General features: G+C 31.8%; 2 protein-coding genes across 2 annotated transcripts in view; both read left to right on the forward strand.

Moving 5' to 3' along the window:
- The first annotated feature begins 10,746 nt into the window (after nt 1-10,746).
- Nucleotides 10,747-49,258, forward strand: LOC134687844 (coadhesin-like). The gene is made up of 11 exons (XM_063548303.1): nt 10,747-10,810; nt 11,389-11,559; nt 13,351-13,521; nt 15,698-15,868; nt 17,845-18,015; nt 31,097-31,267; nt 33,784-33,951; nt 44,661-44,831; nt 46,251-46,421; nt 48,559-48,699; nt 49,239-49,258. Exons 1-11 carry the CDS (start codon nt 10,747-10,749, stop codon nt 49,256-49,258), a joined length of 1,590 nt encoding a protein of 529 aa, XP_063404373.1.
- Nucleotides 49,259-62,250: 12,992 nt separating this feature from the next.
- LOC134687845 (coadhesin-like) overlaps nt 62,251-72,089 on the forward strand; it is a 13,189-nt gene continuing 3,350 nt past the window's right edge. Inside the window, exons 1-4 of the mRNA XM_063548304.1 lie at nt 62,251-62,266; nt 68,231-68,407; nt 69,284-69,454; nt 70,902-71,072. Of these exons, the coding sequence (XP_063404374.1) occupies nt 62,251-62,266; nt 68,231-68,407; nt 69,284-69,454; nt 70,902-71,072 (535 nt within the window). The remainder of the gene's footprint in view (nt 62,267-68,230; nt 68,408-69,283; nt 69,455-70,901; nt 71,073-72,089) is intronic.

Raw genomic sequence — 72,089 nt, forward strand, 5'->3', positions numbered from 1 at the left:
TCTTTTTTGTTTTATTTACATTTAGACTATATAATTTTGCATACATAGTACTAAATAGCTTCCCGCTCTTTGGATTCAGCATCGGCGTTGTCGTGCGACTATCCACTTTACAAAGTCTTTTGTATTTATCATAGCCTTTTATGTCGTTTATATTCAGAGTGTGTACATATATATACTTGGATATTTGGTACAAGTATTGGTTATACTTGGATATTTGGTACAAGTATTGGTTAAACTTGGATATTTGGTAGAAGTATTGGTTATACTTGGATATTTGGTACAAGTATTGATTATACTTGTTTATTTGGTGCAAGTATTGGTTTTATGTCTACATTGATGGGTGGTTTATACCAGGAGAATAAACGTTTATTCATTCACATCATGCACAATGTTTTGTTTAATTCATTGTAATCAGATGTAATCATGATTACTTTGCAAAGGTAATCATTAATTTATCAGACACTTTCAGAAATTGTGTAATCATTAATTTAATTTAATCAGCGTACAAATGACAAAGTAATTGTAATTTAATCAATTACATTGAAAGTAATCGGACCAATCTCTTGCGGGATGTATTAATATCGAGCCATTCCTAAAAAAATAACTTTACAGTGATAGGTTATAATTCAAAAGACAAATAAAAGACTCTATAACACCCAATTAAGGCAAGACCAGCACTTAGAATTTATACTCCCATTTATAGATTATTTATGATTTTTTTATTTCCTATGGTAAATTATTCATTTTAAGATGATGACGTTACCTTGTCATCATCTTATTGTGTTTATAGATCTCAACATGTTCGATTCACTCGTGTATGTAACAAAGTACTTGATTTAAACGAAAGCAATCTATGTATTACTGAAAAAAATTATTACACCAGGGTTTTCGATATCACAAACAAATAAAGATATTTACTAAATGTTATCATTGGTACAAGGACATCATTCGTAAATGTTAAGAAACATTCTGACATCCTATAGGAACAGGGTTTTCGCATCCAATATTTTATGGAAGTACTCCGTAAATGTGTCTATCTGTACATCTTATGGACACCATCACGAATTCGTTGGTCCATACGATGTGTCTGTGTCTAAACTAACAAAAGACATTTTTATCACGTATTAGATTGTGGTTTACTATTTTCGTCGTCTGGTCTTGAAGGTTTTAAGTACAACACATGACCTATTTCCCGAATATGACGAATTGTGAATACGCATTGCTACAATGTCACGGTATTTGTTTATCCAATATTCATGTATTTATCTATGATGTTGTATTTGTAATTCTGATCGGATATGGTTAAATGTTTTATAGCTTGTAGTTGTAATTCTATTTTTTTTCATTTTCTATTCGTCTATATCAGTAACAACAATTAATCACCCAGTCATTTATATGATTTAAGTTTAAAGCAATTATATGTTTACGATTTTTGTTTGCATTTTATTTAGAAGAAGTACCGACATAGCTAAAAATAAATACAATTATTTATCTAATTATCAACACAATTTTATATCAATATTCTTGAAATTGTTATATTATACATCAAATGACATAATGCTCCATAATTACATTCCGAATTTTGATTTATATCCTTTTTTTAGAAATTTACCTGAGACGTCACTTTTGTGGCGTTGATAGATTCGTGTGATAGACAGTTTCTCGGCTGTGTTGTGCTGTCTTTGTGTGATGTCCTATGGTGATTACACGTGTTTGTCGTTAATCTACGATTAACATGTCTTAATGAACGATTGTATTGTTTATCTGTGTTTTTGTCTGTCCTGAATGTGCTTGCATGTATTTGTACTGTACTCCTGTCATGTAATGGTGTCATTTTAGTGGTATATTTAACATTGCCATACAATTGCGAGGTTTGGACAGCCACAAAAATAGGTTCAACCAATTACTTTGTTCTTAAACTGTCTTGTACATGTACTAAGTCAGGAAAATGACACCTGTTATCTTATACTTTGTTTGGTTTTTTGCTGCACTTCAGTGTTTTTGTTGTTTCGGTGTTATACTCTTATAGTTGATGTGTTTATCTCAATTTTAGTTTGTAATCCGATTTTCTCAATCGATTTATTACTTTTGAACAGCAGTATAATACTATTATATAGGGTCTTTGCATCGAAAATCAAAACTAATTTTGACATCATCTCGTCTTTCATGAACTCTTTATCAAAGTCGTCTATATTACTGTCAATATCGAGTTTTCAGCAATGCCATTACAGTAATAATTTTTTTCACATATATGTAGTAACACAACGCTTTGAATACTGATTCCCAAACTTATTAGCTATACTCATCTTTCACGAACATCAAAATGATATCCTCAATTTTTCTTTTTATAAGATATTAAATCACTTGTCATCAAATTCATTTTTGTAATTGCAAATATATATGTAGCAATACACGAATCTTTGTCGTACAGATTTTGCGGTGTGGTTTGCAATTTATTCTAATTGTTGAAATTAAATAACGAGAGTTGAAATCTAAAGATGTTTTGTCAGAGTTGTTTAACCAGTACTCTTTGTATGGTCTGCTTTGTTTTGATATACAAGATACTTTAAGGAAGTCATTGGTGTTTAATAAGAACTAGTGTTTAATATACCCTTGATTAGTTTGGTGATATATTGTGTCACGTGATATAATATTGAAACAACACACACCGCAATTAATTTTTAATTTTCAATTTGGTTTTATTTCAGAACACACCATCAAAAACAAAATTCAAATAGATGAATAAAGTTTACGCTTACCTTTCGAAAAGTGAGGTTGAAAAAGGTGGTTTAATATTTTTAATCCGGACATCATGAAAAATAAAATGTTACCGTAGACTACTTCTATTTAAAAAATAGAAGGTGGGATATAATCATGCTTTATGAGTTACATTCTCGTTTTAAAATGAGTGGAGACACATCATAGGTTAACTATGTTTTTTTCCCTACAACATTTTTTCTCTCCCCAATTTGTGTTTTTAAGGAAACGTTATTTGATATGGCAATTAAAAAAAAAGGCATTTATGATGAAGGCATTTTTTTCAAAACATAAATGTATGTTAGTTCAAAAAGTACTTCATCGTATAAAAGGTCGTGAGAACTATTTATGGCTCTTTTTTTAAATGACAAACAACAGCTGAAAGAACTAATCCTTTAGTGTTTTACGCTTGATTTTACAAAAACGTGTGAAATGATCCCAAATTATATATTATTGATATAGTATATGAATGAAAAAAAGTAGTATCATGTACAAAACAGGTATTTATGAAATAACAGGTTTATATAATCTATATCAGCATAAATTTTTGTCTATGGAAAACTACATTCCGAACAACAAGAGTAAAAACCCTAAGAAATAAAATTAATTATATACCTTGTATATCCTTGGTTTTCAAATATTCGGCTTTCAGTATTCCCATTGAGGGTAAATCAATGAAATCGATTCGAACGCATGCAATTTATGATGTGAAGTTTTTTATTATCATGTTTATGAAATATCTATAATTTTGCATTGCACGCACTCTCGAGCATATAATTGTCGTTGACATGTAATGAAATTTATATCAAGTGTCAACAGGAGCAAATGCTTTCGGCGAGTTGTTTTAATTTTAGAAAAACATCAGGTGACAAAAAAGTCACGTTACTACATGAAGCGATTGGACAAACGACGATTGGTTGTTACTTAGTTTAATTTTATTGTTAAGGTCTTTGATAAAGTGTCTTTTTTCGAGCTTTCGACTTTAGTCGAAAAAGCGAGACATAGCAATACTGCATTCGGCGTCCACAAATATTCACTCCGTGGTAAAGGTTTTCCAATTTTGATATCGTTCTTAAACTATCTTGGATTTTCCCAAATTGGATAGAAGCTAGTTTATGATCATAAGATAGAATCCAAAAATAAATTTCGTAAAAATAAAATCCAATCTTTTCCGCATTTTATTTATAAATGGACTTTGATTTTCTACCAGGACACAATACTTTCACTCTGTGGTTAAAGGTTTTAAAATCAATAACCTTCATAAACTATCTTGGATTTGTACAAACCTTGGACAGAAGCTTGTTTATGATCAAAAGGTCGTATCTAGAATGAAATTTAATAACCTTTTGTATTTATTTCTCCGTATTTTACTAATGAATGGAATTTTCTTCCAGTTAACATTACAAACTGTCTGCAGTTAAAGTTTTTAAAACATTTATTAGATTCATAAACTATCCCAGATTTTTACCAAACTTGGACAGAAACTTCTTACAATCAAAAGATAGTATCAAGAGAAATATTTGTTATCATATGTGTTAAGCCTGCGATCAGCAGAAAAGTAGGCGAGGCAATGGGTTCTGCTGAACTCTTATTATTGTTTTGTGAATTCATATATTTTCTGTTTGATCTTGTTTTGTTTTTTGTGGAGGGGAGAGTTATATTGAAACATTAAGAAACCTAAGATATTTTAAATGAATATGAACTTTTATAACGAACCAATTGTAGTCCACAATAGGATAATTTTCGTACACTTTATGCAATATGCAACCTAGGCGAGAGTCAGTCCATATTCTGAATGGTTATAGGTAACTGTCAAGTAGCCTATAGCCCATGATGAAAATACGTTTACATTTTCAAAGACAAATAGTATTTTCCTCAGTCCATAAAGCGAACACATATCTTCAAAATAATAATTAGCACTTGATAACCTAGATTGTCCGATTTCCGTTCTGATCAGCCTTATGCTATAAGTCAACATCTAGCTTTTAACTTATTATAACAGTGTGAACTCTTTTTTTTTAATATGCTCCAAATACCAATTCTACATTAAAAATGTTTAAACTTGGCGCATGTATGAAGTTCAACTTTAAATTGACGAGGTATGTACGAGAATTCATTTTCTTTTAAGGGTCATACACTGTCCCACGTTAGATGTTCGACAAACTCTCCATCTAACATGGTGTAGCATAGTATCACACTGTAAAAATCATTTGAAAAAAGTTTAACTAATCAAATTAGTAAACATCAGAATAATGATAAACAAAAGCACGGACCTGTTATTATAAAGTATTATCTAACCGCACTACAACACACATATTTAACCCTGCCACATTCAGTACATGTCTGTTACTCAGTAGTTTTATTGTGTATGCTGTATATCTGTGTTTCGTTAATTTTTTTGTTCATTATCTACCATGTATGTCGATTGTTTTCTCATTTCAATTGTTTTACATTTTTTATTTCTTGGCCTGGTATAACTAGCTATAAAGTTTAATAAATAAATGTGTTCATGGAAATGCTACTTTGATAATCTTTTAAAAGGTCAATGATATGCATAACTGATTTTATCGTTTAAAACGTTTTTTTATCTGACGGAATAGAACAAGAAATGATTGAAATTACCTAGCGACAAAAATTACCAGACATGAGATTTGTGCATCTAAATCCAGTCTCATCATGATACTCATGTTTTTGTCAGTATTGTATTGATGATTGGTCCAGGCTTGTTTTTTTGCACATGAACAAATAAGACATTAACTTGATATTTCAAGTTTTGGTTTGGTTATAAATACATGGAATTAAAAATATGCGATGTTTTCCCACGTAAAGATGCGAAAGAGAAAAAAAAAACCACTGTTGACCGAAAATCTTTATTCCACTTTAAATGACCGAAAATCTGTAGCCTACTTTAAATGACCGAAAATCTGTATCCCACTTTAAACCAGTTTAATATATCGAATATAATTGAATTTTATGCCTCAAACAAATCATAAGGTCATTACTTAATGTAGTCGCAGCTGGTAAAAAATACTGTATTTATAGACAAGTTTGGCAACGTTAAAAATCACAATCTTCCATTTTTCATGAAAATTTTGAGCAGACACGTGGCATAAAACGGATATCATGGAAAAGCTATTTCTGATTCATTTGATGTTCTTAATCTTTCAAACAGGTAAGGAATAATTTACATGAGAAAGTATATTAATTTTTAAATATCTTTGCATCATTCAGAATGGTTTTCTTTTTTTTTATAAAAGCACGTTCAAAAGACACTAATTTTCATATGATGAAAGTAACATTTTCTTTGATTTTCTATTGTTAATGATTTAAAAGTGTCTTTTATTTTGTAAATTCTGTTATCACTGGTTATAAATAATGTGGCAGAATATATAAAACATGTCATGTAAAGTCATAAACTTTTCCTTTATTTCAACAGATTTTGTTTTTGTAAAATACAATTTACACTTTTTTCGTAACTTATTATTTCTCTGTATGATATTCCCAATACGTTAAAGAACCTGAAATTGTGCTTAAAGATAGTTATTATTTTAAAATTAATGTGAAACTACATTTCAATATTATTATAGAATGCAAAATTGTTCAACATACGATTGTTACGTGAATGTATTTGATTTATGTTTTATTCAGGTTGTACATAACACTACAGGGAGATAATTAACTGTTCAAAAAATCAGCTGATCGTTCTAATCAAGTTCTATTGTTAAGGTATTAAACCACTAACTCATAGCCTCATTGCTGTCTACGTTAAATTCTGCAATTTCAAGCATTTATGGCTACTTTGTCTTAAGTTCAAATAAGGTTGCAGTTATTTCATGTCAAAACTACTGTACCTTATCCTGACTTGTGCTGAAAGATACAACATACCTTTAATTGCATATAAGAGCGTACTGGTTCCCGGAAGTTTGATAGTACAAACACAGGAACTTCTAATCTGAACAACAGGCCAAATGTGCCCTCCTATTAAAATTTCCTATACTTCTTTTTTATTCAAGTAAAACTTTCAACAAGGGCTCTACAGTGATCCCACTATTGACAAAGATACAGCTATGCGTAGGAACTATTTTGTTTAAAATATGTACTACTTTCTTGTATGTTCTTTCCGATCGGGCCTGAATTAGTGGTTCTATACCTGTAACAGCACCAAACTTTTTATATTGACTTCTGCTTGACTAGATTTCCTTCTATGATCTATTTCTAGCATAGTAAAACATATAAAGCTTTTGTCAAAACACTATATCACTGAATTCAAGCTCAAATTGGACTGGTAGTAATATATGCGTTAAACTAAAAAAAACTACATATGGATACTAATAGTGACAGATATGACACTTTTTCAGTTTTTTTGCAGTTCTGATTTGTTGATATCTACTCAAATTACAGTGTTCTTACCTATATGTCTTACTTTTATCAGAGAATCTTCCTTAAAAATAAATACAGTGTTCAAAACATAACATATAATTGATAATGTTGTCCCCCTTTTTTTCTCCATGATGAAAAAGGAGAGTGATTTGGTAAAAACCATACTTTTCTGAATAAACATGGATCAACAAGAGCAACTTATGTACCTCCAAGCTAGACAACTTGCTAAAATGGTTATAAAATGCATTTCAAGTGAGATTTTTAGAACTCCTATATAGTACACACCAATTTTTCTTGAAATAAATAATTTACTAAGAAACACAATAAAACATGAAGACTCACTAGATAATTTGACCCAAAACAATGTTTATAGTATAACTGTGTCAAAATATACAAGTTTCATTGGTTTCAGTGTTAGATAATGCAAAAAATAAAGTTTCAGGTAGAATCTTAACTGTGTGCATGCTAAATGACCAAAAAAGACTAACATAACTTATATTTGCAATTTGAGGGCTGTAATTTGACACGAACATAGTTGTTACATAAACCAAATAATGTAACATGATTTCTGACAACATATGTGACCAATTTTCACTGTAAAGGGTTTGATTTCTAAATATAGAATTTTACATGCCTGTCAGTAATAGGTATAAAACCACTAATTCATAGCCCCATTGCTTTCTATGTTAATTTTTGCAATTTCAAGCATTTATGGCTACTTTGTCTTAAGTTCAAATAAGGTGGCAGTTATTTCATGTCAAAACTACTGTACCTTATCGTGACTTGTGCTGAAAGATTCAACATACCTTTAATTGCATATTAGAGCGTACTGGTTCCCGGAAGTTTGATAGTACAAAAACAGGAATTTCCAATCTTAACAACAGGCCAAATGTGCCCTCCTATTAAAATGTCCTATACTTCTTTATTATTCAAGTAAAAATTCCAACAAGGGTTCTACAGTGGTTCCAATGCAAGTCCCCAAGCTTTCATATGATACAAAAACTACACCAATATTCCCACTATTGACAAAGATACAGCTATTTGGTTAAAATATTTACTACTTTCTTGTCTGTTCTTTCCAACTGGGCCTGAATTAGTCATGTTAGTTGTTTTATACATTAAGGAAATATTAAGATTATCTTAGATAAAAATTAGAGTTTGTCGAACTGCTTTATATCCGATGAAATTTTCCCTATAAAGTGTGTGGTTCAAATTTTTCGAAAAGTTTTGTTAAAATGTAGGTCAAACTTGAGAAATCAGAAATACACTATAATGGTTAAAAACAACAATAACACCCTATGTTTTTATAAACTGCGATTAACAGTTGTGAAACCAGGATAGTAGTTCCATTTTTTTTTTATTGATCCCCGATTTGTGTAAATACTTATCGCGGCAGAGTTTATGAACATTTTGATTTTGAAAATTCATCTTACAAGTACGAACCACAATTACTCTTTAAAATCGATTAATTAATGTTCAATGAATATATATGCCGATTAATACGAGATAAACCATCTTCTGGAAGCAGCAATCATTGTTTATATGAATGATAAATGCATAATTATATACTGTTCGAACATTAGCTTGTGAAGTCAATAATTCAATATTGCTACATTTATGAAAATTTTGATATTTTGTAAAACATTTTTTATTTTGAAAAACAGTCACGTCTTTGAGCTTGAAACTAAGCCATTCTAGTATATAAAACATATACGAATATTTTCAGATATTACCACATATAGTATTCATCCTGTTTACTTGGTATTTTCGTAAGATCTGTGTTTGGTCTGTTTATGGAGACTGTTAAGTAACTTTTATGAATGCATTTTGTAACTTTTACGGTCACTGTAGTTCGTTTTCAAAAGGAATTCTAAGTTGAAATGTCAACAGGCAGTATTCAAATATTTTGATTGCACCACAGGGCAATGTATGTTCTTTGATTATCACGCAACTATAGCCCAGTAGTTAACTATTCTGTGTTGACTTAAGTTATCATTGATATGTTCATAATTATAAATTAACTGTTAACAAAACTTAGAATTTTTGAAATACTAAGGCTTTTCTACCTCTGGTATAGATTACCTTAGCTGTATTTGGCAAAACATTTATGAATTTTTTCGTACAATATTGGCTTTTTTTTTTACATTTTTTGATACGAGCGTCACTGATGAGTCTTTTGTAGACGAAACGCACGTCTGGCGTTAATATAAAATTTCAATCCTGGTATCTATGATGAGTTTATTTCTTACCACATAACAGTAAATGGGAGTTGCTCAAAATGGACGTGTTGGACACATTGCTCTGTAACATGTGATAGTGGTAGCCAGGAAAGGCGTCGAACATGTCAAAACCCACCATCAGCTAAAATCGGACCAGATTGCAGTAAATCTACATCACAAAGCAAGACATGTACACTTACTGCATGTCCAAGTAAGTTTCTAAATGTATATCAAATGTTTGCAACCTTGTAATAAGACAAAATGCAATTCGGGTATAAGTAATTTGTAACTGACTCTTATGTTCATTTTTTGTTTCGAAGAACAGCTGTCCTAGGTTGGGTGACATAGATATGGGTGCCTATATCCGTGTAATTTGAACTTTGGTTGATACTTTTCTCATTTTCAATCGAACCACAATTTTTTATATACACTCCTAAACTAAGTTGAAAGTCACATTATTTTATAATCCAGTTTACAATGATTTGCAATTATCATTACCTCAATGACATACCGTTGAATGTATGCATATGATTTAATAGGAATCCATTGACGGGATTCGAGTTCGACTTAGAACAACCATATGAAAATGTTATATACTTATCAGTCAACTGGTGTTTTAAGGTTGTATGGGTGTCTTTCGCCATCTTTGATTGTTAAAAAACAGAGAACCTTAGGTCCGCATTTTCAATCAAGTAAGCAAAATTTGATGCAGAAATGCAGATATTTAATGTGAATGTTCATTTAAAAGAACCAATGTATAAGAATTTAACCTATAAATATTAATATTTTTACAATTAAAGATTATTTTTGGTTGTTTTTAAATATTTTTGAATTTGCATTTTAAGGGGAGGTAACTCCAAAAGAGTGCATTTTCTGAAGGAAACTACATGAAATTTTCCTATTTTGTATTTTAGTCCATAAAACGTACGGTGACACTATCCTTTCTTTTGATATTCTCAAAGCATTGTCTGAAAGCTATTTTGTTTAATTTCTAATCCCATAATGTTGTTTTTCCTGTATAATCCATACAATATGTGTCATTTTGTCACAACCTGTAGCTTGAGAAAATGCACGGTGACCTATCATTTTTATTATATTTTTGATCATATATCAATATATACTACATTATGACAAAGTATGAACAAATTCTATCATTTTTATTTTAGACTCCCATACCACCTTAAGATATCAAATAAACTTTGTTTTATGAACAACAAATACAGAAAAAATCATTCCAGAGCTGTTGCATCCAAAATACTGATAAATGTAAAACAATGAGATACCAAACTCGAAGGAAAATTCAATTCGAAGAGCCCCTTATCTATTTGAATAATCAAAAACTTAGACACGTCAAGCGAATGAGAAGAAAAAAAACTGTCATATATCTGACATGGTACAGGCAATTCCTTATCTTATTATTTATGATGGTGGTCGACAGAAAAAGAAAGTTATAAGTATTATGAGAAGCTTGATACCCCTAAATTGATATGCATATATTGTCTAGAATGCTGTTATAATTCAGTTAACAATAGTATGGACAGTTATATTATAATTTTATTGAAACTATTCAATAAATTAAAATAAAAAGAGATTATGAAAAATCAATTTGTAACGGAGCAATATGACAAAAGTTCTCTTTAACCATGTTAAGAGACGAGTAGGAAATCTCGTTTTTGTCAAATAACAGTATGTACCAATATCGCCTTTAAAGTTGTTACACGATTATGACTGCTGTACCCATATTTTGACTATTTTATAGTCTGTTAAGTTCGCGCATCATTGTAAATATTACGGAATTTGATGAGACTGTCAACGAAGTGAGAGTAAAAGCGCTATAAAACCAGGTTTAATCCACCATTTTCTTCATTTGAAAATGCCTGTACCAAGTAAGGACTATGACAGTTCTTGTCCATTCGTTATTTTAGGTGTTTTGTCATTTGATTTTGCCATGTGATTATGGACTTTCCGATTAGATTTTCCTCTGATTTCGGTATTTTTGTGATTTTTCCTTTTTCTTGTCATGTTTTTTAAGTCAATGGTAACTATGGAGAATGGATGGCATGGTCTTCTTGCTTAGGAAGCTGTAAAGGTGGCGTCCAAGTCAGACGAAGACCATGTGATAGCCCAGCACCAGCTAACAACGGTCTAGATTGCAGTGGCAAGAGTTTAGAACGAAGACGATGTAAACGTCTTGGTTGTCCAAGTAAGCATCTAAATTAAGATCACAAAGTTTCAGACTTGTCAAGTAGGTAGTTGTTTTATAATAGAAACAAAAATTCCACATACTCATCTTAGGAGCACCTGCGAAAAACCCCAGTTTTGGTGGGGTCGTGTTGGTCATTCTTTAGTTTTCTATGTTGTGTTTTGTGTACTGATGTTTGTCTTTAAGACGAATATTTGAAATCTAAGGATGTATTAGAACCGAAACAAACGAAGAGCTTTATGATCATAAAGGGCCTAAAATAATAGCAAAGTCCATTTTAAAGTCAACTTTGCCGGAGGAAGTCAAAATCGTAGTTTCTCTATAATTTATGAATTTACAAACGGCAAAGTTAGGTTTGTTATAAATCGTGTCAGTACCAAGATACTACTAAGCTTATAATGTCCTCGGGGCTGATAGTCCACCAGCAGTGTAATTGACCCAGTGCTGTTAAAAAATGAAAACAACATTTAAAAATTTCAAACGTTCGATGTGCTTTTCTAGATTTACCTTGTCAGGGAACGCACAAAACCGAATATTTGAAAGACTAGCTATTTGACTGAAAAGGACCTGAAATGATAGCCAATTCCATTTCATTTGCAATCATACCAAATCCACTTACTTTCATGTGATGCCCCGTAAAGCCTTATCGAAAGCTACATGTGATATAAGACGATATATAATTGTATGCACTATTCTTTACTTCAATCACTTATCGGTTAAGGTATGCATTTGATTGAATAGGGTAACCATCAACGGGGTTTCTTATCTGTGACAGTCACATGAATATTTGGCATATTTATTAGTCAACTATTATTTTGTAAATATCAATCCGAACCTAAGTTAACTCTGTTGGGTGACCTATAACTAAGGTACACAAAATATCATTCGTCCAGAAAACCACTTGCTTCGTAAATAAAGAATTTATGTTATATAGGTCTTCAGTGCTACTCAGCTTCGATCTCTATCTAACCTTTTTTTTACTTTTTTTATTCAAGCGTCACTGATGAGTCTTTTGTAGACGATTCGCGCGTCTGTCGTACACAATTAAAATCCTTGTATATATGATGTGTTTATTTAGTACAAACAAAACAATATATTTAGTATTAAATAATGCTAGTAGTTCGACAACCATGATCAAAGTACTAATTCATATCTGAAATCATGCCTTCCTTCGATTTCACTCTGATATTTGTGACTCAACTTCGTAGTTAATCAATAGGACGAAATGTGTATACATTTGTTTGTCTGTTTGTCGGTTTTCATTTTTTACCTTGACATTGTCAGTTCGTTCTGAATTCTGGGTTTGAATATCCCTTTGGTATATTTGACCCCCTTATCGAAACACCTTCGACTGAATGGTATCTGACAAACAAAATAAAAAGTAAAGTTAAAAAAGGCAGACAAGACACCGATATGTCATGTTTATCTAGGCTCCGTATTGAAGGCCGTACTTTAACCTATAATGGTTTAATTTTTAAATTGTTATTTGGATGGGGAGTTGTCTCATTGGCACTCACACCACATCTTCCTATATCTACATATGCATATTTTCTAAGCATTTGTTATTTATCCGTATAAATAGGTACGGAAAGTGAATTATTAAATCATTGTAAATCATTTTATTTTTATTCAAACTTTTAAAAAAAAATGAAATATAAGTAGGTTATAAAAAAGAAATTTTTCATTGAATAATAGAAAGACAGCTGTCTTTACATGTAATAGAATAGTTGGCAACTTTGATATTTAGCAATAAGAGTAAACGACTTTATCTTCTTACCATGTCTAAAATAGTAAGAGGCAAATGGGGAAGTTGGACGGACTGGACAATGTGCTCTGCAAGCTGTGATGGTGGTAGCCAGGAGAGAAAAAGATCATGTGATAACCCAGCACCAGCTAACAACGGACCGAATTGTAGTGGCTCTGGCACAGAAAGTAGACAATGTGCACCGAATCCTTGTCCAAGTAAGTGTTCAATTTACATGAAATATTGCCAGTCTTATTCATGTAGGTACTCATTATATAAATTTGTAAAACTTGTACATAATATTGAGCACTCTTAAAATTCCTTCTGCTTTTAACACTGTAACAATTTTTTCCTGTTATATTGTTGGCAATATTTTATAATACATGTGTTTAACATTTAAACATAACTAAACGTATAGTGCTATATATGTACAGTTATCAACATTCGTCATCCGACATCAAATCGCTACCATTACATATATTTAAGCATTGCACAATGCGTTCCTCAAACTGTTTTCGACAATGTATGACATCGTTAAACGCAATCCGTGGCATGTGTACTGATTCATTCTTCAGTCTCGGAGAACGTGATTTATCTATTAGTTGAAATTGTCTCTGAACTTTCTTTCTGTATCTGCGAATACTCCTATAAGGGTGCGTGTAATATGTTGCTTTTTTCAATTGTTTATGAAGTGTTTTATTCCGATCTAATGTGTCAATACATTGTTAACTGAATTATATGATTTTTTTTTGTGCTGTTATGCATGCGTTCATTTGGTTGGTTAAGTCTTACATTTCAATTACTTCATGTGCCTATCCCAAGTCAGGGACGTGTAATTTAGTGGTTGCCGTTAATCCTTATCTGTAATATTTGATTTTCGTATCTACCATTGTTATTGTTAGAAACAATTCAGTCAATATTAAAAAAAGAAGAGATATGGTATGATTACCAATGAAACAACTATCCACCAAAGTTCAAATAATGTTGATGTAAACATTTATATGGCTTTCAACAATGAGAAAAAAACATACCGTATAGTTGGATAAAATGACCTAACATGAAAAATTTGAAACAATTTCAACTTATAATTTATAACAAAACAATTTACGAAAAACAAATATGGCATACATGTTCAAACATCAGATTAGTTCTCTCGTTTGAATTATTTTACATGTTCATATCGGAGCATTTTATAGCAAACTACAAAAAAAATGTATACGGAATGGGGCTTTCTATTTATATTAATTGCATAGATCCACTTCATCTGAACTCTCTGGTGGACATTTGTCTGATTGACAATCAACCATATTTTTTTTATATTGACCCTTTATATGAACCGGTTTACAACGGTTATCATTTATCAAAACCTCAATGGAATATCGTTAAAAGTATGCATATGTTTCAAAGGACAACCATCGAAGTGGTTCCTGGCCGAACTAGGACAACTATTGGACTATTTGTTAGGCTTATTAGTAAATCAGTATTTTGATATCTCAACTCGAACCCAATTTGATTTATCTCTGTATTATGAACTAAAAGGTTCACAAAAATCATCCAATACAAATCATCACAGAAAAGCACTTGCTTTCAAAATAACGAATCTAGAACGAACAAAGCAAAAATAACAATATTAGATAGAATCAAAGAATGCTCGTAGAAACTATCTTTTTTTACACTCCTGTATGTGTGGCTGAGCTTCATATTATATTTCTTACACTTCATCATGAAAATGTGAAAATACAGAATTCCTTGAAAAATAATTTAAATCTTGCTTCACACTTAGTATTCAAATTGATGTTCATCGCAAGGAAGATAAAAAAAAATTCAGAAATACCTGACGCCTTTTTCATACTCTTGAAATAATTTTTAAATGAAAAGTTACATATTTACCAGTTTACCATACAGAACGGTTTAAGATTAAAACAATTATTACATGATATTGGTAAGTCCGTAAAAGAAAACGGAAAATATTCGAGGTTATGAATTGATAAACTGAGTAGTAATCATGGAAATGAACGACACTCACATACGCTGTATGGTTACAAAGACGACTGCATAATGTAAATGGTACCAAACAAAAACAAAAACAAATTAAGGTGAAGTTATTAAATTAGGTAAAGCAAGTTACAAATGTGACAGATTAACTGGTGAACCGCTCAATTGTATATATTTTCTTACCATCTTTATTTTTTCAGAATGTAATAGTATCGAAAACTTAGAATCTGGTTATTTTTATTAAAACTATAACAAATTGAAGTAAAAAAAGGTTATGAAATATGATTTTTTAAAGGAAAAATATGACGAGAATTGTTTTCACCACGAAGAGTAGAAAACATCTTTTTGTGACAATGATGGTATGCAACAGTTACTATATTGTATTGTCCCTTTTTGCAGTAAATGGTGATTGGGGCGAATGGAAGGAATGGTCTTCTTGCTTTGGAGGATGCAAGAATGGTCGCCAACGTAGGAGAAGAACATGTGATAGCCCAGCACCAGCTAACAACGGTCGAGACTGCAGTGGAACTGGGTCACAAAGTAGACAGTGTAAACCGCTTAGGTGTCCAAGTAAGTACCAAAAAAATTATATCGATTATGGTCAGTCGTGTTCAAGAAGGTAGTCATTTTATATAGAAAATAATGTAAGGAACATTCAAAACGAAAAGTCTTTTATCAAATGGCAAAATCAAAAGCTCAAACACATCAAAAGAAAGGAAAAAAAACTGTTATTTTCCTGACTTGGTACAGGCATTTATATGTCCTTATATAGAAAATGTTCGATTACACCTGCACATTCTAAACTTAAGAGAACCTGAAATTACCCACTATTGGGTTGGGGTTCGTGTTGCTTAGTCTGTCGTGTTTTCTTTGATGTGTTTTGTGTACTGTTTGTCTTTCGTCGTTTTTCGTTTTTTTTTGCTATCTCGTTGTCAGTTTGTTCTCAACTGATTAGTTTAAATAGCCCATTGTGATCTTTCCCCTTTAGTTTACGAACTGTTCAGACCAAACATGAAAGCAACAAGGTTTCAATGACGTGCTTCTGAAGGGATTTTTTAAATTAAACTTCAACAAAAACGCGTAAAGCCGAATATTTGAAAGCCATGGATGTATAAGAACCGAAACAGTTGAAGCTGTATGTGTTTGTCCCAAGTGAGGAACCTGTATATACGTGCTTGTTGTTTGTTCCTGTAAATCATATTTCTTTTTCGTGTTTTGTTTTGTATATACATCAGACTGTTAATTTTCTCATTTGTATTGGTTTACATTTGTCATTTCGAGGCCTTGTATAGCTTGCTATGCACTATAAGTTTTACTCATTGTCTAAGTCCGTATGGTTATTACATCAATGTCATGAGGTCGCTTGTAGAGAGTTGATTAATTGGCAATCATAAATCATCATTTTATTTTCATATAAAAAGGAATTTTAATCGAAAATAGGAAGAAAGCTATCTTTAATAGTAGTTAACCTCAAATTTGAGCAATAAGAGTCGGCAGGTGTGTCTTTTTGTCGAGCCTTCAACTTTAGTCGAAAAAGCGAGACTAAGCGATCCTACATTCCGTCGTCGTCGGCGTCGTCGGCGGCGTCAACAAATATACACTCTGTGGTTAAAGTTTTTGAAATTTTGATTACTTTCTTAAACTTTACTGGATTTCTACCAAACTTGGACAGAAGCTTGTTTATGATCATAAGATAGTATCCAGATGTAAATTTTGTAAAAATAAAAGTCCATTTTTTTCGTATTTTACTCATAAATGGACTTAGTTTTTTTCTGCAGGGAAACATTACATTCACTCTGTGGTTAAAGTTTTTAGAATTTTAATAACTTTCTTAAACTATCCTCGGTTTGTACTAAACTTGGACAGAAGCTTGTTTATGATCATAAGATAGTATCCAGAAGTAAATTTTATAAACAAAAATTTCATTTTTTTATTTTACTTATAAATGGACTTAGTTTTTTCTGCGTGGGCAATTACATTCACTCTGTGGTTAAAGTTTTTAGAATTTTAATAACTTTCTTAAACTATCCTTGGTTTGTACCAAACTTGGACAGAAGCTTGTTTATGATCATAAGATAGTATCCAGAAGTAAATTTTGTAAAAAAATAAGTCCATTTTTTCGGTATTTTACTTTTAAATGGACTTAATTTTTCTGCAGGGAAACATTACATTCACTCTGTGGTTAAAGTTTGAAAGATTTTAATAACGTTCTTAAACTATCCTTGGTTTGTACCAAAATTGGACAGAAGCTTATTTATGATCATAAGATAGTATCCAGAAGTAAATTTTGTAAAAAGATTTTTTCTGTATTTTACGTTTAAATCATTATGTACAGTCTGCAGTTAAAGTTTTCAAAACATTTATCAGATTCATTAAATATCCTAGATTTTTACCAAACTTGGACAGAAGCGTCTTACAATCATAAGATAGTATCAATATTTTCATTGATTTTTTGCCTCATTTTTTTTAGCCTGCGATCAACAGTAAAAATTGGCGAGACACTGGGTTCCGCGGAACCCTTACAATTTTTAAAATATATATTGTAGTATCTGGTAACTGGGGAAGTTGGAAGGACTGGACAATGTGCTCTAAGACCTGTGGTGGTGGTATCCAAGAGAGAAGCAGATCATGTGATAACCCAGCAGCAGCTAACAACGGACCGGGTTGTAGTGGCTCTGGCACAGAAAGTACACAATGCGCATCAAATCCTTGTCCAAGTAAGTATACAATTTACATGAATTGTCTTCAATCTTGTTCAAGAAGGTAGTTATTATGTGAAATATGCAACTCTTGTACCTTTTTTTTTCTTTTTTTGCAATACAAACAAAAACCAATTTTGGTTATAGCAAATATAGAGACAAAACAAACATAAGAAAAACTCAACCATTATAATATACATGTTAAAACAATTAATATTGGTCTCCTTTCCGCAGTTCTACTGTTTTTTTTATATCATTTGGTGTTGATGGATTTAGTAAAATCATGAGTTTATCAGTTAATTTAAGTGTATTAAAATTGCCATTTTTATACGCCCGTCAAAATTTTGACGGGACGTATTATGGTATACCAATGTCATGTGTCCGTCCGTCCGTCCGTCTGTCTGTCTGTCTGTCTGTCCGTCTGTCCGGCGTAAACATGTCGCACCGTAACTTGAGAACGACTTTTCCAAATATTATGAAACTTAAAATAGTTGTTTCTTATGATGGTCAAATGATCTGTATACTTTTTGGTGAAAATAAGATTAAAACTTTTTTAGTTACGGCACTTTGTAACTAAAACAGGGGTGTGTTTTTTTCACATGTCGCACTGTATCTCAAAAACAATTCTTCATTATGGCTTAAAACTTTAAACACTTCTTAGTTATATTAATCTTAATATCTGTATACTTTTTGGTGATGATTCAAAATTTCATTTTAGAGTTATTGAGTATTTTGTAAAAAAGGGGGAGGTTTTTTTTACATGTTGTGCCATATCTCAAATACAATTTATGATTATTGCTTAAAACTTTACAAACTTCTTTGTTATATTTATCTAAAGATCTGTTCACTTTTTGGTGATGATTTAAAACTTTACACACTTCTTTGTTATATTTATCTAAAAATCTGTTCACTTTTTGGTGATGATTTAAAACTTTACACACTTCTTTGTTATATTTATCTAAAGATCTGTTCACTTTTTGGTGATGATTTAAAACTTTATTTTGGAGTTTTTGAGTATTTTGTTAAACAGGGGAGGTTTTTTTTACATGTCGCGCCGTATCTCAAAAATAATTTATGATTATTGCTAAAAACTCTGCACACTTCCTTGTTATATTAATCTAAAGATCTGTATACTTTTTGGTTTTGATTCAAAATTTTATTTTAGTGATATTTAGTTTTTTGTAAAAAAAAAAAACGCAGGGTTGGGGGTTTGTTAAAAAAAAAAAACAGGGTTGGGGGTTTCACATGTCCCGCCGTGTCTCAAAAACAATATATGGTTATTGCTTAAAACTTTCTCAGACACTATTTATGATTATTGCATAAAACTTCCACACAAGACGTCGTGTGTATCATGCGCTCATGGCGCAGCTGCTTATTTCCGATATAATATTTTAAAAGATTTCTCTTTTATTTTCATTAATTTTACAGCTTAAAGAAAAAATGGAATTCATCATCTAAGATTTTCATATTTCACATTTCTTTCATTTCTTGGTATTTTTGTATATCGTCCAGTTTCTATTAAAAGACAATAATCGCTTATTCTAAATTTGGTTAAGAATTTTCTTGTTTCTTTGTTTGGGTGAGATAGGTAGTATTCCATTTGGTCATTTATATTAGATTGAAGAAATTTATACATATATATTTTATATAGACATATGCCCTTAAAATAGACTGTAGGCTATGGTTATATAAAAAGAATAAATCTAACTGAATATATATGGCAATGTACGTAAAGCTTTGGGTACTCGTGGTCCTACATTATACATAAAGTCTAGTATCGCACAATGTCATGAGTTTTTCAGATTGTTTAAGACGTTTATACTCTAAATTCGTTGAGTGTGTACTGTATATTAATTAAGTATGGGAGTACATGATTTATTTATTAGTAGTAGTTTGCTTTGAACTAGCTTTTAGTAGCTTTTAATAATACAGTGTTATTATAAAGACATTGAGATACGTAATACAATATCATTTATGTAGTATCAAGGAATGCTCGCAGTTTTTTCAGCCAAGGCCAAAGAAGCTTTCAGATTTGAAATCATGTCTCCCTACACTCTTATACTAATGGCTTAACTTTATAGTAAATTTCCTTCACTGCGTCATAAAAATGCGAAAATAAACAATCTTTGGAAATTCCTCGAACTAATTGAACAGCATTTCAATACAGAAAATCAACCATATATAGATATAGGAAGATGTGGTATGAATGCCAATGAGACAACTCTCCATCCAAGTCACAATTTATAAAAGTAAACCATTATAGATCAAGGTACGGTCTTCAACACGGAGCCTTGGCTCACACCGAACGGCAAGCTGTAAAGGGCCCCCAAAAAAAATTACTGGTGTCAAACCATTCAAACATACATTTTAATCTTGCTTTACAAACCTGCTCGTGCATTTTTCATTGTTATTCAACGCAAAATAATTATTTAAGAAACCTGGGACGATCTCATTTCACAAAGGATTTCTATTGTCTACTTATTGTACCTCGAACTTATTTACCCGGTGTAGGTCTTTAAGTTGAGGTTCAATTTACTTAAAGTTAATCGGGCATGACTAATTAGATACGCCCTCTTAAAATCAGGGGGTCCGAAATAGGATCGGGAAAAAAACACCCAGCAAAATACCTTAATTTACAATTAAAGAATTTAAATATGGTGAACCAACACCTGAGGTAGTAATTCTGCGGTAGGGTAATAGAGGGTGGATACGAACACGGTATTTGTTTGATTCAAAGTGCTTTTGGTCAATAATCAGGCGGTATTTGTGGAAATAATAAGCTGTCCCGAACCGGGAGATGTTGGCTGCAATAGGAATCTATTTATAAAAAAAGTCCATATCTCATTTACTTATAGTGGCCCTTATTGATTGTAAATTCATGACGTTTTGTTTATGACATTCGACTATCGTGGAGAAAAAAGAGGGAAGGAGGGCTAATAGCTTAACTTACGAGTTCGATCTTTATGGTTTAAATCTATTCTATTACGGCATACGTTTTACCTCTAGCGAACGCTCTGCCTTATAGTAAAAAGTACCACTCTAAATTTGTAAGCATTTCCTTCAGATTTATCCACTTTGAATCTAGTCGTGAATATGCATGACATATTTGCCACTGGACAAATAGGAGCAAAACATTAATCAGCTTCATGTAGTGATGTATAACCATTTGTCCACAGTTGATTATTGTCTCAAACAGTTTTCCAATTTTTATATATTTCATTATTATTTACATTTGAATTTTTATGCGTAAATCTTAGAATTTCTTCCATCATTTTTCTCTTTGCATTTAATCTTTTTTAACATTAAAAAAAACGTTGTCGTAGTACACATCAGGGGTTACATTGTATAACTTCCAGCAAAACTAATAGGGGAGGGACTAGAACAGAAAAACAATCTTCAATGAGTGGCAATAACTCATATATTGAAGCGTACAATGACGGCTGTCTCGTCTAGGTGACAACATTTGCTGTTTCAAGTTTATTTATATCTCAGACTGGTATAATAGTTGTCATAAAAGCAACAACAAAAAAATGACAAAAAAAGGTTGACAACAATTTATAAAAAGATTCAACTTGTTTTGGGCGTTTCATCTTTTTATTTTGTCTTGCTGATCGGTTTTGTTACATTTTTTTTTCATCTACTATTGTTCTAGCAAAAGTCACAAAAAATGTTGTTAAAATCAGCCATGCGACTTATTTGAAAAGATTTAGCTGACCATTCTTGTTGTTTACACATTTCAATCATTCAACTCGTGCGTAGATCGTCTTTCCCTCGAATGTTTTTTTAAGGTAAAGATAAAGAAATTCTCACTACACCAGGCATCGGATATATATATTCCTATCATATTTTGATCGGACTCTGTGTATTTATATAACCAAAAAGCCAAACGAACGCACCCATTTAGCAAGGGTAAACTGTGGGACGGGAGAGGTCCAGAGATGTCAATATTCCTATACCCAAGCGAATCATTTGGTTTTGAATAAAAGGAGATAAAGGTATACATTAATGCGACAGCAACCCAAAGACACAGATAAATCAAAATATTTAGAATCAACATTCGGTCTTTTTTTTTATAGAAAGATGCGTATACAGAATAATAAGCTCAAAACCGACCGATAACTAAATAATAGTTATACGGAGTTAATTCAATAATATTTACCGTCAAATATTATATATCCGAAAAGGCACATTTGATTTAATTATATTATCGTAAAAGATATCCCAACAATCACAAGTGTTTGGTTGAAAAATTTCACCTGCCATATTTTAATTTTGATTCGTGAAAATTTAAGAAAATGGAATGTAAACCAGTAAAAGAAAAACCCTTCACTGTATAATAAAACGGTAAAATATTTAATGATAATTGATGACGACCAGCGGCAAATAAAATTAATATTCAGGACGATTACATGTAAATATAATAAGAGTATTAACCCCGTTAAGCTGAGTCGGGTTTTTTTTATTGTGTAAGTTCACAAGATATTAGTTCGCAGGAAGAAAAGTCACCCGAACCGGACACATTTCCGACTCTGAGCCGGCCAGTCTATGCTCTTAGTCAATGAATCCATGAGTTTAGCGTTGAAATAGAATACCAATTTAATTAACGTCTTTGTTTGAGCCTTTCGGGATTCGAACAAATGACCTCCCGCTCTCGATCCGAACGCCCTCACACGAGACCAACCAAGAGAGCGGTAGGGATCGGTAGTACAGAATATCATACCAAAAACTTAAGTACAATACACAATACAGTTTCACAAAATTCTCACAGTTACTAAAGCTAGCTAAAAGTATCTAATCTAAATTGGATGCGTGAAATGATATTTTAAACTACACGTAAACATGGATGATCGACTTCAGGGTGGATTTTATGGATCAACGCTCTCGGCAAATTAAAAACTCTTGCACCTTTTATTCGTGTGGTCTGAATATTGCCAGCTGTTTCAAGTCTAAATTTCTGTCCTTATTCAATATTACCCTCATTTTCCAGTGGTATTTTAAAGTTTCACGTCCAACCTCACTGTCGACCTCCTATTGTACGACCTACCTATAGTATTTAAAATTTATGTGTTATAGTCATAAACATGCATGAAATATTTGCTACTGGACGTTAAGCAAACAACAATCAATCAACTTAATTTATTTCTCTGTACTAGTACTTAGCACACAAAGACTAGATTCCCATTCAAATGTTGTTGTTTTTTTTGTTTTGTTTGTTTGTTTGTTGGTTGTTTTTTTTTTGTTTTTTTTTGGGGGGGGGGGGGTCTCTTCAGTTTATCACATAACTGAATGCTTATTAAAAAAGTTTTAAATATTTTTTTACTATGGTTCTTATCTACTGTTTTAATACGATTTATAACATATGAATTTTTTTTGCCAGGCAAGGATAAAACTAAGAAAGATAAAAGTTTTTTCAGTTGTTTTTGCTTTATTTAGACATGAAAAGGGAATAACGGACGACTAAATTAAAGAGTTTGTTTTCATATAATGCATTGACCTTGCGAATATATCTCGCCTCACAAGTTTTGATCGGGACAGTGAAACCTAGTTTAATACGGTTTTATTCATTGAAGTTTGCATGCATAGTTTTTTATTTTAAAAACACAAATAAAGCAAGATCTTTTTATTAATTGGACTGAATAGACAAAACTTATTTTGCATTCGCATGTAACGTAATGTAGGATTAGATACAAAAGGAACATTTACCGGATGAATATTGTGAAGGACCTTATGCATCTAGGTCTGTTCGATTAGAAGTTCTGAAACAAGCTGTTTAAAAAACTAATTGTTGGAAGAGTTTACTTACTGTTTTCTAAGGTCTGATCTTTACGAATCTATTTCATGATTACTGACAGATCAAAAACATCAAGTATATATAGCATGAAGTTGTTGGGCATAATATTCATTGGTCAGTTATAAATGAGGTCTATATGGGGTTTTGATTGCCTGATTTATTAAATAAGAAATCGTTATTTTGAAAAGTTGGATAAAAAAATATAAATTCACCCCCTAGTTTTGTAAAACTATCATTTAGTGTTATTTAGATGCTATTTTTTTTATCATCAATAATAATTATATGATGTAATGCCATTAAATCGGTCCGTTTTCATTTTAATTTGGTAACTGTTAATTGTATATATCAGTCTGAGTACTGTTTAACTATCATTTAAGTTGAACATATTTAGACTCGTCCAGTTCAGGGGAATTAGGTTTCTGCAAGTGCTTTTTATGTACTTTTCTTATATTTTTGACGGTTTGTAAGTCAGTAAAAGTTCAATTATTAAGTTAATATTGACATTAAAAGACCTCCTCACAAAAAGGGCTGTTCAAATCTGAACTTCCCTTTTTGTTCGGAGGTCTTTTAATATCAATATTAACTTATCATTGAACTTTTACTATTACTCAAAATAAAAATTGGCGATTGTGTGTATATTCCTAAGAAGAAGAAAACACTTTTCAAAAATACGATAAACCTGTTTTATGTTCTTGAAATTATCATAAAATGAAAAGTACTTTTTTTTATTTCGTGCAGCTCAATCATACAGCATAATTTATATGAGCGGTTTGCTTGACTTGCTACGTATAGAACCGAAATGCAAAAGCGGCACATATTTTTTTTTTAAGTACAGTTAAATTAAAACGGAAAAATAATATTCATTTAAATTAGTATCCCCTTGGAGCAAAGATATTCTCTCTTTCCTTTTTTTTTTTTTTTTTAGTGAAAAAGGATATTTTAAAAAAGTTTAAACCACTGTCTTTTCTGATGCTTTTTCTTTTAGTGTAAACATATTTATTCATAGTGGGTTGCGAAACAAGTTATTACAACTTATATTAATCCGTTTCCACTTTGAGGGTGCGAGTGCTTCCTTGTAGCCTTAGCCTGCTCTTTTCGAAATCTAAAAGGGTTACTTTTATGTGCAAGAGATATTGCTCTCTCTTAACACGGGTCAGTCATTTATCGCCCCCTTCCGACGGACTATCATTGTTTCACAAGACCATCATACTCGCAAATGGTGTCAAGGGCTTATTCTTTTATCCGCTTTTGATAATTTCCGAATAAAAAATTTATTAGTTGAATCGTTTGTTTTAAATGTTATTAAATGTTAAAAGAATCAACAGTTGAAAGCAAATTCAAAATTAACCACAATAAAATTAATTTAATCAAATTTGCCTATTTCATAAACAAAAAGAAATTTAATCTCAACTATGAACAAGAAAACAAGTGGGCGCAGATAATATTAGCAAAAAACTACATGGGGACATTTTAGCGCAGACATTAGAGCCCATTTTAGCGCAGGATTAATGCGTTCAGCTGTATTTTCGATAGCCCATTTTAGCGAAAACTTTCCTAGTTGAATAATACTAAAACCACGAGCATTAATTTATGCTGGTTTAATATTAAAGTTGTATGTATATATATATGTTCACTTTGGTTCATCATGGAAATAAAAGTAATCCTATAGTTGTCAAACAGCTATTTACGTTTTTCTTGATACTATCATCAAATTGCAAACAACATATATAAAAATACAATGTATAGGCGAATGTGCACCACAATCTAGACAAGATAAAGAGAAAAATCATTTCTTCTGCAACTTTATCAACAGTATTGTACTGATTCTGCATGGGTTTTCTCTTCCAGATCTCGCGCATGGGTCTTTGTTTTTAATAAGAAGTGTGCAAACAAAATAAATATTGAAACAAATATATAAAGAAAAATGCAAGGATGAACTTAAGGTTGTTTCATTAATCCTTGTATGTGCCCATCGAAATTGATAAAGAAGCATGCCAGCATTTTTTATCCTTGCATGTTCCTATATCCCTAGAAACACACTATCCATTCTTTCTGATTTTGAAAATGTGCAATATAAATTGATCCTTTTTCTATTATAATCGTTCGTTCTAAGACACCAGGTCCCATGTACTGAATAGAGAACGTTCAAACTAGTCCCCCAAACTGCCTCAAATAATAGATAAAAGGGGAGGGAGAGGGCTTCAGAAACATTAAACCTGTTAAGTAAGTTTTGAATAAGCATTCAATGGCATATTTGTCGCTGGACGTCAGATAAACAATGAATCAATACACAAAAAAATGCGCCAATTTGGGTTACGCAATGTTTCAATCAATCTCATTATTATAATTAAATCATACTGATTGATTGATTGATTGATTGTTGGTTGCTTAACGTCCAGTGGCAAATATTTCATGCATATTCAGGACGAGAACAAGTTAACAATAAATACAATAGGTAGGTTGTTGTAATAGAGGCCATCTAGGATGATGGTCGGGGAAATTTGGACTGCCACTGGAAAATGAGGGTATATTGGATAGGGACAGAAATTTTGCCTTGCAACAGGCCACCTACGGACTCCTCAAAGAGTTGTTGCAAGGGTTCTTAACGTGCAAAGAGCGTGGCACTCTCTTTACACGAGGCATCGGATTTAACGTCCCCCTTCTGACCGGACGTGACTGCGAACTTGATACATCCCGCACAGCCAAACGGACGCCCCACTTCGGCAAGCGTTTTACTGCCGGTCGGGAGAAGACCAAGTGACCATATTTCTATACCCCAGTCACCCTTGGGGTTTTAAATCATACTATTGGTAGAGAAATTCACAATTTGTTATTTCAAATTGATAATTTGTTATACCAAATTGATAATCTGTTATATCAAATTGATAATTTGTTATACCAAATTGATAATCTGTTATATCAAATTGATAATTTGTTATACCAAATTGATAATCTGTTATATCAAATTGTTAATTTGTTATATCAAATTCATAATTTGTTATATCAAATTCATAATGTGTTATATCAAATTCAAAATTCGTTATATCAAATTGGAAAAAGTTAATTAGCATGGCACGTAAAGGCTTCCGCAATTTTCAACGTTCTACATGTCAAGTTTTACAGAACGTAACGTCAAAACAAGTAAAAAAGCATTGTGTGACATTATGACTAGACAAAAGAAGTCGCTGACTGTGTCGTTATTACTTCCGACATGTGATCGAAAATGGTTTCAAAAAAATCCCTGAACAGTAGATTTTAATGTTATATAGTATCTTTTGTGCTATTATAATTTGAAATCCCCCCTCTCCAAAACTGTATAATATGACTTATCATACTTGTAGCAAAAATGTAAAAAACGGCGTTTTGTGACATTTTGACTAGACAAAAACAAAAAGATCGCGTTTTTTTTTTTTTCAATATTTCCTTTTAAACTTCGACACATTTTTTTTTCATACACTTAAAAAATAAGTTATCATGTTTGAATAATATTTCATATCGTAGAAAAGACTGCAACTGCCTTTTACTTTTCATAAGACACTTAACAAATACGCCAAAACGTCAGAAAACGGCGGGTGTGACATTTCAACGGATTTAATAAAATAAACAATTAAGAACATAATTTAAACAAAACTTACTAATTGAAGACATAGAAAGTTGTATATTTATTGTATAATTTTGACACAGAAAGGGTGGATATATAAATTGTGGTTTGGATCTGCAGCATTCGTTCAAATTTTGAAGAGCTCAAAAAAATATGCGAGATTTGGGTTTTTTGACAGAAATACAAATTTCAAAAAATCATTAATTCTGCCACGATCTTTTGAAATGTTGTAACAAAACTTTTTAGTTTTTTTCCTTATTATATACGAAATAAAAAGATATATCATTTTCGGAATAATCTATTTGAATTACCTTTAAAAATCACTCTTATCTTCACCACTATCCATATTTTTTCTCTATTTTCGGCTTGTCCACAAAACAAAGTGAACTTTTCGTGCTGGTCAGACGCGTCCAGTTAACGATGACGTCATAAATAAAACATACATCATTAACACCAAAGACTTCTCTTGCTAGGAGTACAACTTTTTTTTAATAAGTTTAAAAAATGACAAGAATAACTTCAAATCAACGCTGATCATATGTCGCGGTGTTACTTGTCTACACGCTCAAAATCAGTGTTATTAGGGATCATTCGAGTAACAAAATGAATAAAAGTATTGATTTTAAGGTATATTCCATTTCTACTTTTAATTACGCACATTTTGATATATACATTTATATAGTTATCAATTTCGAAACTTCTAACAAATGCAATAAAGGCGAACTGGAAAGCAAAACCCGTATTATCACCAACACCGTACGCGACGTCTGTAGCATTTGATATTAACCGTATCGAACAGTTTGAGATTAAAACTATTATTACAGGATATTGGTATGTCCGTGAAAAAAAAAACCTGAAAAGTTTGTAGTTGTGAATTGAGTAGTATTGAACGACACTCACATACGTAATATGGTAGCGAACACGACTGAAAGGTACCCGGAAGAAAAATAAAAGATAAGGTGAAATTCTCAGATAAAGTAAAGCAATTAACAAATGTTAGAAGAGTAGCTGGATAACTTCTATATTGTATATGTTAGCGGCAATAAGTGAAATTAGGCATTAAGCTTAAATCCTAGGCAATAAGCTAACGCCTAGGCATTAAGTCTAATGCCTAAATGATGTAAGGCATTAGTCTTAAATCCTAGGATTTAAGCTTAAATCCTGAAAATTGTGTCCAGGCATTAAGCTTAATGCCTAAAGTATAAATGCGATAAATAAAAGACATCTTATTTAATCAAATAAAGATTATACATTTATTACGTAATAACATTACGAGAACTGAAGTTTAAAATGTCATCCACTGAAATAAAATCACAGATAAAATATGTTTTTATATAAAAGTCATATAACATTTCTCATCAGTGATTGAAGTAGAATGTTCCACATTTGGTTCTGCAATAGATTCTGCTATATCGGAGGCATCGACAGTGTTTTCTGTTTCATTTTCAGTTACAGGTTGATCATTTACAGACTCTGTCTGGAGCTTAAGTAAGTCCTCTTCCTTTTCGAAGGTCATCAATATTTCTTTCAGAATTTGGTTTCTGATGTTAATCCAATTGTTGCACATTTACCAAATAAGGCTTCATTCTCTAGGAAGCATACATATTAAAATTTAGGCAGTGGCTATTTGACCGGCACCGGCTAAATAGCAAATTTGCTATTTGACCGGCACCGGCAAAATAGCAAATTTGCTATTTAGCCGGCACTGAATAAAATTGTTCATTAATGTGATTAGTAGAGAATAAAAAAGCTTAATAATAATTTAAAATAATGTAATCACAATATCAAGCACAATCAAAAATAAAATATTGAAGATGTTCATAAATAAATAATTCATAACTTTATAATATTTATTCAAAGCATGAAAACACATTTGTTTATACATTACTTAATATATTTTTTTCTAAAATATTTATTAAAAAGATGCACATCTGTGTTAAATCTATGGTTTAAATATCCTGCTATGCTATGAAAATAGTATTATGTAAAACTACGAACATCATAAAAAAGACAATATTAAAAGCTGTTTGCTTCGAATTTCAAAAAGACACATGATTTCACATTTGCAATTGTTACAAAACCAATTATTTGCCTTTGGAAGTTGTTTTAGTCTAGCACAAGATAAATGTTACCACTCAAAACAGGAACTACACAGTAAACTGGCTTCTTTTGAATCTGCATCATGTGTGCATATGTTGCATAATGTAGATAGGGTTATTTTTCTTCTCTTTATAAACGCTCTTAATAGCTTCCCATGCATCGTTTTGACAATACTTTTTGATTAAATCAATGTTTACAATTGAGTCCAAAAAAGAGGCAAATAATTGGTTTTGTAACAGGATATTTAAACCATAGATTTTACACAGATTTGGACTTTGGAAAAAAATATATTTAGTAACGTATATTCAAATGTGTTTTCATGCTTTGAATTAATATTATAAAGTTAATAAATTATTTATTTATGAACATCTTCAATATTTTATTTTTGAATGTACTGTATGTTTAATGCTTGATATTGTGATAAAATGATTTTAAATTATTATTAAGCTTTTTCACTCTCTACTAATCACATCAATGAACAGTTTTAATCAGTGCCGGCTAAATAGCAAATTTGCTATTTTGCCGGTGCCGGTCAAATAGCAAATTTGCTATTTAGCCGGTGCCGGTCAAATAGCCACTGCCTAAAATTTCCCTCATCATTCTTGCTGACTTTAGTTATCAACCTCTCAAAACAACCAATGTTAAAAATGTCATACCTTCTTAATCTTTTGTCGCTTTCTTTTCCAAAAGTTTAATCTTTGCCAAAAGATCATGGTACTTTACTCTAGGGTAAATGCTCCTTGTTTTCCCTGATTCGAATTTAGACTTCAAATTTTCAAGAAATTTTTTCCTAAATAGACATGCTTGCGAATAATCCTGATTAAAAATTGAAAAAGACAAAATGGCCTGAGGGCATTTAACAAATGTTTTAACAAAGAAAATTTACTTATCCAAGTAAATGGTGAGCAAACAATCATATCTTAATTTTGTCTACTTTTGACCCGTTCAAACCAGCTTGACCAGTGAAGTGTAAACATTTTCAAATAATTATTATAAGTATTATATAGAATCTCCCTTATCTTATGGGAACCAATCACTTTTAAATCATATTTATTTGTTGTACTTCCACAAAAAAAGTATGAGATAATTCTATTATAAAAAAGAACAGTTTTAAAATTAGAAGATTAGTCAGATAAACGTATATTAATACTAGGAATATAATTAAGAAAAAAAATTAATTTCAAGAAAAATCAGTAAAAACACATAAATTCTAAAATTTCACTTATTGCCTAAAATCATGTTCGGCAATAGGATGAATAATCATCACCAAATTTCAGGTAATAAGCTTAATGCCTGGAAATTTCAGGCATTAACTTAATGCCTAGGCGTTAGCTTATTGCCTAGGATTTAAGCTTAATGCCTAATTTCACTTATTGCCGCTAACATATATATCTTCTTACCGTTTATTATTTTTTTTAAATGTATAAGTATTGAAAGTTTAAAATTTTGTTATTTCTATAGTACTTAAACAAATTGAAATAAAAAAAGGTAATGAAAAATGTATTCAAATGGGGAAAAAAGAAGACAGTTGTCTTTAACAAAAGAGCAGGTAATCTCAATTTGAGCAAGACGAGTCAACAACTGTATTTTCTTATTATATTTTGTAGTAGCTGGTAACTGGGGAAAATGGAAGGACTGGACAATGTGCTCTAAGACCTGTGGTGGTGGTATCCAAGAGAGAAGCAGATCATGTGATAGCCCAGCAGCAGCTAACGACGGACCGGATTGTAGTGGCTCTGATACAGAAAGTAGACATTGTGCATCAACTCTTTGTCCAAGTAAGTATACAATTTATATGACATGTTTTCCGTCTTGTTCATGTAATCAGTCATTATGTCAAATATGCAGAACTTGTGCATAATATTCAATCGTATTTTATTCCCTAAACAACTGAACAGCATTCCAATGCAAAAATAACATGACAATCACTTGAATCTTGCTTCAAACTTTAAATAACGTATTGATTTTAATCCCTAGGCAGAAAAACTTTTAATTGAAAATACATTACATCTTTTTGTAAGTGTTCTATCATTAAGAACTATTAATTAAATTTATTTCGTATTAAATTACTTTTACAATCTACTTTAACTTTATCGGATAGTTTAAGACACAAAATTAATCCCGGTATATATGTTATTTAAAAAAAAACAAAGAAGAAAATTACCGTAGTTTTCTATCGTAGAACTAGTACTGACCGACACTGACAGACGTAATAATATCGACACAAACACGTCTGAATCGTCCCCGACAAAAAGAATTATAAAATAATGTTAATTTCTTTAATAAGGAAAAACAAATTACTAAAGTGACAACAGTCAGGATTCTACTTTGTCAAAATTATCTCACCATTACGCCATCTAATTTTTATAATCGTAAAAATGGAAGCCATTAATGTAGTAATGAAGCGCTGTCAATGTAGCTCTTGAAAACTCATAAATTTATCCACATAGTATCATAATGATCCTTATATGCCATTTGTATTTTAAAAGAGAAGTGTATCTTCTAGCTGTTGATCATCATTTAACATGCTTAATCAGGCGGAAACCCAGTGGAAATTAAACAAAAGAAATGGAAATCTTTGTTAGATAAGGGAAAAAGGCGATGTTGGTAATTATGAATTGTTTACATCTATTTTTATGGGCTTAATAGTTTAATAAATGTGCCTAATTAATGATTTTATGCATCTTATTTATGTGTTTTACTAGATTATTAAATTGAGCTTTGAGATAATTGTAAACTTTTAAATTATAGACAAATTTTCACAAAACAGTTGATTGTGGTAGGTGCAAATTCACATGGATCTTTTTAGTGCATTAGCATAAATTTCACCGAAAAAAAATCAAAAGAATGATAATATATTTATCTTTTTAAAGCATCAATTTACATCTGTGCCCCGGTGACTGTTTTTTTTGGACAAAACTCCCCAAAATAGGCAATAGTTTCATCGAAATGAAAAAGTCGAGTACATTTTTTTAGGTTCAGGTGTATTTGAGTTGACTATTCTGTCTTGAAAACGTTTAAAAGAAAAATATTTGATACATCATCTCGCTTCAGATTCTATTATGTTTTATATATTTAGGCTGTAGGTTGATACAATATCATTACAAATTAACAGTACTAAAAGATGAAATGTATGGGTCAAGTGAAATACCTTTCCAATGAGTCGGAACAACTGAGTAGGTGTGTTCGAATAGTAAATGTTTACTAAAAGTACTTGACGACAAACTTTTTTGGTGGATCTAATAAATGTATACCTTAAAAAAACCTTCAATGTTTGTGTGTGTTATCTAGGGTAATTAGTCTTCAACCTCTGAAATGTTTTGGTCTGCCCCTCCATGAAATATTTAATTCGAATTATTTTTTTAACTTTCGAAAACTATTTACTGATCGGTTGTCAGGGGGAATATTCGAAAGTTCAAAAATACTTGTCGTCAAGTACTTTTAGTAAACATTTGCTATTCGAACACACCTACTCAGTTGTTCCGACTCATTAGAAAGGTATTTCACTTGACCTATACATTTCATCTTTTAGTACTGTAAATTTGTAATGTAATGGTATAAACCTACAGGCTTAATATATATAAAAAAAAAACTCAAACGCGCCTGAACTCAAAAAGGTGTACTCGACTTTCTCTTTTCGATGAAATTATTGCCCATTTTGGGGATTTTTTCCCCCAAAAAATGTGTCACCGGGGGCAGCGATGTAAATGAATGCTTTAGGATAAATCTATTATCTTTCTTTCGATTTTTTTCGGTGGAATTTATGCTTATGCACAAAAAAGATCCACGTGAATTTGCACCTACCACAATCAACTGTTTTGTAAAAATTTGTCTAAAATTTAAAAGTTTACAAATATCTAAAAGCTCATTTCAATAATACGAGTAAAACACATACACAAGATGCATAAAATCCGAAATTAGGCACATTTATTAAACTTTTAAAGCCCATGGAAACAGATGTAAACAACTCAAATTTACCAACTTCACCTTTTTTACCTTCTCTAACAAAGATTTCCATTTCTTTTGTTTAATATAAACTGGGTTTCCGTCTGATAAAGAGTAGCCAGAGAAGCCCTACATTGTGTATATTTCCTTACCTTCCATTATTTTACATATAACAGTATGGTAAGTTTGAAATATTGTTTTATTTTTATTGAAACATTTATAAATTGAAAAATAAAAAATAAATTTCAATGGAGAAATATTACGAAAGTTGATTTTAACAGAAGAGTAGGAACCCCCATTTTGGGGGCGATAACAGTATAAAACTAATTTGTCTTTCCATGTTTTGCAGTAAATGGTAATTGGGGAAGATGGGGCCAATGGAATCTATGCTCTGGAACCTGTAAAAGTGCAAGCCGTCTTCGAAGAAGATCATGTAATAAACCAGCACCAGCTAACGACGGTTTAACATGCAGTGGCTCTGGTACAGAAAAATCAACATGTACATTTAGTTGGTGTCGTAAGTATTTAAATTTAAAACAAACATGTTCAGTCTTTTCCAAGAAGGCAGTTGTTTCGTAATAGAAATATACGCTGCATATTATTATCTAAAGAACTGTAAAATATCTAAAAGCCAATGATGTATACAAACCGACACGGTTGAAGAGGTGTGTAAGTATCGACATGTTTGTTTTGGCATAGAAATAATGTTTTAGTAAACGTTCTCTTGTAAGCAATTGTTTGTAGCTTTGTAAGACCTATAATCAATCCATGATCGCTCAGTGATAAACGGGAAACCTAATTCAATAAAAGTAAAAAAGAAACAACTGTATGTTTTGAATCGAATGTAGAGACAAAAGTCAAAAATTCAAAAGTTGCATGTGTTATTAGCTGATCACGTACAACAAGGTTAATACAATTACATACCTGTCTAATTCATGTAATTGTATGTAAACATGAATGCAAGTGTTATACAACTTCCTGTTGAATCAGATGTTAATATACACTCATATTTTTAGTTGTCCATGTACTCCTGTACTCGAACTTGAGGGTAATAAAAGAATTCCAACAAGTTATAATTCTTGTATGTGTTTGTGCTTATACTATATTTTTCGTATGAAATGGAACTGAAATTTACGATCATATTATTTATTGTAGGCTAATATGTGTGTACGTCCTGACTTTCAATGAAAGTAAGTATATCAATCTCAAATGCACTCAATCTTGTATAAGTAGATAGTAGCTTTGTTATAACAGCAAAAATCACTCGTAACCTGACGCACTGTTCAGAAGATTTTGAAATAAATAATCTCCTCATAAAAAATTAAAAACTGCGTAACCCGTACCCAAACAGAAATGTGTGATGATCTCATGTACACCGGAAGAGTAAGCAGATCAATATTCACTTGTAGTATCTGTCATGTACCATTGGGAGTTTCATTACAAAATCATTCTGTGATATCTCAATCGAGGAAAAGAGAACGGTATTGAGGCAACGACAATTAAAACATATCATGTGCTCTTGTAGGCAATGGTTATGGTTTTATTATGTTAATTTGCCTTTTTTTCCTCAAACCCTGGCTAGGTACATTATGAACTGAAAACATAATTTTAAACAATGTAAATGTTTATTTCTTTTGAAATACTAAGGCTTTTCTTCCTTAGGAATAGATTACCTAAGCTGTATTTGGCAAAACTTATATTGGTCCTCAATGCTCTTCAAATTTTTACTTTATTTGGCTATGTAACACTTTTTGGTTCGAGCTTCACTGATTAATCTTATATAGACGTACGTCTAGCGCAAATATAAAATTTCAATCCTGGTATCTATGATTAGTTTATTTGAATTATAGATTAAAAGTAAAACAGTAGCAAAATAGGAAAATACACATGTAATTAGTTGACTTTCAATTATTAGGTGCTTTTCTTAAACTGAATTACATATCGGTAAATCATGAAAATTTAAGTGTTACACAATTTTCTGATGATAGCGTGTTCTTATATACACGCACAAAAAAATATGCTTTTCTTTATGTATTCCTGTAATCCAACAATTGAGATAATGCAAAATGTGCAGTTAGTTACGATCTTTTGTATGTGTTTGTCTTAGATATTCGCTATTTGATATATCAGCACTTCATGATTTAATGTGATAGACTTTGCAAACCAGGCATAGTTAAACGAATATAAATTTACTAATCATTTCATAAGCTGTCATTTTGATCTTTTGTAGATTGTTATCAACAGTAGATATTGGATATTAGAGCTGTCAGAGTGCAAAGTTTAATGACATTACATAAAAGTCTTGTGTTAAAAATAGAATGTTGTTTCATCTGGTCATATACATATATGTGTGTCGTTTTCTTCATATAGGACAACAGGAAAACGCGTTTTGCTTTGTGTTAATGAATATTTTACGTTCGTTGGAGTCTTCCACAAATAAGACCATAACTTCTATTTTGATAATGCACCAGGAGTACGGCGATTCCTAAGCCAGAGGAACTATCTTTTTTAGCAATGATATCTGAACATATTAACGCGTATATGTGGGTAAACATTCCTTGCTTTAGATCCGGGAAAATCTTCCCACACTGATTCCTCTCAGGTCAAAATAGATTGACAGCAAAACAAGTACAAAGTTGAAGAGCATTGAGGCCCAAAAATTTCAAAATGTTGTGTCAAATACGGCTAAAGTAATCTATGTCTGGGATAAAAAAATCCTTGGTATTTGGAATTATTCATACTTTTACAAACAGCAAATTTATAAAGATGACCATATAATTAATATTCATGTCAACACCGAAGTGCTGACTACTGGGCTGTGATACCAATAGAGACGCAACACCGATTAGTTGTTTATTTTAGTTTTATTTTAATATGAAGGTCTCTGTCAATGTGCCTTTTTGGTTAGTTCATTTGATATTTTCTTTTTTTTATTTGCAATTTTTTTTTTTTTTTACTTATAATTTTCTCTTTGTTTAAGTGGAGAGTTATAATAGAGGTAACCGGTGAGATCACGAATCACGTACGAATCACGAACTTATCACCTAATTTGCCGTATGACACGAAGCGGGATCATTAATTTCAAGTTAGGATGTCTCATGCATGTGTTCATGAATATCTCGCTACTGTCTGTTTTATTCTTTTATTTTGTATGTCGTCGTCAGTCACACAGCATTTTCTGATGGGTTTTGAAAGCGGGAGGGGGGGGGGGGGGTTTGGGGGGGAGCACTTACATCTTCAGAAAAACATATTTTGATTTTGATTTTGGTAAAATTAGAATTTGGGCCAGCACCTAGAGTAGGGAACAGCCTTCTGCGTGTAACAGTTGATTTTTTTTTCTAAAATAAATAATCTGCATGACCAAATCTGCCATGCCGGCCCCTTCAGAATCAAATGGTTGCCTCCTTATACCCTTCTCAAAGATAGATGATCGATACCCGCTATAACTGAGATATCAAAATAATATTTAGGAAAAGGATGTGCAAAATGGGAAAGGAGGGGGGGGGGGGGGGTCAATTGATTTTTTGACAGTCCCTTGCAAGAAATAAAAAACAACAAAAAGGGGGAGGGGGGATTCCTTATACTCTTTGTAATTAAGGAAAAAAGAAAAAAAAAGAATTCCGAATACTTTACAGAAAACGTCATATATATATACTATGTTTTCTTTTGCAGAATAAACGATGACTAACCCAATAAAATATACTGATATAGTTTTATAATTCCAGAGTATTAAATTCCATTTTTTTTTAAGGCGTACTTTTCTTTTTACCGCACCAAATATGAAATGAAAACAGCAATACCGCATACTCAATGGGGACAAGGGGACGAATCTTTGAATCTAGGATCGGAGCTTGCAGATTTTAGAAATAAATTTTATGGCTAGAAAAAAAAATAGCAATGAGTATGCTGGCTTCCTGCTAAAAAACTTGGCCTTCAAATTCTATTATACAATAAAATAATACATATGTAATAAATAATCTTGCGTATAGCTGCCGTGCCGTCGCCTTCAGAATCAAATAGTTGACTCTGTATACCCTTCTCAAAGATAGATGATCGATACCCGCTATATCTGCGATATAAAATAATATATAGGAAAAAAACGGGGTGGGTGGAGGGGGCGGGTTTGGGGATGTCAAATGATTTTTTTTTAATATTTGTTGCAAATTTGTTGTTAGGGGCAGTTCCTTAATGTCCCTTGCAAGAAATGTGCAACAAGTAATTAAAAAAAAATACATTTGTCCCTGACCGACCATTTAACATGAAGAGGGGGTGGGGGCATGTTTTTTTTCAGAAATAATAAAGTTGATTCTGAATTTTGAGAAAAAAATTAATATGGCCAGATAAGGAAGAAAAAATCTTATCTTGGATAATTACCACAAAAAATAATGTTAAATTTGAAAAAAGAACTTGTCGCGCAGGATAAAAAAAAAATTAAAAAAAGTCTCTCCTCGTTTAATGTTTATTTTTGAATTTAATGTATATTCAATATCTTTGTTTTTTCTATCAAACACATGCACCGTGGTAATTAAAGATTGTCCCCATGAATAAATCATGCTATCATTTCACGTGACTTTAAAACCACAGGTATTCATTTATACGTACCGTTTCGTTTTAATCCGTTTAAGGCACTTCCGGTATACAAGTTAAAAATACATAGTCTTATATCCATCCTTATACTTGAAAGCTCGTATTTTATCATTGTTTACTAATAAAAGAAACTTTGTGAGGTGTCAAGGGGTTTTTAAGTCGATTATTCGAATATACTGAACTTTACCAAATATGAAAATCACTGCTCCCAATACGTTCGTTCGTCATTATTCGTCGGTTCGTTATCTCACCGGTTACCTCTAATGCAACAAAAAGATATCAAATATATTAATGAATATGAGCTTTTATAACAGATCAATTGTAGTCCACAAAAAGATAATTTTCGTACACTTTTATACACTATTCAACATAGACAAAAGTCAGCCCATAAATTGGTAATGGGTTACAACCCTCAGGCCACGAAGACAATTTGTTTTCATTTTTAAAATCATGGTTTATTTCCCCCAGTGCATGACTATGATGAGGCAAACACATATCTACAAAATGATAATTTAAAACACTTGATAACCTATAGCTAGTATATCCGATTATTATTCTGTTCAGTCTAGTGCTATAAGTCTACATGTTTCTTTCGTCGATTACTTTTAACTTATAACTGTGAACTCTACTATACTTTGTATACAAAAAAAACAATTATAAACGGAAATTTGAACACAACCAAAACCGTTAAATGCATTCATGATGCTCAACTTTAAATTGGTGAGCTATATACGAGTGTTTTTTTTCATTCAACGGTCAAACCTCACTTTTATATTTTGTTGCTCGTTTTCAAAAGTTGAAATTCGTCACCTGCCGTTAAGCATCTAACAATAAATCAATTACATATTTTACCTTGGAACGATATATAAAAAGTATTCCCACTTCAAAGCACTCCAGGTTTAATTAAAAGCTACTTATGTCTAGACATGAACCATTGAGCATATGTAATCTCCTATTTCATGCACCAACTTTTGTTATAGCTACTAGGATATCTAAAAGCATTAATGAGGAGGTTTGAATCCAATTTTGATCTTGATGATCGTATTAAATTAGCCAACTTGATTTCAAGATAAGTTATTTTTGTTGCATATGTTAGATTTGTAATGTAACCATAATTGTATTCAAGGGGTAGCCGGCCACAATGATCGTAGTGAGGTGAACTTCTTTTCCAATTAATATAGCTGGACATTAGGGACTATTTATAAATCTATTGTCTCCCTTTCTTTGAAATATCAATTTGCGTTGTTATTAAATAAAACTACAAAAGATTACCGTGTATAGTCTGATGAACAGCTTATAACTTATAACAAAAAACATAAATAAAACTGTGCCGATGAATTTAACTTCATTTAGGAGATAACTGTATTGTATTTTAAGCTCCGACGGCATCAATTGGGGATTTAATGGTCGCAAATTAAGTTTACTGGCGACGCGTTAGCTTAAAATACAATATTGTTATCTCCATTCTAATGAAACTGACAGAAAACAACGTTAAAACATGTATTTAAAATCTGTCACATGCCGTCTGCGCTTGCGCGTACGTCCCATAGCATCAATTGTCAATTGATGCCATGTAAATAAGTGACGTTATCTAATCAAAATGAACGTTACAAACGTTGTTGCATTAGAATAAGCATTGACCTGGTGCGGAAAGGGTTGTACATTTGACTTTGAAACGATAATAATTCATTTGCACTAAATATGGAATAACATATTACTAACTAAATTCGGTTATTTTCCTAGTATATTAGCCTGAAGTAACCCCCCCCCCCCCCCCCAAAAAAAAAATAATACATAAAATTATTCTTTTTCTGCTATACATAAATACATGTATATATAATTTTAGATGTTTTTTTTATCAACTTGGATGTTGAAATGTACATGAGACACCTCTCTCCAGCTGAGACCAAATGATGTAAACGTTGAAATTTATAGGTTATCACACGGCCGTCAACATTGAGCAAAACCTAAACTGCATAGTAAGCTATAAACGCGACATGAAAAATGTAAATTAATTAAATAGACAGGAAAAAACTAACGGCCTTATTTATGTACAAAACAATTAACGAAAAACAAATAATATGAAATCCGGCATCAAACTACAACCAGTGAATAATAGGTTTTTGACTTGGGTCATGCAAATACACAATGGTACAGGGTTGAACATTTTTGAACACACCACCAATTTAGCCTGACATGATGGTTAAACGACAAACCACAAGAAAACACTAAACGAAACGAAAACAATAAAGAGAATTAACAATAAACGGCAACCACTTAATCACCGCCTAATAGCTTGGGACATGCACTTGCAAGGTAAACATAGTTGATGTGTGAAAAACTCTCCACCTAGCTGTGTAGCAGTACTGCATAAGACCACACGATGAAAATAGTTTGAAAACGGCTTCACTAATCAAATCAATACAAATCAGAATAAGGACTTACAAAGACACGGACTAGTCTTGGATTGGAAGTTATACTCCCCGCACAACAACACACATGTTTGGGCCCTTCACATTCAGTATGTGCCTGTATCTTGGTGTTATCAGTGGTTTTCGTTTATTGCTGTATAACATATTTGTTTTTCGCTCATTGTTTTGTACATAAACCATGCCGTTGGTTTTCTTGTTTGAATTCGTTTGCATTTGTCGTTTAGGATCCAGTTGCTACTGGTTATACATTATGGGCTTTGTTAAAAGTCATGCGGGGACATGCAGCGGTTAACTTCTTTGACGTTTGTTCGAGTTTTTTTTCATTAACAATCAAACCACATATTCCGGTTTATATAAAGTTGGATGGTAGATTCAGACGAAAGAAATCATAATACGAGTTTAACAAATAAATGAGAATGCAGATACGATCAATTGAGTAATGGTAGGTTTAATTTACTGCTTTTACTAATGTGCGTTGTTTTGATTGAAGTTTTAAAAAATAAATGTGTTCATGGAAATGCTAACATGCCTTATCCGTTAAATAAGGTCCATGATTGATGCTAACAGATTTTACCCTTTAAAAATGTTTTGATATGTGATAGAATAGAACAAGGAATCATTTAAAATTACCTAGCGACAACGATTAACAGACATGTGATTTGTGCATCTCAAACCTGTCCCTATTCATGTTTTTGTCTGGATATTACTTATGATTGTTCCAGGCTTGTTTTATTGCACACTGAGCAAGTAAGACATTACTTTGAGATTTCCTAAATTGTTTAATTATGAATGACTTCCCACGTAAAGAAGCGAAAAAATAACCCACAGTTGACCGAAAATAGGTCTCCTACTTTTAACCAGTTTAATATTACGAACATAATTTAATGTTATGCTTCAAACAAAATCATAAGGTCATAACTTAATGAAGTCGCAGCTTGTACAAAATACTGTATTTAAAGACAAGTTTGGCAACGTTAAGTATCACAATCTTCCATTTTATATTATAATTTTGAGCAGACACGTTGCATAAAACAGTCATCATGGAAAAGCTATTTCTGATTCATTTGATGTTCCTAATCTTTCAAACAGGTAAGAAATGAGTAGGCATAATATTTTGTAAATAGGTTTGCATCATTCAGATTGGTTTTCTTTCTTCCATAAAAGCACGTATATATGATGAGTTTATTCAAAAGACAATAATTTTCATTTGATGAAGGTAACATTTCCTTTGAAAAATTATGGTTAATTATTTAATACCGTCTGTTTTATTGTAAATTCTGTTATAAATATTGTTGCAGAATTTGTAAAACATGTTACGTTAAATCAAATAATCTCCTTTATTTCAACAGAATTTTATATTTGAATAGTCCCAGTACTAAAGTACAGTAGTAATCAAATATAATCAGCTTAAGCGTCGTACAAATGTAATAATTCTTAAACTAATGTAATACTGCATTTAAATATTATATAGAATGCAAAATGTTCAAAATAGGATTTTTAATATTATAGTTATAAAGAAATATAAAAAACATTCACATGTTGATATGTTGAAACAAACCGATAATGAACGAATTCGCTTGAGTTAGTATGTACTAAAATATCAACAATAAACATAAAACATAATGATTTATAGGTTTTAAACCAAAATAATTTACAATTCAAATATGTTTTTTTCAACAATTGTAGAAGAAATGTGCTTGAGTCGTTCCACGCTTCGTTGTATACATTGGATATTAGGACAGGTTAAATTAGTTCCGGCAACTACTATTTGAATATTCATGACGATTTTAATAATTTATCTTGCAAGTACGAACCAAAAAGCAATATTAAAAATCAATAAATAAGTATTAAATAAATATCTATGTCGATAGGTATGTGTTAAACCCTCCTTCGGACGCAGCATGTATATGAATGAATAATTATATAATAATATTGTGAAAAATAAAACGATAATCAAATTCGCTTATTACGTATATGCATTGCATGGGTGCGATTGTTTTTGTTTCATGTTTCATAAAATTTCAAGCTAATAATACGTTGGTTCTTTTTGAATAGTGGATTTAAAAAAATACTTTAACGAATTGGATTCTGTCTGGTTAACATTACACATTTGTCCCAAGATAAATAGTACATGCCCCAAACTTCACAACTAACACGAAATGTGCGTGGTCGATGCATAAGATACCGGATAAATCTGATTAATAAATATAATGGTTTGAAATAATTTCTGATGTTAATTTTTGACTGAAATCAACATTCATAAACTGGACGAATTGTTACCAGATAAATTGCAGTAATCACTATCACAAATATTCTCCAACATTTTGTCCAATGATGGAACTTTTGAATGATTTCAAAAATAATATAAATGAATCATTCCGGAATATAAGAAACTACAGGTGTCCTTCAATGCATAATTTACTTCACATTTTTACTAGAGAGGCGTAAGATACCAGAGCGACATTCAAATTCATAAGTCGAAAATAAACTGACAACGCCATTGGTAAAACAGAAAACTTTAAGACAAACAAACAACCGATAGTACAAAAACACAACATAGAAAACTAGAAACTGAGCAACTCGAACCCTATCAAATCTGTGGAAGGTCTCAGATGCTCCGGACGCTGATCCTGCTCAACATCTGGCACCCGTGTTATTGCAAATGATGGTAGAAAGTCGGTAATACGTCTAATTCAGTAGGTCACAATCCTGAAAGGAGACGGGATTTGTTTTGTTTTTATATTTTCCATTCGTTTTCTTTTGTTAATTAAACTATTCTTTGTCAGCTGTTAAATGATTTGTTGTATTAAATTTATTCAATTGTATTAAGTTACATCTACATAAGCAAGTGTGTCAACATTCATTTATAACGGGTTTTCCTTCGCACTTGCGCTGTGCCAAGTTATAACAAGAAGTTCCGATGTAAGGTCACTTCAAACTGGAAAATATCGTCAAATTAGTGTTTGGGAAGTCAATAATTCAATATGGGTACATTTATGAAGATTTTGATATAATATAAAACATTTCGTTTTGGATTACATTCTCTTCTTTAAGCGTAAAACTTAGCCATTCAAGTATATCAAACATGTTCAGCTTTTTGATTTTAAAGTTTCTTAACACTTTGATATAAAAAAAAATCTTTGGCTCGTGAATATTAGGTTTGCCATGTCGCAGGATACTTGAACTATAAAGGTAAAAAATCTAATTTGAAATTTGAATTTCTAGCGAATTGAGTGTTTATCTCTATTCTCATCACCAAATTCATGGGGTAAATATATCTCTGATGTTACTCATACATCATTCGATAAATCAATAATATAGCTTGTTGAAATGATAATCCAATGTACGGATATTTGCAGACATTATAATATTTAGACAATATACGTATAGTGTCTTGAAATATGAAATTTATTTGTATGAGGTTTAGAAACGGGGGAGATGGGAGGTTCTATCGAGCATTTCCCCTGTTTCGTGCCGAATACAAATAAATTTCATATTTCAAGACGCAATACGTATATTGTTTTTATACTGAAATCGATAAAAAAAAAAAAATATATGTAACAAATATTGTTAAAAAAAAGGGTTTGGAATTTCCCTATTGGGGTACCATTTTGGGGTATTTCCCTATGACCGTAGTCCAGGCGTTAAGGCATTGATATTTTAATGAATCAAACTGGGAAAATGAACTTAATTAATAACGTTTAATAAACATGGTATATAAATTACCAATTTGAAGACATAACAAGTTTAAATTTACCAAAGTTTGACCATTGTTTGTACACGTTGTCATGGTTGTGACGTGACGTTGTTGATGAAAATCAGTAGTTCCGGTAAGTAGACAGGGCTTAAAGGTTAGTTTATACGTATAGCTTTATCTGTAAAGTAAAATAGCTGATTGCAGTATAAATGGTATACATCCTGTTTACTCGGTATTTTCGTAAGAAATATGGTGGATTAGCATATGAATAAACTCATCATAGGTACCAGTATTAAATTTTGTATTATCGCCAGACGATCGTTACGTCTACAAAAGACTCTTCTGTGACGCTCCAATATGAATTATTTCGATTTTATGAATGCATTTTTACGACTGTAGCTCTGTAGTTTAAATGTTTAAAACAGGCAATATTCAATTATTTTGATTGCTTCATAGGGCAATGCATGTTCTAGTATTATCAAGCAACTATGTTTTCTTACCACATTACAGTCAATGGAAGTTGCTCAAAATGGACTTGCTGGACTCCTTGCTCTGTAACCTGTGGTAGTGGTAACCAGGAAAGGCGTCGAACATGTCAAACCCCACCATCAGCTAAAATTGGACCAGCTTGCAGTAAATTTACATCAGAGAGCAAAACGTGTACACTAACTGCTTGTCCAAGTAAGTATCTAAATGTATATCAAATGTTTTCAACCTTGTCTAAGTAAGAAGACAAATTATATTTCGAGTATAAGTAATTTGTAACTGAATCTTATGTTCGTTTTTCGTTACGAGAAACAGCTGTCCCAGTTTGGGTGATATAGAGTTGTTGCCTATATCCATGTAGTTTGATCTTTGGTTGATACTTTTCTCATTTTCAATCAAACCACAAATGTTTATTTAAACCATAGGAACTACTAGTAAGTTGAAAGTCACATTAATGTATAAGCCAATTTTATGACATACCAGTGAAGTTATGCATATGATTTATGGGGGTAGGCCTTGGTAACACCAAAATTTTCCTCTCGTTTAATTTTTCTCATATTTACATCATTGAAAAGGAAGGGGTCCATGCATCATCTGCCAAAGTCTTAGGGAAATTCACCGTTTCATTTTATGTTTAGGATATATTAAATATGACCAGTTGTGGGTACCATAAAAAAACGGGAGGAACACTAGTAAGTAAAAATCATTAAGTGTTTTTGCACATGTCATTAGAAATACCCCTGACTGTTAAATTGCATAGAAGAAACATATTTTGAGGTAAATCTGAAATATCATGGTAATACAAATAGCCTGAATGAATTGAAGGTCAGGGTACAGCCTTCAACACGGACGCTTAGTTCACACAGGAAAGCAAGCTATAAAGGGCCCCAAAAAGTACTAATGTAAAACCATTCAAACGGGAAAAACAACTGTCTAATCTATATACCTTCTTCAACGAATGTTCTGTTGAACAGAAAAAAAAGGAAACATATTTTTGTGACAACGACATCGTATTGTCACCTTTTTGTAGTTGATGGTGACTGGAACGAATAAATTACATGGTCTACTAACCTAAGGAATATTCAAAACGCAAAGTCTTTAACTTAATAGCAAATTCAAAAGCTTAATCACATCAAGAGAATGAAAATAACTGAATTGCTCCGTTTATTTGTTTTGTTGGGGAATCTTATTTCACTACTTGTTTAGAAGTGTCATCCAATGCTATTTTCTATTGTAAGCCAAGGCGGCCATCTTGAATTGTTGGCCGGGTCACCGGATACATTTTTTGAACAAGATACCCAATGATGATGTGGTCAAGTTTGATTAAATTTAGCCCAGTAGTTTCAGAGAAGATTTTTGTAAAAGTTAACGACAACGAACGATGACGACAGACGACGGACGCCAAGTGATGACAAAGGCTCACTTGACCTTTAAGCTTGACCTTTAAGGTCAAGTGAGCTAGGAATAAAATTAAAGTATATCGTAGGTTACTACAAAGAAATTTTCTCATAAAATAATAGAATAAAAGCTGTCTTTGCATGTAACAGAAGAGTCATTAACTTCAATTTTTATTAATTAGAGTATGCGACTTTATCTTTTAACTATGTTTTATAGTAGCTGGCAAGTGGGGAGGGTGGAAGGAATGGTCAATGTGCTCTGCAAGCTGTGGTGGTGGTCATCAAACAAGAGTAAGAGCATGTGTTAACCCAGCCCCAGCTAATAATGGACCGGATTGTAGTGGCTCTGCCTCAGAAGGTAGACAATGTGGAAAGAAACTGTGTCCAAGTAAGAATCCAATTCACATGCAGTATTATCAGTCTTATTCATGTACTTACTTACTAGTATTATGTTATATATGCAAAACTTGAACATATTATTGAGCACTCTTAAAATTACTTTGGCTTTCGATATTATAATCATGTTTTCCTGATAGGAAGTTGTTAATGATATGCAAACATTGAAACATAACTAAATATGGTATGGTATATATGTGTTGTTATTCGTTTGTTCATATTGATTCATATTGATTTTCTCAACACCAATGTGTTGAGTGTATCTAGATACCTTCTATACATGCTTTATATTACATGTTTTGTTAACATTAGTATTTGTCGTATGAATCCGAATGGAAAGTGTATTATAACATCACATAATTCGTTATTAAAACTTAGAAATGAAATAAAAAATACATGGTAGGTTATTACAAAAGACATTTTTCATGAAAAAATAGAATAAAAGCTGTCTATACATGTAACAGAATAGTATGCTTTCTCCCTCAGAAATAGATTACCTAAGCTGTATTTTGCAAAAAAAATAGGAATTCTTTGTCCTCAATGCTCTTCAACCTCATACTTTATTTGGTCTTTTAAACATTTTTTATTCGAGGGTCACTGATGATTCTTTAATCGACGAAACGCGCGTCTGGCGTATATATAAATTTTAATCCTGGAATATAATGAGTTTATTTACCACTGTTATTTCAACTAATCGGGCGGAGCTTACAGTTCAATTTTCATAAGAACAGTCTCTTTGAAGATGTATGTGATAAGGATGATGGCCGTTATAATTATTGTTGATTTCTAATCACCTATTAATGTCACTAAACCGATTGACAGTTCAACTGAGTGTATGCTTTGTTACGAATAACTGGACACTACATTAAAGTCATATGAAACCTCAAATTAAAAAAAAATATTGTTTTCGTTATTTAACTTAGCGTGACCATGATCGTAAAACTCATGGGATCGCAATACGCATGGGTCTTATTATTTGATTGATTATGTTATACATGTGCTCAATTTTCATGCTTATTCGTTGATGGTTCACTATAAGGTGACAATCGGTAAACTACGGTTTCAATACACGACAATTAATGAGCGGCAATATTTTCATAAACAGACAGAAACAAAAAAAGAAATTGACGATTATACGATTTACTGGCGTAAATAATGATAAATTCGTACACAAAAGACTAAGTGTATGATATATACATTTATCATATATTTAGTACAAAATACAGCTATTTTGTATATCTAATAAAGGTTCTTTTTTCCAGTCTGTATCACCTACCCTGTATCGCATACCCCGTATCGCATACCCCGTATCGCATGGTAAAATCCGTATCGCATACCTTTTTTTTTTTTTTTTTTAAACTAAAGTCAGTTTTTTGGGGTTTTTTTGCTTAAGAATTTTTTTTCTAAAAATAGGTCAATTTTTTGAATGACGTCATTGTTTGGTATGTAACGTCACGAACATCAAGTTTTCATATTGTATGTGACGTCACGAACATCAAGTTTTTACAACAATTTTTTTGGCACACTAAAGGCAACTATAAAAAAATACAAAACACTCAAATATATACAAAAATAAACAAAATATTTTCAAAAAAAAACAGATTGTGAGGTAACCTAGGTGATCGTATAAATAATTGAGCAGTTATTTTAAAGCTTTGAAACAAGACAAAAGCAGAACTGAAGGTAACCCATTGCTATGGATCAGAAAACAGTTCATATAATATAAAACTCTTTTGTTGAAATATATGATAAAGCGTATAATACATGGCAAAATCCGTATCACATGCCGTATCACCCTCGACCAATATCATCCCTCGGGCCTAAAGGCCCTCGGGCCTAAAGGCCCTCGGGCTGATATTGATGTCTCGGGATGATACGACATATGATACGGATTTTGCCATGTATTATTCTCTATGCATTAGTTCAAGAATTGAACAAACATTATTTTTCACCAGTCTCTCGTATCATATGAGTTTATCCCGAAACACCTGTATATAGATGGACTGGTTTTAAATATGCAAACCGATTAAACCCCGCTCAGTTTTGTGAAATAAATCAAGTAATAGTTAACTTCAATTTTAAGCAATTAGAGTATGCATGCGACTTTATCTTTTCACTATGTTTTATAGTAGCTGGAAAATGGGGAGTTTGGAAGGACTGGTCAATGTGCTCTGTAAGCTGTGGTGGTGGGCATCAAACGAGAGTAAGATTATGCGATTACCCAGCACCAGCTAACAACGGACCGGATTGTAGTGGCCCTGGCTTAGAAGGTAGACAATGCGGAAAGAAACTCTGTCCTAGTACGTATTCAATTTACAGGCAGTATTATCAGTCTTATTCATGTACTTACTTACTAGTTAAATGTAAAATATGCAACACTTGAACATAATATTGAGCACTCTTAAAATTACTTCGGCTTTTGACATTGAAATAATGTTTTCCTGATAGGCAAGTGTTTATTTATTTGCAAACATTGAAACATAACTAAATATATTATTTGATTTTAAACATATTTTATTCATTAAGATATGAAAAGGATTGAGCAACAGGCACAGCATATAAAAGCTCTCTCCATAATACATGTACAAGGTATGATTCAATTTATACAACAACTGTATTTAAAATAATGCAATTTAGTGGAACATGCATGCTACTTGTGAGCACACACGAGCGAAATATGTTAACAGTGTTACTTAATAAATGCAAAGTATAAATAAATATATAGGCAATTAATCATCAGTTATTTAAATTACCTTGAAACATGCAAATATCCTTTATAAGTCATTAGAAATATATATATGGCTTGAAGGAGACACTAAGCTTGCTTAGTGGAATAAATGAATTTAACGTTGGAGTGTAGAAAAAAATAAAAAATAAAAAATAAAACTAGATGAAACAAAAATTAAGTAAGTTTCAAACAAAACGTTGAGTGTCACTGATATATTTCTGAACAGATTTAAAAATAGCAATATTCATATCATATGTTAATAATCTGTTTCCAAAAAGTAGTAATTCAATATCTATGTCAACATTATCAACAATGGAGTAAATGGAATCAAGACGGATCTGTCTTACATCATTATACTTAGGGCAAATAAAAAAGAAATGTTTGTTATCCTCAACAGGATGGTTACAGTTTGTGCAAAAAGTGTTCTCAGATAAGAACTGATTAAATAAATGAGATTTAAGGTTGCTAGCATTATTTCTGAGTTGACAATGACTTATATTAAGTTTCCTTATCCCATAGTTGAAAGGTTTAAATATATCACCAGTCCTATAAAACTTATCCAGTCCACTTCTAAATATACCCAAACTTGGTGACTTTTGTAAGCTCAAAGGAAGACTATTCCAAAGTCTTATAGTGGAAGGAATGAAACTATTAAAATAAGAGCTAGTTCTAGCAAGAGGCGGGTGAAAAGTGTTATTTTCATTCCTCAAAGTATAAGGGGTTTGTCTGGGAAGATATGGCTGGATTAACTCATATAAGTATGCAGGTGTCATCCCATTTAATATTTTATAGAATAGTATAAGCTTATGTTTATTACGTCTATTCTCCAGAGTTTCTAAACCTAATTCAATATAAAGTTTTTGTCTGGAGGAATTACGTCGTAATCCTGTAATAATTCTAGCAGCTTCTATCTGAATATTTTTAAGGAGCTCAGTCTCATGCTGGGAACAATTGCCCCAAATAACATCACCATATTCTAATATAGGTCTAATAAAAGCATAATAAATACGGATAAGTGAACTCCTATCTAATAAGTGCTTAACTTGGCGAAGCACAGAAAGACGAGAGCATGCTTTTTTATAAATAATATCAATATGTGTATGCCATGAAGCTGATGACTGAAATGTTATCCCAAGATGACAGTGAATATTTATTTTCTCAACCTCTTCACCATTTATCCCAAAAAATACAGGTGGATGCTCCCTTTCCCTTCTAGTAAATACAATATTTTTAGTGTTCTTCGAGTTAAATTGAACAGCCCATGATTTTGCCCAATTTGAGATAACATCTAAGTCATTAGTTAAAGAAGCGGCTGCTACATCATGATCATCATCTACTATGACAAATAAAGAGGTGTCATCTGCAAAAAGTCTAATATCATTAGCAATGTCATTAACTATATCATTTATATAAACAAGAAACAGAAAGGGTCCCAAAACTGATCCCTGGGGGACACCTGCATGTACACTTCTTAGAGTTGACGAAAAGCCTTCTGAAACTACCTTTTGTTGACGATCCGAAAGATAACTTTCTATCCACGATAAGAGCTGGTCATTTAAGCCAGATTGTTTCAGTTTAAATAAAAGTCCTTTATGCCAAACTTTATCGAAAGCTCTAGATACATCACAAAATACAAACCTAACATCCCTACCATTATCCATATTACTAATAATTTTATGATATATTTCGATTAACTGATTAACAGTAGAATCACCTGGTTGGAATCCAGATTGAAACTTTGACAAAAGGTTATTACTCCTCATATAATTATACAAATGTTTAAATAAAACTTTTTCCATAATCTTACAAACAATACTAGTAACAGATATTGGACGATAGTTTAGAGCTGAATGTGGACTACCTTTTCCTTTAAAGATAGGATTAACATGTGCAATTTTCCATAACAGTGGAACCTGTTTAACTGATAGAGACATATTAAATAACTTAGTCAATGGTTTAGAAATAAAGCTAGCAACCTCTTTTAAAATTCTAGGACTGATACCATCGGGTCCAGCTGGTTTATTAACATTCAAAATTTTTAACTGGTCTAAAATTTCTTTCTCAGTGATGACAAATTTGTTTAAACGACATGGAGGAGGCTCATTATTATCAGGAATTTCTGGTTCTATATCAATATTAGCTATATCAGCAAAATGATTGTTCAGGATCTCTGACTTGTCCAATGGATGAATAAAAATTTGGCCATCATTTTCCAAAAAAGGGGGGGAATCTCTATTTTTAGTAAAATTTGATATAGACTTGGCAATGGGCCACCATTTACCAGGAGGAATATTTTTGTCAATAAGTTGTGATGTCAGCTTGCACTTATAATCATCTTTTGCCTTTCTAACTAAACTGATAATTTCATTACGAATTTCTCTAAATTTTTTCCAGTGATCTGGGTTATTTGAAGTTTTCGCTTTGTGGTGAATTCTATTACGATGTCTTATCTTGTTTCTTATCAAGTTGTTCATAAATGGTTTATCATTTGGTCTAACTGTAATAGTTTTAGTAGGTATATATCTATTGACAGTACTTTCGAATGTTTTGACAAAGTTCGTATAAACATCATTTATATTATCTGAATTAAAAACAACATCATCCCAGTCAGTATCATTCAACTGGTTTTTAAGACCTTCATAATCTGCCCGCTTAAAGTCTCTAATTTGTCTTTTAAACGAATGTTGTTTAAAAGTTTTAAATGAAATTTCGACTGAAACAGGAGAATGAGAACTGCATATAGGTGTAAGTACTGTTACTGATTTAATTAAGTTTTTGCGATTAGTCACACATAAATCAATACAAGTTCCAGTTTGGGTTGTAAAGTTGGTAGACTCCCAAACAACATTTTCCAAGTTTAACCGGTTAAGTAACTTTTTAAAAGAGTTACTTGAGTTTGACATCATAACACAATTGAAATCACCACAAAGGAAAATTGGCAAATTACAATCAAGTGCTTTATCAACTGACTCACTAAATAAGTCCCATATATTAGAACTTGAGTTTGGGGGACGGTATAAAACACCAACTAAAAATTTTTCATTACTACAATTCCTCACTTCAACCCAAAGTAATTCAAGATTGCTTACAGATATGTCATTCCGTATAATAAAATGTAAGCTATTTTTTATATAAATGGTCACACATCCACCATGTCTATTTCTATCTAACCTAATAGGTTTATGAAACCCATTTAATTTAATTTGGTCATCAGTAATTGACTTGTTGAGATGAGATTCTGATATACAAATAATGTCATACTCATGTAGTTCATTGTTAATGAGATCTAACTTAGGAAGTAAACTACACACATTATTGTGTACTATTTTCAAATTTTTTTTGTTACTCTGATCTGGACCTGGATTTTGCTCAATTCCAGCAACCAGTAATAAAAACTGTATTATACTACTGAGGATAAAAGCATTTTTTATGATTATAGGGAGGATTATGTTATGAATAATAATATAGTTTACAAATTTACAGATTAATGTTAAAAACATTGATCAGTCAAAACTATCAAAACTTAAAATGAATATATAGTGAAACATAAGCACATGATGCACACTTTGGACAGATCTTTGAAACCGAAAGCTGACATATACATTGATTAACAGGACACTCAAACATAGACAAGATAAAGTACAAAACAAAACATACATGTACAAAACATATATACAAAAGGGAAACATAAATAAATAACAGATGTTGATGATATCAGATATCACTTATCTTGTGATACTGTAATACTATTGAAAAAAATAGCAAGGTCTGTGTTCATGCAATATAAATCTGTCTTTGAATTACAAAGATGTATGGCAGTAAAATCTGTAATGTGAAATGTAGAAAACAAAACAAAAGCAAAATAAATAAACAAAAGTAGGACAACAATTGGCCTGAATTTCAGAAAAAAAATTGAGTAAGGCGTTGTAAAAAGGACTAGACTAATCTATAGAATATGCTTGACAGGAGTTTATAAGCTTGACTTAATTTTCAATTTACGAGTGCAGACAGAAGTGAGAATCACAATTTGTCAAATGATTCGGATTTTCTATGTTTTTGATTATGGTGATACAGTATATCAAGGGATATTGATGTATGTGACATCCTTCGCTATTGCAATCATTATCCAGTTGCTTGATTAAATATCTCATGTGTAAAAACGAATTAACTGTGGAAGTAAATAATTAAATTTGTATGTTTACAGCTAACCGGAAATATGAGTAATTTTTAAAAATAAACCAAATACGTAGGAAACGTATAATTTTCCGGAAAATAGTTACAAAATAAAAATAGTTGATTGGTATGAGTGACAAAGAGACAATGTCATCCCAAGGTTCAAGATGGTATTGTAGACAACAAAATAATTATAGATGATCAAGAATTATATAAAAATACATATTTGAGTAACAATATCAAACAAATATGAAAAGCATGTTCAAGTGATTTTATACACACATTTTATTTTTTCAGTTTTTTGTTTATGTCGTCAAATATTTCAAACCGGTGTCTAGTTCCTTCCTCGTCTGATCCATATACATGACCATTAAAATACCATGAACTGATAACATTGTCATGTTGGTACAATCTATTTAGGAGACCCTGGTTGAGTTTTGTTATATCATCACCAATTCTTACTTTGAGTGCATCGTTTATAGCCTTCTTTTTACGCAGAAGTGAAATTTTGGTATCCATTCTTAGAAATTTTATAAGAACTGGTCTTGGACTCCCGTCTTTCCCTGGTATTCTATGCATAGCAACAACTTCTGACGGGTTGGTGTCTAATTTGACTTGGTTCTTTAGTTTATTAAGAATAGAATGTGGTAGGTCCTCATTTCGATTTTCTGGTAAATGGTATATTTTCACATTTTTCTTTCGTGAGTATTGTTCATTCCAATTACCAAGCCGAACGCTTTCAGTAGATTTCTTGTTGTTTTCATCAACGATTTCCCCCATTTTTCTTAGATCAGAATGCAGGCTAGCATGTTTTTCGAGGAGATTCCCATTTTCAATCTCGATGGTGTTTAATTTGTCATGTAGGTGAGAGATTTTCGAATCGTAGTTGGTTTTTAATTTCTCGACTTCTGATTTGACTTCAGACATAATCTCTTTTTTAATTTGTTTTTTCAAGTTTTCGGATAATGATTTAAATATCTCGGTGACTATCTCTGTAAGGTCGGACTTTTTAGGCACATTTTTCAGGGACTGCTTAATTTCATCAAGTTCGTTTTCAATACAAATACTATGGTCCGAAGAACTAGAGAGACAAGAATGGAGACGTTTACCTGGATTTATGATATTTTGTTTATCTCCACTTTTCTCTGTAAATGCTGATTCCTCGGCATTATTTGTGTTTTTGGTTGACAGTTTATCGACTTTAGCGGTAGAAAATATATACACTAAATATATTATGTTATATATGTTCATTTAAAAACACCCGTATTACCAATGTTATTTCAACTGTTAGGGCGGAGCTTATGTTTTAATTTGCATAAGGACAGTCTATTTGAAGATATGTGTGATAAGGATGATTGCCGTTATAATACTAATTGAATTCTAATCACTAATAAGTGTCACCAAACGCATATACGAAAGAGTTGAGTGTATAATAGGAGACGAATAACTGGACACTTTACTGGTGAGCGCATTACACAACTTCTGTCTTAAGGTCAAGGAACAGTAAATGGGCTATGTCGCAGATTTTGCTAAAAATTTGCATACAACCTTGGCTCGTTGAACTACAACTGAAAATCGAAAAAATAATACATTTATCTATTTTATTATCTGAAAAATTGCAGATTGATTTCTTTTCATATGGGTGAACATTTGTATAGAAAGCACATAAAATCGGCGAAAATCCTTCTAAAATTTGTCTGAAAATCGCCAAATCACTAATTCCACTCCATAGATTTTTCTTAAAAAACTATATGTTGTTGACACATTAATTTCTGTTTTAATGATATAAAATAATCATAGGGTCACCGACTTCGTTTTTTGTCTAATAATCAATTTGTTACCTTGTTGGTAGTGAAAAACGTCAAAAATCAACGTTTTACGGCCTGCAACGCGATAACGTTACGATTATTTCGACGTTTTATCGGATTTTTTCACAAAGAACGCAACTTTAAATGAAGTATATCGTAAAAACGAAGTCGGTGACCCTATCTTTATTTTGCATCATTATAACGAAAATTTATGTATCAACAACATATAGTTTTTTAAGAAAAATCTATGGAGTAGAATTAGAGATTTGGCGATTTTAAGACAAATTTTAGAAGGGTTTTCGCCGATTTTATGTGCTTTCTATACAAATGTTCACCCATTTTGTAAGAATTCAATCAGTAATATTTCAAATTATAAGTGAGATAAATGCAATATTTTTTCGATTTTCAGTTGAAGTTTATCGAGCCAGAGTTGTATGCCAAATTTTACTGAAATCTGCGACATAGCCCATTTACTGTAACTTGACCTTAAATGAGCGAATTTCTTAAACTCCGCCTAGTCAAATAAATCTATTAATAGAAGAGTTGCTGGAGAAGTCCTAAATTGAATAGATTTTCTTACCATCTGTTATAATGTTAGAATGTAAAAAGTATCGACAGTTTTAAATCTTGTCGTTTTATTTAAATTTTAAACATTTGCAGTTAAACAGAAGGTTATAAAATAAGAATTTGTTAAGCAGAAGTATGAAGAAATGCATCTTTAACAATAGAGTAGGTACCCTCAACTTGGAAAATACGTGTCAGGAATTGTATTTTGTTCTGTCATATATTGTAGTAGCTGGCATGTGGGGAATTTGGACGGAATGGATAATGTGTCCAGTAACATGTGGTGGTGGTAGACAACAAAGAACAAGATTATGTGATAGCCCAGCACCAGCTAACGACGGACCGGATTGTATTGGCTCTAGTACAGAAAATAAACAATGTGCACCATCTGTTTGTCCAAGTAGGTATACAATTAAATATAACATTTGTAAGCATTGTTCATGTTCATGTACTTAGTCATTATTTCAAATATCTCGAGTGATTCAAGAAACGATTGAACAGCATTCTAATGCTCAAACAACCAACATAACTACTAGTATCACTTGAATCTTGCTGCAAACTTTAAAACACGGATTGATATTAATCCCTAGGCAGAAAAAATACAAAAATATCCCGAAAATCTTTTTTCAAGTTCACTACCATAATGACTGGTTCATTTAGTAATTATTGAATAACCTTAACGATCTGCTTTAACATTATCGAAGAGCATAAGGTACAAATCTTATCCTTTATATATGTTAGATCGAACAACAAAAAGGTAAATGCCAGTAGTTATGAATTAGTTCCGAACAACACGGACAGGCGTAATAATATCGACACAAATGCGTCTGAATCGTTCCCGACAATAAAGAAAAAAAATAAGGTGAATGTATATTATACATAAGGGCAACAGTAGTATACCGATGTTCAAAATTCATAAATCGATTGAGAGAAAAAACCCAAATCCGGGTTAAAAAATAAAACTGAGGGAAACACATCAAATACAAGAGGAGGACTACGACACATCAGAAACACAACATTAAAATGAAGCACACACATAAGCGAACTATACTATAACAATAACCATGCAAATAAATAGGAGAACATGTAGACCAGAGAAACACACGAATAATAGCTAACAAAAGGTACCAGGTTTAGAAAAATTTGATACCCCAGACGCGTGTTTCGTCCACACAAGACAACCCAGTGACGCTCAGATCAAAAAAGTTCGAAAGCCAAAACAAGTACAAAGTTGATGAGCATTGAGGATAAAAAATTCCAAAAAGTTGTGCTTAATACGGCTAAGGTGATCTGCCTGGGATAAAAAATAACATCCTTTCTATTAAGAATAAATCATACTTTTGCATACAGTAAATTTAAAAAATAACTATATAATAGATTACATGATAACACCGAAGAGGTGACTAACTACAGAATAAAAACGAATTTATAAAATAACCTCAACCAGCAAATAAAAATTTACAGCCGAGTTAGATCAACGCACTAAGTGACGTCACATTTGAATTTCTAAAAATTTCCCCAAAATAGGATAGAATTAGAATAGAATTCAAGATTAGGTTTGTAATACTGATACAACGTTTATCAATAATAATGAAAATAACAATAATAATTAATATCAAATTGTGGGCCAAACACGTTACTTGTTACTTGTACAAACCCATTTAAATGGGAAAAACAACTCCCTAATCTATATAAATAAAGGCAACTGTAGTATACCGCTGTTTGAAACTCATAAATCGAAGAAAAATAACAAATCCGGGTTACAAACTAAACGAGAAACACTTATGAAACACTTCAACAAACGACAACTACTGGACATCAGATTCCTGACTTTGGACTTCATGTTTGCAGTAAATGGTCATTGGGGAGAATGGGGTGGTTGGTCTAGTTGTTCTTCAACCGCCTGTGGAGGTGATGGAATGCGTACTCGAACGAGAAGATGTAATAACCCAGCACCAGCTAACAACGGTTTAACCTGCAAGGGCAAGAGATTAGACACAGAAAGTTGTGAACCTAGTTGGTGTTGTAAGTATATCAATTTTAATCAAACTGGTTAGGTATTTTTTTTCAAGAAGTAAGTTGTTTTATAAAAGAAATATCAACAGCATAATGTCACTAGTATCTACAGAAAGTACAATATCTAAAATTGTTTTGGCATAGAAATAAATTGTTTTTGTATATGTTTTGTTGAAATCGATGGTTTTTAAATTTTTAAGACCCTTACTCAATCCATTATCGCTAAATGATAAACAGAAAACTAAATTTCACTCATGCTTAATATAAGTAGTAAAAAGTAAAGTTTTTAATCGAATGAGGAGCGAAAAGGTAACATTTAAATGTTGCATGTGTTTCTATAAGCCGATCACATACAACAATGTTATAAAATATTCTTTAACACAGTGCCATAGATGTAGGTATAAATTATCGAGGTAACTACACATTGAAATTGTAACATATTATCCGCAAGTCACAATGTGAATCATCTTGACGATTGAGGGAAGCGAGCAAGCTAAACAATTTCACATTGGATTTAGTGGCTGATATATTACGTTCTCCACATAAAAAAAAACCCGATTATATATGCATCGGAATATTACTGTTTTTTTCCTAAACCCTAAGGCAGTTCAACTCTTGATGAAAGCAAGCTTGATAACGTCTCCTGACACATTGTGGTGTTTGTACTATTGTTTGTATGTCTGTCCTTTTCATTTTTTAGCCATGGCGTTGTCAATTTATTTTCGATTTATGAGTTTAAATGTCCCTCTGGTATCTTTTGTCCCTTTTTTGTGAAGTCGCTGATGACTTCTTATCCTACATTGTGACGTCATTGATAACTCCTGCTCTCGTCTCAATGCCGTGAGACGAGAAGTACGAAGTGACTGAGCAGTTTGATTTATGCGTATGGAATGACGATAAAGTTATGTCAACACGAACGAGAGTGTTAAACAACTACGTGTTGAATGTATATGTTGATTTACACTCATATTATAAGTGTTCCATGTATTCATCTACTCAAACATTAGGGTAGTAAAAGAATTCCAAAATGTTATAATTACTTATATTACTTTTGTGCTGTTTGTTCGTATGCAACGGAACTGAAATTTACTATAATCATATTATTTATTTTAGCCTAATGTATGAACGTTGACCTGGCTTTCAATGAAAGTAAGTATCTCAATATACACCAAATGTACATCAAATTGAAAACGGGAAATATGTCTTAAAGACAACAACCCGACCAAAGAGCAAACAATAGCCGACGACAACCAATTGGTATTCAACGCTGCAAGAAAATCCCGCAACAAGAAATGGGCCTCAGCTTGCCCCAAAATATCATTGCCTACAAGTTCAGTGAAACTTACCTCATACTAAACTCCAAAACATATTTATGAACTAAAATAAATTGAAAAAAACACTAACAAAAGGTAAAGGCTCCTGACTTGGCATAGGCGCAAAGAATTGGCGGGTTAAACATGTTTTGTGAGATTTACCTCAAAACAAGGCAGAATTAAGAAACAAACAGCAATACACAACTAAACTACCAGTTCAAAAGAAGTCCGAGTCCGATGTCAGAACAGGCAACAACAGAAACTGATTTAGATGACAATGATACATAAATTAACAAAGGACTACTAACAGTTATTGACATGCCAGCCCGGGACCTCAATTAAACTGATTGAAAGATATGTCTTCATCACATTAAAAGAACAATCTTTACCGTTAGGGGTTCAGTTTCATACAGTCATAAAATATATAAGAACATAACTTGTGTCATGCCAACTACTGGTTTGAGAATAAATGTGTTTATTTCAGATGCAAAGACTCTATGGGTAAACTAATATTGATATTAAAATATGTCATATTAAAAATGACCTGACAACAGTTTATTCTAGTTTAAGTCAATAGTTGCTCGGTAATAGCAGCAAATATTGCTCTTAACCTTATGCACTGTTCAGAAAACTTCGGTATTAAAATTTAAAAAAAATGCTGTATATAGATACTAAGGGTATATTCAAATATGATAAGAGATTGACAAGGTCATAGCTAAAACAGAAAACGATAGAAGACCGACGAGACCACAAAAAATTTAATACAAAATTACAGACTGCGTAAAACGTACCCAATCATAAATGTGTGAAGATCTTATGTATGCCGGAAGGGTAAGCACACAAAGTTTCACTAGTAGTATCCGTCTTGTTGCTCTTGATGAGTACTAGTTCTGTGACAAATTCATTTGGTGATTCCCAATCGAGCAATAAAGAATGACATTGGTGCAACGACAATTAAACATATCGGGTCCTATTGTTGACAATGGTTATAATTGAGTATGTGCAATTGAATTAACTTTTCTGGAAGCATACATTTTACATTGTGAAGTGAAAAGACAATTGGAAACATGTAAATGACTTTTAAAAACACTCTACATTAAAAGTAAATCAGTAACAAAATCGATAAAAACATGTTTTTAGTTGGCGAGCAATTTTTATGAGCTTTCTTTAACTCAATCACTATTAAAATTTTTAAGTGTCACAGAATTTCAAATATCACTGGTGCAAGTGCAAAATAGGCACATTTTGAATAATACAATTCATTAATCATTTCATAAGCTGTCATTTTGATCTTTTGTAGATTGTTATAAACAGTAGATATTGGATATTAAAGCAGCCAAAGTGTAAATTTTAATAACATTACATACAAGTCTTGTGTTAAAAATAAAATTTTATTTGACTTGTTAGTATTCATTAAATGTGTGGTGTATATATTCCTCATGTAGCACAACAGGAATACGCATTTTTGCTTTGTGTCAGTGAATATTTTACGTTTGTTGGAGATCTCAACGAATGAGATTAGAATGTCTATATTGATAACGGACCACGAGTACGCCGATTTCTAAGCCAAAATTACCATATTTCTTTTGCAGTGATATCTACACATACGAGTATACATGAAGATAAACATTTCTAGCTTTAGATTAGGGAATATATTACCACACTAATTCCCACAACAATTACACTAGAAAAAAACATCGCTATGGTTGCCGTTTTGGTCTACAACGTATTCGTTCAGTTTGGGTGATTGGTATTTCCGGTGATAGCCGCTCCAATATCAACCGACAGTGTATACTTAAATGATACAGGCTTCATTGGAACCTTCTCAAATATACCACTAAAAGCCATCTTGTAATTTTTCTGAACTTTCAGATAGATTGAATATATTTTGTCACTCATAGTCACGTTTCAGTGAGTTCCATCATGTCGGAATGCGTTCTTCGTATCTCGTTCTTTCCCTGGAAATTGAAACAGATGAACGAGTTCAAAAAGAATTTTAACAAACGTGATGATTTAAAATATTCAAAAATTAAATTAAAGAAAACCGAACTTAAATGAAAATTCAAGTCCCTAAACAAATGGCAAAATCAAAAGTTAAACACATCCAACGAATGGAAAACTGTTATATTCCTGACTTGATACATACATCTACTTAAGTAGAAAATGGTGGATTAAACTTTCAATTTCTCTTATTGATCGCATGGCCGTGACAAATCTTAGTAAAAAACGTTTAACAATAATTTTGCAGAAGTTCAATGGCTATCTATCTTTCAATTTAATGTGAACTATACCTAAGAGAATATTTCCTCCATGCAACTACCCAGTATATTACTTCTTTTGTTTAAAATAACTTGATGCAATAAAGCGGTTCCGAGTCAAAGACACGTTTTGTTTTTAAATTTGATGAACAACTACTTTTTTATGTCTTGACCAATATCAAACTTGTAACTACAGTATATAATTCACGTCCCTTTTGTTGGTTTAAGCAACTCTTCGACTTTTGGTTGCATTATTGATTTAAGTTCATGGTTCCTTTATAATGAAGAAAGCAAGCCAATTGATAGTTACTAAAAACAAATTGTAAAGATTTGAATATGAGGTATGATTGCCGTTGAAACAAATCTCAAATAGAGAAAAAATTACGTAAAAAAATGAACAAATTAAAACCTTAAGGCACGGTAAATCTTTAACAATGACAAAAAAACATACCGCAAGGCAAGTTGCAAGAGACACCGCAGTAACAACTGTACAACAATGCAAACGGGGAACAAATAGTTTGAGAAATGTACAAAACAATAAACAATACCATAATATGGTATACAGCAACAATTGAAAACCACTGATTTACAAGCTCTCAACTTAGAAAGGCGCATACAAAATGCTGCTTGGTAAAACCTGTTTGCGGGCTCCCAATCCTCTCCTAACACTTGACAGTGACATCTTTAAAAATCAGTTGAAAAGGGCTTTTCATGGCGAGAATTATAATTTTTCACCTTGTTGAAGGATTTACGGTCGCCTGTAATGTCCTTTATCCAGCTCATTAAAACTATGGTTGACAGCTCTCACAAACATATCACATTACCTAACTCATCAGATCTATACAAATCACAAAAAAAGCTAAAAAAAGCATTATGCATAAAAGAAGGGCCACAGCAGTCAGGATTCTACTTCGTCAAAATTATCTCCCCATTACGCCAGTTCATTTTCACAATCGTAGAAATGGAAGCCATTGTAGGTATGACACGGTGCCAATTTTGCTCTTGAAAACTGAGAAGATACACGAAGGGTTAAAACTGGCCCTGATTTTTTTGTTTGTTTTTTTAAATAGGGCCAAAAAATAAAAAAATTCACATAGAAATACTTGAGATAATACTATTAAGACAAAAACAAAATTTCTTGCACTTTTCTTTAAAATTTATGGAGCTATGACCCCTTCAACAAACATAATTTTTATTAAATTTTAAAGGTCAATTTTGCTCCTTTTTTCCATAATTTTGATTGTTTTTGATATAATTAACCTTGGCCGCCATCTACGATCCAAAAAGTCTTTTATATTGATGAAATCTATATCAAAATTTGAATATTTTGGTTACAACACATTTTGGATCGTAGGTGGCGGCCAAGGCGTTTCTAAAGCTTTAGGTCTGGAAAATGCACAAAATCATCATATTTTTGATAATATGTTCAAAATGGGCTTACTTTGGAGAATGTTATGTACTTTTATGAAAAGAACATATATATTTAGCATTTAGAGTTTTGAAATATACCCATTTACGAACCAAATTGAAACATTTTTGATGTTTTATGATAAAGTTGATATATATCATTTATCATTTTGTGCCATAAGTGAACCTTGTCCTTTATTCTCATAGCACGATTATGATCCTTATATGTCAGTTGTATTTTAAAAGACAAATGTATCAACTAGCTAATGAGCATCAGTTAATGATCTTGTCTGCATTGATTCAACTTAAAACTATTGTCTGATCCGCTGTCAGGTGGAAATCAAACAAATAATAGTACAAATGAAACAACATAGAACACTTAAGGCTAAGCAACACGAACCCCATCAAGAACTGGGGGTGATCTCAAGTGCTCCAAATAGGTGAGCAGATCCGGCTCCACAAATGGTACCCGTCGTTTTGCTCATGTTATTACAAACCCGGTAAATAGTATAATTCGGTAAGTCAAATTCGTGAAAAGGGAATGGGATATATATGTTTTTTATCACTTTGCTTTATTTTTAAGGATACTAGTAGTTATCCTCGAAATAATTTAAATAGCAGAAAATGAGGCCTTAGTTTTGTAAGTTATGTATTTTTGAGTAGAGTGTTATTTATTTTGTTTTATATATCAATTCTAAACCGGTCAGATTAAATGAGATGAGCGTTCGGCCGTGCTGAATGTATATAACAATAACAATCAAAACCAAGGAGTACACAAAGACTAACTCCACTAAAAACCGGGAGTGAACTCATGTGCTCCGGAAGGGTACGCATTTCCTGCACCGTATACGACCCCGTCGTGTTATTTCTTTTTGTAGTTCAGTAATGAGGAATTAAGGCAAATATGGGACACAAAATTAAATCATTATTGCATGCTTTTTTTTATATAAATTTGAGATAAATGGTAAATTTGAGTTAAATGGTGTTAAAAATATGACTGAATAAACGTTTGTTTTTCTCTCTAAGTAGTTTTCAGATAGTACCATGTTTTGTTTTTTTAATCTTGAAATCAATATATTTACTGATGGTTGGCGGTCGTATAGTTTTTATAATTTTAATGATCTGCACTTATAGTTCTGCAAACAAAACAGAGTAATTATTTCTCAAACAAAAAGGAAATTGAAAGATATTAAATCAAAAAATAAAATGAATAACAATGTAAAATTTGCAAATTTTTGTTCCTTCCTCCGCCAGAATTCGAACTCATGCTTTTGGTATGAATGTCGTGACAACAATGTATGCACTGTTTCCAGCGCTCTCGACCATTCGGTTATCTAGATTAAGCGTCGATAAATATACACAATTGTTTAAACGTTTAACCTAATGCCAAAAAAAAAAAAAAAAACACAGAAAAACTAATAACAGCTTTATAATTACATTATGAACGTACATAAAAAAAAAAGAATAGAAAGATCGACGTACGGTCAATGAAGTATTTTTTTTTAAATATATAGTGGAACAAAATTTATCGGAATTACATTTTTACATTTCATTTAATTATTTGTTTTTTACCTTTTTAATCAAACTTTTAAACAAGTTGAAATCAGCCATTTTCATTTAATGAAGAACAATGAAATCTCGAAGATAATTGTCTTAGAGTTTGAGAGTGTTTTAACCATCTGGCTTACTATTTAGAGTTTTATTGCATTTTACGATAATATTCAATTTTAAATCTACAGGTAGTTGAAATTAAAACTGACGTTTCATATTCCATTGCTACATCTAGCATGATTTATTCAAATGATAACATGGCTGTTTACCTAAAATAATAAAGCCACAGAATCATAAAAAATAATTATCCATTCTTGAATCAATTGTATATAAAATACAACAATATTGCTTAGAGATGGCAACATGAATTAGCCTATACTACAAACAATATTGTTTTAAAGTAGACTTAAAATTGATAGCCGGTTGGACCCGAGTTCAAGGTCTTTACACTGTCCAAACGAAGTGCAAATGATAAAGGTAATTCTATTAAAACCACATGCATGTTCAACCCATGTCATAACAGAGAATTTGATAGAAGGCTTATTCGGCCTCAGTGTTGTTTGGACCCTGTCAGCAATGGACTTCCCTTAAAATGAAAAGGATTCAAATTAAATTAAATTGTTAATATGTTAATATCTTTTTTTTCGTAAACCCTGTGTTGCTTAGTCTTACGTGTTCTTTGTTGTATTGTTTGTACTATTATTTGTCTGATGGGCTTTTTTTCTTTTTTGGTCATGGCGTTGTCAGTATATATTTGATATATAAGTTTGAATGTACCTTTGGTATCTTTCGCCCTTCTTATTTTATTTGAGTGCTTTTGTTTTTAGTTGTTTTTGTGATTCGTATAGATCTGATGAGTTAGGTAATGTGGTATGATTGTGAGTGCTGTCAATCATATTTCTAATGAGCTGAATATAGGAAATTACAGGCGACTTTTCCGCAAATACTCCTTATTAAACCATTTCTCTGAAGGCAATCATTTGTCTTTTTTTGAAAGATCCATTGTCGACAGATCTCAAGTTGCACATTGACCAAGACTATGAATAAATGAAGATTTTGGATATTAGTCATTAAAACTTAAAATAGAAAATCTTCAAGAGAAAATGCTGCTGTATTTACCATACGTGAAGAAGCGACCACAATATTCGGTGTACCAATGAACTGGATTCCATCTCGAAACTTATTTCTTACAAGCACAATTGATTTAAAAAAAAAAATCCAAAGAAATAATATACTTTATTAGACACAGCTGTAAAATAAAACTCAATGAGCAACGTTGAGTATCACCTTTTCACATTATTCCTTGAACTTAGATTGAACAAACACGTTTTATTGAATATAAAACATGTTCAGGCCAATCCTTATTTATTTGGTGTTATCAATTTTGCCAGCCGGTAAGTAATATTTATTTAATTTCATGCTCATTTATTTTCTTTTTAGCATGGATAGAACTTATATTGATCATATAATGGAAGCATTCAGATCTCTTTTTTCAAAACGAACCTTAAAAAAATCAATTGGAAATTTCATGCTTATGATTTTGAATCCTGTGTGTCGTCTACAAAAGACTCGTCATTGACGATCAAATAAAAAAAATAACATATAGATATAGGAAGATGTGGTGTGAGTGCCAATGAGACAACTCTCCATCCAAATAACAATTTAAAAAGTAATTATAGGTTAAAGTACGGCCTTCAACACGGAGCCTTGGCTGACACCGAACAACAAGCTATAAAGGGCCCCAAAATTACTAGTGTAAAACCATTCAAACGGGAAAACCAACGGTCTAATCTATATAAACAAAACGAGAAACGAGAAACACGTATATATTACATAAACAAACGACAACTACTGTACATCAGATTCCTATTAAGATAAAACACTTTTGAAAGAAAGCCATTTAATTTCTATGAATTCGAAAAAAAATGTTCAAAAAACATTGAACACTTTAAATTAACTAGCACGAAGACAACGTGTCCATCAGCTCGGGCAAAAATCGTAAGTACACATAATAACCAAACATGCGTTTTGAACAATTGTGGGCTAATTAAATTTTAACGTTTACTTCATTATTCCATTTTTGATCATGTTGCGTATACCAATGCAACATTTAGATATTCCACCTCCATTCTTCAAGGGTTAACCATACGTTAATCAAAATGCAGACTCAAACACAGTGAATTGCAAATTATGTTTATAATGGCAATTATGTTTACGAGGTTGTACAAGTAACCCACTAAATCATATCAAATTCAAACACTTTACATTATATTTTGAGACATCTGAGAAAATGAAACAATTAATAGTTTCAAAAAATGTCAATTTGACCAGATCATTAAATTTCCATACTTCAGTTAATATGGTAGTAAGGAATACTTAGAAGTAAAACGTACAAAGACAGATCAAAGTCAAGCCCTATCATGCCCTAGGACAAACTTCAATTATTTGAACAATAAAACTCACATTGATAGGTTACATGAACTTAAGTACCGCTTTATTGTTAACGGTCAAAAGATATCCGAGTATCAGGCTATTGAAAACTTTTCGAATTGATAACACTAGTTATATTTTTTTAGCTAAAAGTAGGACAAAAAAAAATAATTACCTTTACACGACAAAAAGTATTATTATTTACCTCAACTTTATTTGAACTTTCATGAATAAGTGTCTCTTTCGTTATCATATATCGTTTTCCTGTGTATAAAAATGCATGATATTTGAACATTTCAATCCAATAGGATGACAATTGTAATTGCCGGGGTTCGTGTTGGTTTAGTTTTCTATGTTGTGTTTTGATTTTTCTTTTGTAAGTTTTAAGTTTAATTTCGATTTATGATTATTTCACATTCCATACTCTAATTTATTGGCGTTAGCTTCCTGCTGGGCCACCTTTTCTTGTCAATCGGTCACTTTGTGGGGTTTCTTATTTTCAAATACCTACTTATTTTTATACAAGAAAATAAATGTTAAAATGTTTTTGATATTAGGAACGGCATATCACCATGACCAGGATTAACAAGAAGAAATCTAGAGAAAAAATAAGCTTTTTTTGCCAAAATTCATGCCAAAAATCTTCAAAAACATTCACCTATTGGTATCAACTTGAAATCACCAATCATTTCAACCCAACCGCGCCACACTCCCATCTATACTTAAGATCGTTTTAGACCCTCGTGCTATTTCGACACCGAGAATGACATTGAGTAACGCTGAAGGACAAACGTTTATAATAACCATGTATTTTGTTAATATCATGAATAAGAAAGATGAAAGATATCATAGGACATTGAAAGTATCTTATAAACAAAACGCATCAAATTCCCATCCTTATTCGCGATAAATTTTGAGTTATGTTAGCAATCATTGTGATGTTATCTATGATACATTTAAGGGCAAATAACTGACTATTTCGTTCATCTAATTTATATTTTTTTTATTTTGGATGTAACGTGTCTTCTGATTAACTGACGTCGTTTTGTTTATCAGCTCATATACATAATTAAGTCATGTGACCATGACGTCATTTACGTTTTTTCATGGTTTACTCCGATTTAAAACGGAATTTATAATTAAATTATAAGAAATAACTGTAACATTTTATCTGTCTATTAGAAATATCATAAAAAATGTGGTGCACACTTTAAAACAACTCGCTACGCGGGTTATTCAGTAGGCACCATATTTTTTTATGTTATTTCGAATAGACAGAAAAAGTTTAAAGTAATTCTTTGAATAAATATTATATATATTTGTAAATTATTTTTTCCTGATGTATTTAGTAACTTTTTCAACTACAATTAAGTTTCTCTTGTTTTAAGAGAAAAACAAATTATTTGATGATGATTTCCTCGCTGTGTTGAAGACCCATTGATGTCGTTCCGTTGTTTGTTTATTTTATACTTTACTCATATTTATTCTCAATTTTACGAAATGAAATACATACAAAATTAGTTTTGACCGTTTTTACCTATCATATAATACAGTAAGTGGTAGATGCTCAAAATGGACGTGCTGGACACCTTGCTCTGTAAGCTGTGGTAGTGGTAGCCAGGAAAGACGACGAACATGCCATTACCCAGCTCGAGCAAGATACAGATACAGAGCAGAATGCGGAGGCTCTAGGTTAGAAAGCAGACCATGTACAGTTACGACTTGTTCAAGTAAGTATCTCATCCATATCAAATGTGGTCAATCTTGTTCAGATAGTATTTCATTATTTAAATTAGCAAAGCTGCTTGCTAAAAATGTATACAAAATTTTAAATAACTTTCGATTTTAACATTCAAACCCACTGCTTGGAATTAGTTGATACAGTGGTCAGATGTAAATTTGAACGGTCTTTATCTTAAGTCGATCACAGGTACATACATTTTGTAAGTTTGTTAATATCAAAATGATTTATGTCATTTTATTATTTGGTTAAAAGTATTTCGAAAACTTAGTCACCAATATGTTAAGCGTCTTTACAATTAACTCATCATAGATACCAGGACTTAATTTTGTATAAACGCCAGACGCGCGTTTCGTCTACAAAAGACTCATCAGTGACTCTTAAATCCAAAAAAGTTAAAAAGGTAAAATAAAGTACGAAGTTGAAGAGCAATGAGGAACAAAATTCCTAAAAGTTTTGCCAAATACAGCTAAGGTAATCTATGCCTGAGGTAGAAAAGCCTTAGTATTTCAAAAAAAAATAAAAATTTTGTAAACAGTTCATTTATAAATATAACCCTATCAATGATAATTTATGTCAGCACAAACAGTGCTGACTACTGGGCTTGTGATACTCTCGGGGAAATGAATCTCCACCAGCAGTGGCATCGACCCATTCTTTAACAGACACGTATATTGTCTAAGCATTCGTTTTTTCCCACAAAAATAAGGACTTAAAAAGTATTAGCAAAATCACGCTATTTAATTTAAACTCTACCAAAATAAAATATAAGGGATTTGTAAGAATATAATTTTCAAATGGAATACAAATGAAGAAAATTGTAAATAACCTTATCTTCTCACAATCATTTCACCATTCATTGTAGTTGAAGGCAACTGGGGAAATTGGATGGACTGGTCAACATGTCCTGTAACCTGCGGTGGTGGTATGCAAGTTAGATCTAGATTATGTAATAACCCAGCACCAGCTAACAATGGACCATTTTGTAGTGGACCTGATTCAGAAAGAAAATCTTGTGAAATACTTCCTTGTCCAAGTAAGTTTATATTTCGGCATTGTTCAGACTTTTCACACCCTATCATGTCCTATGACAAACAATTAATTGTACAATTAAACGCACGTTTATAGGGTTCATAAAAATAACTAACAATTAAACTGGAAAACGATCGAAAGAACACTTACGGAAAACTTTTCGATTTGATTTCATTAGCTAACTGGTTTGAGATAATTGCATTTAACAACTTAATTATTTCATATTTTTCATGTTGGGGCCTTTTATAGTCGACAACGATATGTGTTTTTATCATTGTTGTTGGCCGTACAGTTGCCTAAAATTGCATACATCCACTGTATTTGAACTTTGGTGGATAGTTGTCTCATTTGCAAGGCATGCCACCTCTTCTTATGTTTAGAATTATAACTGATATATGTCTCATCTTAAAAATATGTTGAATACCTGTAACATGAATAAAAGTATAATTGTCTACATCAACTTTATTTGAACTTTCAAGGATGATTGTCTCTTTAATTATCAGATATCATTTCCTTGTCTTAAAATGCATATGATTTGAACATACAGTTTAATCTAATACGATGATAATTTGAATTGTTGTGGGTCTGCTCATAATGTTAAGAAAATTTCAGATACCTTTAGCTTTTGACATTCAAACAAAGTGCTTGTGGTTAGTTCAAACAGGGGTCAGATGTAAATTTCAACCGTCTTTATCTTAAAGCGATCATAGATATATACATTTTGTTAGTTTGTTAATATCAAATTGATTTATGTAATTTTATTAATTGGTTAAAAGTATTATCAGGTTTTAAGGACCCAGAACTTAGTCACCAATATGTCAAGCGTTAACGTTGTTACAAAATTCTTGAACAGACACGTATATTGTCTTAGCATTCGTTTTCCCCATAAAACATGACTTAAAAAGTATAAGCAAAATCATGTTTTTTAATTTGAACTTTACAAAAATCAAATATGAGTGATTTGTACGAATATTATTTTCAAATGGAATAAAATGAAGAAAATTGTATATAACAGAAGAGTTGTTAACCTCAGTTTTAATTAATCGTAGTATATCATAAAATTGAGAATGGAAATGGGGAATGTGTCAAAGAGACAACAACACGACCAAATAAAACAAAAGCAGAAGGTCACCAGCAGGTCTTCAATGTAGCGAGAAATTCCCGCACCCGGAGGCGTCCTTCCGCTGGCCCCTAAACAAATATATACTAGTTCAGTGATAATGAACGCCATACTAATTTCCAAATTGTACACAAGAAACTAAAATTAAAATAATACAAGACTAACAATTGCCAGACGCTCCTGACTTGGGACAGGCGCAAACATGCGGCGGGGTTAAACATGTGTGCGAGGTCTCAACCCTCCCCTATACCTCTATCTAATGTAGAAAAGTAAACGCATAACAATACGCACATTAAAATTCATTTCAAGAGAATTTCACCATGCCTTATAGTTGAAGGTAACTGGGGAAATTGGATGGACTGGTCACCCTGTCCTGTAACCTGCGGTGGTGGTATGCAAGTTAGATCTAGATTATGCAATAACCCAGCACCAGCTAACAATGGACCAAATTGCAGTGGACCTGATTCAGAAAGAAAATCTTGTGAACCACTTCCTTGTCCAAGTAAGTATATATTTCGGCATTGTTCAGACTGTTTAAATCCGCTGAATTTGTATTAATTGAAATTTTTGTCATAAAACATTATTTATTTGTTAGTAACAACTACTTCAGGAATTACGAGTACTCTTATGTCGGTGCCTGAAATTCACTGTGTTTTGTTAATTCCTTTGTTTAACTTTATAACGATAGTATGTGTCAACTATTTACAATTGATCTTAATAGATTCTTCTTTTGTTGTTCTGGTATTCCACTGTTTCATGGTAGTGTGAAGAATGAGCGCACATAAACACCTTAACTCTAACAAAATTCTCATTATGCTAATATCCAGTCAGACGCCAACAATTCAGTGGCTATCGTGGATCCATGTTTGTCATATTTTATTTTCATATTTTGTTTGTTATTTATAATGCCGAAATTTTTCTTGTTAAATTGTTTATGTTGGGTCAAATTAACAGCATATTGTTCTATTCTATTTGTACAATGCAATACAATATAATGCATAGACAATAATAGTGCATTGACTTGACATATCGTTGGTATGTCAAGTCAATGCACTATTATTGTCTGTATACTGCAATTTAAAAAAAAATCGAATTGTTGTTGAATAGGTTAATATTATTTATATGATTTAAATATTGGGGAAAATTCCCCTTTGAAAAGGCATCAGGCGGAGAAATATACAACACAATGAAATGTACATTGCCTGTTGCAGCCCGCAGTAGATGGTGAACGAATTCGTTTGAGTATGGAAGAAAATATTAACTATAAGCATATAACATAACGATTTATAGGATTCAAACAAAACAATTAGCAAGTGAAATATGTTTTTTTCCAAAAATTGTAACTGAAATTAGTTTGAGTCGTTTTATACATTGGATATAAGAATAGGCTAAAGAGATCTATTGAATTATTAGATATAGTTTCGGCAACTTCTATTCAAATATTCAGGAGGAAATGTGATATCGGATCAGTGATTGTATATGACATAGAAATATACAGTCAGCGCATTTTGGCTGCTCA

The sequence above is a fragment of the Mytilus trossulus genome, chromosome 10 (assembly GCF_036588685.1).
Source record: "Mytilus trossulus isolate FHL-02 chromosome 10, PNRI_Mtr1.1.1.hap1, whole genome shotgun sequence".
Taxonomy (NCBI): domain Eukaryota; kingdom Metazoa; phylum Mollusca; class Bivalvia; order Mytilida; family Mytilidae; genus Mytilus; species Mytilus trossulus.

Bases quoted from the DNA above. Each gene is read 5' to 3' on its own strand.
- LOC134687844 (XM_063548303.1), top strand. From the start codon at position 10,747: ATGGTACAGGCAATTCCTTATCTTATTATTTATGATGGTGGTCGACAG. The intron at 11,560-13,350 runs GTAAGCATCTAA...TGTCTAAAATAG, and splicing joins TAAACGTCTTGGTTGTCCAA to TAAGAGGCAAATGGGGAAGT. The intron at 18,016-31,096 runs GTAAGTATACAA...TATATTTTGTAG, and splicing joins CGCATCAAATCCTTGTCCAA to TAGCTGGTAACTGGGGAAAA.